This window comes from Chenopodium album, chromosome 20, assembly GCF_948465745.1.
Source record: "Chenopodium album chromosome 20, dcCheAlbu1.1, whole genome shotgun sequence".
NCBI lineage: Eukaryota > Viridiplantae > Streptophyta > Magnoliopsida > Caryophyllales > Amaranthaceae > Chenopodium > Chenopodium album.
In genome coordinates this window covers 15576060-15648148 of record NC_137853.1, presented here as the reverse complement: position 1 = coordinate 15648148, position 72089 = coordinate 15576060, and the positions used below count along the sequence as shown (strand labels likewise).

At 34.1% G+C, this 72089-nt stretch overlaps 1 protein-coding gene across 1 annotated transcript; it reads left to right on the top strand.

Annotated features, from left to right (window-relative positions):
* The first annotated feature begins 34417 nt into the window (after positions 1 to 34417).
* LOC145597463 (ABC transporter C family member 2-like) lies at positions 34418 to 65715 on the top strand. The gene is made up of 28 exons (XM_081653640.1): positions 34418 to 34556; positions 34964 to 35409; positions 37008 to 37186; positions 38249 to 38288; positions 38825 to 38981; positions 39416 to 39530; positions 39609 to 39689; positions 39995 to 40019; positions 41886 to 41942; positions 43163 to 43228; positions 45863 to 45937; positions 46216 to 46323; positions 47220 to 47354; positions 48995 to 49101; positions 49189 to 49282; positions 50554 to 50721; positions 51175 to 51315; positions 52519 to 52722; positions 52912 to 53010; positions 53681 to 53833; positions 54802 to 55187; positions 57360 to 57540; positions 57727 to 58050; positions 58701 to 59457; positions 60495 to 60616; positions 61447 to 61692; positions 62128 to 62551; positions 65294 to 65715. Exons 2-28 carry the CDS (start codon positions 35077 to 35079, stop codon positions 65389 to 65391), a joined length of 4875 nt encoding a protein of 1624 aa, XP_081509766.1. The 5' UTR covers positions 34418 to 34556; positions 34964 to 35076; the 3' UTR covers positions 65392 to 65715.
* Positions 65716 to 72089: the final 6374 nt, after the last annotated feature.

The following is a 72089-nucleotide window of genomic DNA, read 5'->3' as shown; positions in this document are numbered from 1 at the left end:
AGCCCTAAAAGGAAGAGGCGCAATGACGGGAGTGGCTCATCTAGTAGGGCCCCGTTTTGGGACCTCGACAGCCAGGAAGAGAGGCGCGTGTTGAGTCGGCACTAGGTCACCTTTACTCGACTGTTGATGCAGACCACTTTAAAGGCTTGGATCACGAGGAAGAGTTCAAGATTATGCAGCAATCATGGGCTGAGGTTTGTGACTGTAGGGAATATTTCAAGCATTATGATAACCCCAAACTTGAACCCTACTGTGATCATACACTAAAGTACGGTGGCGTTCCAAAGGGAAAGACAAAGAGCAAAAAGAGTCGCCAGCAAGTTTTAGGAACTTGTAAACCCAAAAGACAATCCAAAAGGACCATCAACTACTCCATAAGGTCTTGAACCAAATAGGGTCCGGGGATGAGGGTACGAATCCAATCTACAAAAGAAAGGACCCGCCCTATAAAATAGGCCTCTACTTTGTTCTGCTCGTATTCATGTGCGCTTTTTCGAATAACATACAAACATTATATTGAACCTACCCTGTTTATCTATGTTGGTTGAATATTAATGCACAAATAATACTATTATTGGCGATCACTTGAGTTAAAATCACATTAGCCTAAACAAAATTATTAATTATCTTATTAAGCGTGATTTCAAGTACAAATTCCCTTTAACCCTGCATAAAAGGCGTGATCAAGCAATAACAAAATATAATCAAGCAACATAAATAATAATCAACATTGTAATCATAATAATAATAAAGCTTAAATATAATAGCAAGATCCTAGGCATGATACTTAACAAGATTAATAACAAATCCTAGCATGTCACTAAGCAATAAAGATCAAAGCTTTAACCCTAACATGGTACTAACATGCTAACATGACATTAGAAATAACAAAAGGCACCCTAAACATGATACTAGAAAGCATAAGATAACATCCTAACATGATACTAGAAAGCATTAAAAGCATCCTAACATGATACTAGGAATTAAACATTAATAAGCATGCTTTCCACATTGTGAAACAAAAAGAAAGTAAGCTAATCTACTTACTTTGAAGCCTCGTACCTCTTTCTAATAACAAAATACACAAGTTAGTAAACTTCAATGAAAATAATAAAGAACAATTAAAGAATTAAATTAAAATCAAATTAAACAAAGTTTTGACTAGTTTTGGACCAAACCCTCAGAAAATATTAAACCTTTCACGTCTAGGGCGAAGGCAACTTCGAACTTGGCTAAGAGATTCTAAGTCTTATGAATGCGGAATTGTGTTTGTAAAAAGTTGGTTTAGAAAGAGAGAGAGAAAGAAAGCATATATTGCTCAAGAGAGAAAAGAGAGAATTAAGGAAGAGTTGATGAGAATTGATTGTTGATTGTTGATTGAGAGAATTGATGAATAAAAACAGAGGTTCGGACCCTATTTATAAGGAAAAAGTCCGGAAAATCATAGAATTTGATAAGGAATAAAACTCCACTCTGTCGCCAATCAAACCGACCTTTTCGCCAAAGATTTATCTTGTCGCCAGGCGACAGAGTCTGTCGTTTGGCGACAGAAACAGTTTTTGCGGATTTTGTTTTTATCATATCTTTTGATCTAGAAGTCCAAATAAGTCATATAATATGTCGTTGGAAAGCTCTTGAAGTCTAATTTCTAATGCAATTAGAATAAGATTAAAATCTTTTTTAGATAAAAAGATATGGACGAAATAGTAGGACGGTGTCAGTTTTGGATAGAGTTTCGTATATCTTTAATATCTTTTTCGTTATAGCTCGGAATCATTATTATAATATATCATTGGAAAGATAATTTCAAGATCTATCCAACCATATAAAATTTGGATAAAAAATATGAGGCACAAAAATAATATCTGACTATCTTTGAACATGTTTAAATCCGAATAGAATTAGAAAAGTTTTAAAAAAGGAAAGTTTATATTCTATGATCTTATCTTTTCAAAAAAGGATAATTAAGATATTTTAGAAACTTATAGAAGATTCTAATCAATCCTAATTAGTTTAGGAATAGGATTAAACCTTTGGACCCTCCTCATGATCATTGGGTCGTAGGTAAAATCCGGTTTGGGCCCAATTTAGTATTTTGGCCATAACTTCCTCATTATTCATCGAAATTGGGCTTATAATATATCGTTGGAAAGGTCTTTTAAAGCCCCATCCAACTACACCATTGTTGGACCCTTATCATGGACCAAAATAAACTGAATTGGACGTTTTCATAAAATAGAAATGGTTTTCGAAAACAGAAAGAAGGATTTTAATAAAAACTAACCGCAACACTTGACTTTTCACACTTTTACCTCATTCGATTATGTTTTGACGTGAAAGGTATTCATCACTGGGTTTGGTTTTGGGGAGACACAAATGGGTGTCTATAGTGACCCTCTTTTTCCTTATTGTTAGTTTTACTGTTATGCCGTGATTAACATGCCTTTACTTCAGCATCTTCAGTATTCGGTACGGGCCGCCGTGTTTGCACATCGAGGGCTTCTGGTCACAGGCCTAGCTAAGGAAAACTATGCACTCATGCAAGAAGTCGATTCGCTTAAGGAGCAAGTTGCCAGCCTACGGTTGCAGCTTGAAGAGATGACGAGCCTTAAGACCAAGGCTATCACGAAGAAGCTCCAGCTCAGAAAAGAAAAGAATCAGCTCAAGGAACAGTTGAAGACGGCTCTAGGGGAGTTGGAATCTGCCAAGGAAAAGTTGGCCAATGTTGAGGAGCAGTTGAGGGCGACTGGTGCCACCCAAGAAGAGATAGCAAAGGCTTGGCTCCAAACAACAGACGGCCGGGCCCACCTTGAAGAAGAGTGCGTCGAAGCTAACGAGTTAGGGCAAGAAACGGGAGTCCGTCGTCTTCAGGCTGCCTTTGAACTCGTTCACCCCGACCTTCAGTTCTAGCCTCTCTATGGCAAATACCAAGAAATCCTCAAAAGCGAGCTTGATGAGATGATGAAGAACTTCTCGCTTTGTGATGAGGGCCAAGGTAGTCAAGCCCAAGAGCTTCAACCAACTGTTGATCAACATCCCGTGGGCGGTCATCGATATCATGTGCCGAAAAAGGGTGGTTCTAAGGATGATTCCGAGGATGATGCTTCTAGCGCTCATTCTCATCATGACTAGTTTCCTTTTTATTGCTTTTCCTTTCTCCTGTATCCCTTTATTTATTTCCAAGTAGTTTTGTATTTAAAGAAACATCAATGAAGAAACAGATTATTCTAGCTCACTTATGTTTACTTGTATTCATTATGCTTGATGCCCTTTGGGGCAGCCGAGCCCCTTGAGTGGGCGATATATGTTCGGTGCCCCTTGGGGCTAATGAGCCCCTTGGATGGACAATGATGTGTTTGGTGCCCCTTGGGGCTAATGAGCCCCTTGGATAGGCGATAATAAGTCTGACGCCCATTAGGGCTCATCAGCCCCTTGGATGGGCGATGATAGTAAACTTGTAGTTTAGTGGTAAAATGGAAAATACGAAGTTTGCTATTAATGGAAATTGATTACTTTTGTGGCAACAAATGCACTTATTCTATGACCAAACGTCTTACAATGATGAAATGTTCACATAGCCTCTATATGTAGTACCCATGCCCCCATTACATCGTGTAAGTGTTGAAAATAAACTAAATTGAATACTGAAAAATATGAATTCAAACATAAAACCTTCTAAGGTTCTCCGCGTTCCATGGCCTTTCTAAGGCTTTGCCTTCGGGAGACTCCAGGCGGAAGGTCCCTTTTGCAACTTGTTCTATGACTTTATAGGGCCCTTCCCAGTTGGGGGATAACTTTCCTAGCTCGGGCTTGCGGCCTGTAGCCTCTACATTGCGTAGCACCCAATCTCCTACTCTAATCTGCTTCTCCTTGACCCTCCTATTGAAGTGACGGGTCATTTTCTGTTTTTGTGCAATTGATCTGAGTAGGGCGTTGCCCCTTATTTCAGGCAATAGATCTAAATCCATGCTTTTGTTTGCTTCATTCATCCTATAATCGTAGAATGTGATCCTGGTCGATGGAATCCCTATTTCGACTGGTAGCACATCCTCGCTGCCATAAACAAGGGTGAACGGGGTTTGGCACGTTGCATCTTTCGGAGTTGTTCTAGCTGACCATAGAACACCTGGTAGGTCATCAACCCATGACCCCTTGTCCCCTTCCAACATCGTTTGTAGGCCGTGGAGTATGATTTTGTTTGCAGCCTCAGCTAGGCCATTCGCTTGAGGGTGAGATACAGCACTAAAGTTTGTGTGTATTCCAAACCTCTCGCAATACTCAATAGTCGGTCGACTATAGAATTGTCTCCCATTGTCTGACACGAGACTTCTGGGAACTCCAAACCTTGTGATGATGTTGTGCCATATGAACTTTTGAATTTGCTTATCAGTGATTGAGGCTAGGGGTTCGGCCTCAATCCACTTAGTGAAGTAGTCTATGGCGACCATGAGGAATCTTCTCTGCCCCGAAGCTGCTGGGAATGGTCCAAGCAAATCCATGCCCCACTTATCAAACGGTAGGGTGGCGATGATTGTTTGTAATGGGCTCGAGGGGAGCCTTTGCACATTGGCGAACTTTTGACACTTGTCGCACTTTTGCACAAATTTGGTCGCATCCTCCCTTAGGGTAGGCGAATAAAACCCTACCCTTAGTGCTTTGCCTGCTATGCATCGAGCCCCTTGATGACTTCCACAAGCTCCTTGGTGTATTTCTCGTAGCACATAATCTCCATCTTCTGGGGTGATGCACTTCAGGAGGGGATGTGTAATCCCCCGTATTTTTAAATATATTATTAATGAAATTATATTTTATTCATAATATTTATTTGTATTTTTTCGGATTTAATTTCAAACGTTTCAAATTATTTTTGGGTTTGCTGAACGATTTTATTACAAAGAACTTTTTATGAACCTTTCTTCAATAATTTATATCCAGCAAACAAACCAAACCCATTTTCCTTTCTTAATTGGCCCATTAATTTTATGAGGCCCAATCTTAAAACTAACCCTACACCACTCTCTCTCCTATAAATACCCCATACATCCCCAAAATTTCCCCACACAAAAGGAAGTGATTATTCCCTAGGAGAGCTTTAAGTGATTAAAAGTGGCTCAAGGATTGTTTATACGAGGTACGTACATGTCTACTTCGTTATAAGTAGTATCATGTTAGGTACCGAAAGGAAAGAACTTAGTTTCATGATTAGGGAACACTTGGATGAAAATTGTTTGGTTACACATTGATTTAGTTCATGTGCTTATGTTTATGAAACATGTTTTGGTAAATTGATTATGTTTGTATGGAATTATGGATGCAAACATGTTGAATTATGTTGGATTAATTGTTTGTATGGAATGTTGATACAAACATATTTTATTGGATTAGTTTGTTAACCACATTTGGATTATTAAAGGATTGAAATTGAATGGTTCAAGTGGAATGAATTTATTAATTATTCCACAATGTTATTATTTATTTATTTATTTATTACTCAATCATGACTTGTTAGTATGTTGAGTAAAAGTGGTTTATTAAGCCGAAATGGCTAGGTGGGTTGACTATGTTCAATAATTTTGGATAATTTGGAAGTTTAATGGAATTAAAGGTCAATTTGTGATGTGATCACCATTGTCCTAAATAAGATTAAAAATGAATTGATGTATGATTGTTATGTATGGTCTTCTTGATTGAGTCGGCTATTAATTAAAATTGTAATCACGTAAAGTGAAACATGGATGAGCAATAAAACTCTGGAAAGCGTGCACTTCTAGAGTATTGACAATTATGGGTTGGGGTACACGGTGGTAGCCCGTGGCTTTTCGAGGCTTGTTTGATCAACATGTCCTCTTCTCTTTTGGTATTTACATTTTATTTTATAATGAAAGTTAGATGGGATCCTAGACTAACTTTGTGAGAATGGAGTCGCGCCCATTCTTGCATCGCGCTAAACTTTTATTTCAAATGGTCATTTGGGACCAAAATGATTTTGTGGATTGGACAACCTGGTCTATTGCTTACTCCAAACTAAATTAATTAAATTAAATATAGAGTCAAGTGTTTTGAATTAGTTAGTAAGTATGTTGAGTCAATTGAATTATTTAAGTGTGGAGTAAGCATGATACTACTTATAACGAAGTAGACATGTACGTACCTCGTATAAACAATCCTTGAGCCACTTTTAATCACTTAAAGCTCTCCTAGGGAATAATCACTTCCTTTTGTGTGGGGAAATTTTGGGGATGTATGGGGTATTTATAGGAGAGAGAGTGGTGTAGGGTTAGTTTTAAGATTGGGCCTCATAAAATTAATGGGCTAATTAAGATTGACTCTATATTTAATTTAATTAATTTTGTTTGGAGTAAGCAATAGATCGGGCGAGTGTGTTGCAGTTTTCTTGCTCAAGTCGGATTGTTACAGCTTTGGGCCCATTGATATTATCCATCTTTCACGGTTAAAGGAGGGGAGCATGCTTGTGGGCTATTTTTATTTGGGCTTGCTAAGTTTGGGTTTTGTTTGCAAATGATGTCGGTGTAATAGTAGTAGTTGATTGGGAATCAAATTGCTTTTCCTTTCTTTATAAAAGGAGGGAGTTACGTAGGTTTTTAGCTAGCTTTTATTTTAGGAGTTTTCTTAGTTTTTAGTCTTAGTCTTAGTCTTAGTTTTAGTTTTTAAGTTAGTTTTAGTTTTTAAGTTAGTTTTCTTTTCACTTTCTCCCTCTAACTTTTCTCTCTCTCCTCTTAATTAAACTCTTAGTATTACTTTCCCCCTTGTTTCTCTCTCTAAACTTTTGATTTATGCAATTTTATATGTCTTTCTTTTAGTACTATCTCTTTTCTCCTTATTTACTTATTTTCCTTGCTTTGATCTTAATCATGTCTCCTTTAATTGCTTTGTTTACTTTAGGTTTAATTATGTCCGAGTAGTTTAATTCTAGGGTTTATGGGGATCCATAATTAATATGAAGGGATAATTTGTATAATTATTGATATTGCATGATAATTTCTTATTGAATTGTTTTAATTCTTTGCAATTAGATTATGAATCGAGCAGATGTAATTTGATTGTGAATGTTTGGCAATATTGAATTGATGAATCGAGCAGATGTCAATTTGATATTAAAGGCTATTTTCAATAGGAACTTAGATCTAGTAAATTGCGAGAGCCTGTTAGATCTATGTTGGTTAATAAATTGCGAGAGCCTGTTAGATCTATGTTGGTTAATAAATTGCGAGAGCCTGTTAATCATGTTATTGTGCAATGTTAATTATTGATTGTTGTGTTTTATCCCGGAATATTAATTATTGGTAAACCTATGACCCTAGGCCTTCTTATTATCGACTTTCTTCCTAAACTTAATCTTCGTAGTATAATTTCACTTTATAAACAACAATTTGGTTACTGATAATAATTTAGATTATATTAATTAATTAGGAGTAGAAAGACCAGTTTCCCTGTGGATTCGACCCTACTTCCCTATCTACTTTAGTTAGAGGACTTAGGTATTACTTTTGATTAGGGGATACGACTTTACCCTGTCAGGAAGCCAAGGCATTTGCCGCCCTTGACTCCAAACACACACTTTCTGGGATTTAACTTCATCCCATATTTTCTCAATGTCGCAAGCGTTTCGACTAAGTCTGTGACATGGTCCTTCTCGTAGCGACTCTTTACTATCATGTCATCAACGTAGGCTTCGACGTTTCTCCCTAATTGCCCTTCGAAGATTTTGTTGATGAACCTCTGGTATGTGGCTCCAGCATTTTTGAGGCCGAAAGGCATGGCCTTGTAACAATATACTCCTTGGTTAGTGATGAATGCGGTATGTGGCTGGTCCTCTTCTGCCATGGGGATTTGATGATATCCCGCATTTGCATCCATGAAGCTGAATAGAGCATGTCCAGCCGTTGAATCCACAAGCTTGTCTATCTTAGGGAGAGGATGGTCATCTTTGGGGCACGCCTTGTTTAAGTCAATGAAGTCGACGCACATCCTCCATGCCCCAGAGGGTTTCTTGACCAATACAACATTCGCAAGCCAATCCGTATACTGACATTCTTTAATGAACCCTGCTTCGAGTAGCTTCTTTACCTCTGCTGCAGCTGCTGCGGTGCGCTCGGGGCCCTGATGCCTCAACTTTTGTTTAACAGGCTTGTAGCCTGGCTTGATGTTCAAGCGATGAGTCATAATGGCAGGGTCTATGCCGGGCATCTCGTCTATTGAGTAGGCAAAGACATCACGGTGTGCCTTAAGCACATTGATTCTTTGAGTGCGCAATGCAACATCGATATTTGTTCCGACCCGCACCGTTTCTTCTGTGGTGCCAATGACTTCTTCCTTATCTTCTTCTATGGGCTGGGGTTTGTCTACCCCCCTCGATTCTTCAGTGAAAAGGACGGAAGGGTCGGTCATTTTGTTCTTCTTCGATGGTTTCGCGGGTGCTTCTGATGCTCGCTTCAAGCTATTGACGTAGCATTCTCTAGCGGATCCTTGGTCTCCATATACTTTCCCAACTGTTACATCTTCAAGCTCGAATTGCATGAGCAGCTGATAGACTGATATAGCCGCCTTTACCTTGTTCAATAATGGTCGTCCGAGTATGACATTGTAGGGCAAGGGTGTTTCCACTACCAAAAAGTGGGTGATCACCGATCTACCTTTCCCTTTGGGACCAAGTAGAACTGGTAAACGGATTGTCCCTTTGGGAAAGACGGACTGTCCCCCGAAGCCGATTAAGGGTCTGTCTACGGGCGCTAAATCTTCTTCGTTGTATTTCAAACGCCTCAAGCAATCAAGGGTAATGAGGTCTGCTGATGACCCGCTGTCGACGAGCACTCGACTAACTCTGAAGTTGGCAATTTTCATCTCAATGACCAAGTGGTCGTCATGAGGGACTTGCAAAGGGCGTTCTGGCTTTCCCCCGAACGTCATGATAGGCGAAGAGGGCGTTGAAGTGGGTGCGACCTTGAGCACTTGATGTTGCAAGGTTCGTAGGTTGTCTTTTGCTTTGTTCATTGATTCTCCGAGTGCCAGGCCACCGGCAATGACATCGACATGTCCACCGGTGTCATCGCTGCGAGTCTCTTTTGCCCTTTCGTTCTCCTTGTTGGAGCGGTCAGATTCTTTAAGGTATCTGTTAAGTTTTCCTTCGTCAGCAAGTTGATCAAGAGCTTTCTTTAACTCCCTACAATTCCTTGTGGTATGCCCGCATTCGCGATGATACTCGCACCAGTCTCTTGTCCCTCTTCTCTTCAGGGGTTCGAACTACAGGGGGCCTTGGCAACATGTTCTTCTCTTTGATATCCAAATAGATCTCTCGACGATTACGGTTGTACCGAGGGTCGTTACCATGATCTGTGATCAGGTTGGATCGCTTGGATGGTTGGCTCCTTGAAGGTTCATCCTCATGTTTCCTTTTTTTCTCTGGTGGATTATTCTCACGGCTTGTGCCACAAACTTCCGAGGCTTGTATATTCTTGTGTGCCCGTTCCATGGCTTCAGTGAGGGTTGAAACCCCCGACTCGATCAGCTTTAATTTGAAATCGGTGGAACTCAGCCCGGCCAAAAAGGCTGTTAGGGCTGTCTCATCTGGTAAGTTTTGAATTTTCAAAGATTCTTGATTGAAACTTCGTATATAGTTCTACAAGGTCTCCGTCTTCGCTTGTGTTACAGCCATCAGATTGACACTTGTTTTCTTCTGTCTTGCTGCGTGCTTGAAACGACTAACAAACACACGTTCCAAGTCTTGGTAGCTATGGATGCTACCTTTAGGCACACACTTTTGGAACCACAACAAGGCTTGTCCCTTTAGAGTGGTGGGGAAGTACTAACACCATGTGGCCTCGCAACTTGTTTGCACACTCATTTGCGCGGCATATACGGCTAAGTGCTCATCAGGATCAGTAGTTCCAGCGAAAGGCTCTATGGTAGGCATCTTGACCTTGTCCACTTTTGGTGCATTCATTAGCTCCTGGCTCAATGGGGTTAGCGGCATAGACAAATGTGATGGCAACCGTGGTGGCTGCTTATTTTGGTTTCGAGTTCTTCCTTCTTCCAGAGGTCTATGGCTTGTATGACGAGATATGGGATCTCGCTCAGATCTGTCCTGCCTTGGAGGATCTTCTGATTCTCCTACATCCTCTCGACGAGAAGGTGACCGTTGATTAGGCGATCTCGGGCTCCAGCTTCGTCTACGACTCTGTGCCCTATTCTCATCGTTATCACGTGCCTGGCGTTGCTCAATTATCCTACGTCTATTAATGAGTTCTCGAGCGTCCATCTCGCGCCTTTGTAAGCGCATCTCATCAATGAGTTGTCTAGCATCTGGGTCTCTAACCCGGTTTGCCGGTTCACCCTCCCTCCGGCGTCGGCTTGCAGTAGAGTGCCGACTGGATTCTACGCGGACAGGTGATATGACAGGCAGATCATGAGGAGATCGACGACGGTTTCCAGATCTACTGAGGGCGGACCTAGTAGTACCGAGGGGCTGTGCCCTACGGCTTTGTCCTCCGCTCCGTCGGGAAACATTGTGGGGCTGTGCCCTTTGATTGTTCCGCGACGCTTGACGTCCTGGGTCTTGTGGTGGCCGGTGAGAGGGTCCAGCTTGGTTGTTTTTCACAGCTTCGGTTAGTTGTCTAAGGGTATCCTGGAGAGTTGTGTTGAACTGCTCGGTCAGCTTTTCTAGATCTTGCCTAGTCACAGGTTGCTGATTTCCTTGATCAACGGGTTGTTCAACTTCCATGTTGTCACCTTCATCTTCACGGTTGGATTGCGGGTTGTTCCACAGCTGACGAGGTGGGCGTGCCTGACCTTGGGTTTGATTCTGCCCACCAGCGTTTTGGGAAGGATCGGTTCGACGAGTGGTAACCATGACTTTTTGTTTGACGAATCCCCACAGACGGCGCCAATTGTTTCTGCAAAAGAATTTCGGATCTGAGTTGTAGGGGAGCTCATTCGTCTGGTCTAACCGAGTCCTGCAAAACAACGGAAGTCAACTGCCTCAGGGGGTGTTCCCGAGAAAGCCCCTCCGACGGTCAAGTCAGTAAACTGTGTTCAGAGAGAGAATTCTTAGAGAGAGAGAGTATGTGTGGAAGAAATTAATTACCTCGCTAATCTGTGAAGATTAGTATTTATAGGAGAGGATTAGCTAATTTGATTAGGGTTAGGATTAGGGTTTCTGGCCGTTCTGGGCCGTGTCAGCCCTGTTGGGCTATATTAGGGTTTCTCGGGATGCGTGCTGTGCATGATGATTGAATTTTCCTGTTTAGGGTTTGACTAAGGGTATTCTGGTAATTTCTGTATTAAATGACCGTGGGCCCACAGGGGGTCCAAACAATATTAAATCTTTTTTATTTAATTTGTACAACTAAAAAAATGGATAAATTGAAATTAGACTTATTATACAAAAATATTTATAATTTTAGATTTTCATCAAAATTATGATATAATACTTATTCATGTCGTCTAATATATATTTCAATGTAAGAGTTCATTTCTTAGTGTCCTATTTACAATTGTTTCATATTTTAGGATAAATTAATAAGTTGTAGTTGTAGTATAGAAGCTTCTAATATTCAAATTTCTAAATTAATAAAAATGGAGTAGCTCTAAATTTTTTTTGTTTTACATCATCCTTGAATTTAGGCAGGAAAAAATTTATTATGAGAGTGACATATGGACAGTTATAACGTCAGCAACCTTTTGTTTTAATATAGTTAACTAGTGTGTACCCCAGACGATGCCCCGAGTTGCTAATTTGTGTACTTTTTGCTTTAATTTAAAAATTAAGTTCTACTATTTGGATAGTTAGTATGTGTAGTATTTCGGTCATTGCCTTGGATGTACCTTTTTTTTTTTACATCATATGTATTTTTATTTTTTATCTTGTGAAAAATAAATGAATTATATATACCACCTCTAATTTACTTAATAATTGATAAGAATATTATAATTTTATGTGAAACTTAAAACATTAATAATAGTTGGTTGAGATGGTATTAGTATTACCTATATGTATATTGGAGGCACTGGCGGACCTACGTTGGAGCAAGGGGTAGCACGTGCTACCCCTCAAAAAAAAAAAAAAAAAAAAAAAAAAACTGCAAAATGTTTAAAAATACTACAACAATAATTATGTATATATATTTTTCATTGCTTACATATTAAGTACAATGTGCATTGCTCTGGTGGGCGGTCAATGTGGTTAGAATTGTTTAATTGCAATAGGTTGGGAGTTCGAGACCTGTAGGCTACTCATTTAATGTGTTTTTTTTTTCTTTTACGAAAGCTTCCCATTTTCGTATGAATTACCATGTATAAATAGTTTTCTAATTTACAATACTCTCTCCATTCATAGTAATTCTTCCCATTTTCGTGCATATCTTTTTTTTCCAAAGCTCATACTTTATCATTAAATTTTTTAGCTTTATACAAGTAACAGTGTTTATGAAAATTTACATAGAAATGTATATAAAAAATATCGCATGTTATATATAATTTTTTTTATATTCAATGCATCATGTTTTCATGACGTATAAAACTTTAACCAATTGATAGATAATAATTCTAATACATAGTTTGTAGTGTATAATTCATGGAGCATTTAAGGGAGTATGTTTTTAATTTGATAACAATTATAAACGGAGTATATATTATGGACAAATTAAATGGCACTAATATTAGTAAATATGGGGTTTTGTTTTAACAAGTCAATTAAAGTCGTACATGTATAGTAAAAAGATCAAAATTGTGCATGCACTTACAAAAATAAGAAGGGGGTATAATTTTTAGATAACACATTATTCCCTCTGTGTTTTAATAAGTGTTACAGTTTGACTTTTTTCACTATTCACTTAATGTTTTGACTTGATTAATTTACCAATGTACAAAAAACAAATGTTATTGAATAATACATTGTTGGATTCGTTACAATGCATACTTTCATATTACAAAATTTCCTATGATTATACTAACATATAATTAGATAAATTAATGTTCAAAGTAGTGTCTCGACATGCATGTTTGATCAATTTGTAACACATATTAAACACACGGAGGGAGTATATAAAGTTAACCCAATTCGTTCGTTTGATTGTAGTATACTGCGACAATTTAAATAGTTTACTATGACTTTATGAGTTCTAGCTATTTACGGTTTGCTAATAGTTATTTAATGCGTAGTGCTACCCCTAGTTTGAAATCCTGGATCCGCCACTGATTGGAGGTTATAGATTCGAATCTTGTAGAAACCATATTTTATTTTGTTAATTGAAGTGGCTAGCTTTCGCGGTGCATATACGTTGGATGATGACGTGTGTGGTACCTGTTTTTTAGTGGACAAAGATTAGTCTATAAAGGTTCCACTTAGGTGTCTGATAAGACTTATAAACAAAAATTAGAGTCGCCAGGCCACCTTATTTTTATCCGAATAAGGACGGATTTTAAAACAGTCAATTTTAAGAAATAAAATTAAATAAATAAATAAAATCAACTGCTAACTCCATAAAAAAAGGGCACAGGGTTCGGGGTTTAGGTTAAGAGAATCGAACGTCTGGAACTCGTCTTCTCTTTCGTTCTAAGGAACGGGCTCTTACTATTGCGTTGTTAAAAAAAATTTAAGACATATCAACCACAAAAAATAATTAATACAAGGTAGGTTTGAGCACCAAAGTTGCACTACGTACCGATCATAGTGAGATTTTGAATTCACTCACAGATCAAAATCTTCGTAGTTCGGACAGATGCCATGTTTTAAATAACCAATTTCATTGGGTTTTTAATTTGGGTTGTTGACATAAATGTCATTTTTGGGTTGTTGTGATCTTTGACGGATTCACTCATAAAAGTAAAATGAACCACCTTGGTTGAGGAAAATCACCCCGATTAGTGATCACCAAAAAGGTCTTTTGAATAAGACAATTCAACAAATGCGTCCCAATTAACGACATTTTAGTGGGTCAAGGTTTTTTTTAGAGCAAAACTGTAAGGGTTCACTATATAATCTCACTTTGGGTTTAAATTCACTCAATGGTAATTTTTGTAAGTTTTTAAAGGTTATGTGTTTAGGCTTAATGGAATTGGCCAAGTAAAACACGACACCTGTCAAGGCCTTACTTCCAAATAAAAGGGAACAATAAACTATTTAATCATATCCGATTGTCAATTAATCCATCGGGTAATTATAATGGGATGTAAGCTTATTTTCATGGAGATGGATAATTGTTACAACCTTATATGGCTAAATAATTAATCTTGACCTCATGTTTGGAAATGAGGCCATAACCTCATATTAACTATTATTACTTATTAAAAACAAACAATCAAAGTTATGATTCATTCTTGTTCACAAAAGGGTTTGAAATAAGAAGGTTCACAAAATTATAAAAGAAAAATAAAGTTTGTTAAAACTTTTATTTCTAAAGTCTTAAAAGAAAATTAAAGTCCTTAAGACATCATTTATTTCAAAAGTCATCTTATAATAAGATTAAAGGTTTTAAAACAACATTTAGAATTAAAGACTCTTATTTCTGAAGTCATCTTTAAAATAAGGTTAAAGTTTCTTAAAACAACACTTAGAATTAAGGCTTGTTAAAACTCTTATTTCTAAAATCATTTTTAAAATAAGATTAAAGACATTTTTATTAAAACTTCATAAGTTAAGAAGTATATATATAATATAGTGTAATATAGGTTTCATACCACCATTAATAAAAAAATTTTAAAAAGCAATTAAGAGAAAAACGTGCATATTTCAATTTTTTGATAGTTTAAACTAAAAAAAATCATTAAAAATCATAGAAAAATCGAAAAAATTATTGTGAGATATGGTTGGAAAGCTCTTGAAAAGTTCTATCATTTGAGCTAAAGAACTGGAACTGATTCTGGTCGTAAAGGTCCTTTTATAGACCATCTTTGGGACGTGGTAAGTAACTCACTACTCTTGAACAACCTCTACATAAACTCTTAATTCATTAGGTCTTTAAACTCACTTTAAGAAATAAATCATCCTTAAAAATATGCTTTAGGCAGACATATGAATGTATTAATCTTTCATATTTAAAATGCATTAGAAAGAGATGCAATGCAAAATGCAATTACCCCCCTCTTTTAACCTATCACCTCACCAATAGGCTTGGCTTTCTAATGTGGAGTAATGAAAGATTTAGGGCTAATTTAACACCTAATATCATCATTACCCCTATTGGTAACATCAAATGGAAACAAACATGTTAGTTAGCATAATAATAATAATTTAGGAAATTAAGAAAAAATTGAAGGTAATACCTTGAGCTAGATGTAGCAATTTTTTGGATAACCTCTTTAGTTTATCAAGGATGAAAATATGATCACTCCTTAGTTAAAATTAAATTAAAGAGTCTAAGTAATTTTTTTTTTTTTGAGTTTTGATATATTAAAGAAACTAAAGCAATATGAAGCTAATGAACTTTTTTTTTATTTTTGATTAGAGAAAATAAACTTTGAAAAATAAAGCTAAACTTAAGAAATAAACTTTTTTTGGGTTTTAAGATAGAATAAAAATACTTAAGCAATTAAACTAATATTTTTAACAAAGATAATAATAACAACAATACTTGAACTTGAAATATTTTTGTGTTTTTTTTTATAGGAATTAAAGATAATAACAATACTTAAATAAAAATATAATAGCAACTTAATTATAAGATGCTTTTTTAATAAACTAATAACTTAATAATAAAGCTAAATTAGAGAGATTTTAACTAAAACAAAGATTAGAGGAGAATTTTTAGAGAAAACTTTTTAGAGAGAAGAAATGTAAGGATGTTTTTGGTGTGTTAAAACTTTGAGAATTAGGGGGGTATTAATAGGTAAATAAAGGGGTTAATTTGTAAATAAAAAAAAGTAAATAAGTTAAAATTCAAGGATTACTTTGGTAAATATCAAGATCTTGGTAATAATGAGAATCTTGATATTAAATTCTCTTGTTTTACATGTAACAAACTTGCTAATCTGTTTTGCAACGCTTAAACTGATAAAATAAAGAAAACCGTAATAAAATCTACTCTAATATTCACATAATAAAAAGGTTCTAAAATGCCATGGTATATATATATATATAATATGTATGACCAAGTCGTGTCATAACTCAAAAAAAAAATAATACTTACATGGTATATAATAAAAGAGCGTCTAAACTAAATTTAATTAGTCACTATTATACTTACCAAGGTGTTAAAACAACAATTATTAAAAAAAAGTTAGCTCTGAGATTCAGTTCTAAAAGATATACGAAGACATTAGGTTACAATACTAAAAGGGTTGGACAAAATATCTCAGAGTTAGTAAAAAAAGTAAAAGAGAAATAACCCCTACTCTTATTAGATAGTACATACAAATTTACCCAAGAATATATGAACATACGACAAAACCTTATACATACGAAACGAGCATTTCAAATAATAACCCTTACTAAAAAAAGTGGATCATAATAAAATCATAAGATTGACAAGGTCAACGTGAAAATACATCATACAATACTAAGTCATACAACGTAAATTTAAGGTGGTCAAGAGTAAAATATATTCCCTTAACCGAATGACCTAAAAAAAATGTGAACTCTTATCTTACTTTACTCTACTAAAACGCAAACTTATATTTACCATAGTCGTAAAAAACAAAGACAAAAGATACAAAACTAGATCAAAACAACAGGAAAACAAATAAAACAGGAGCCAAATATATGTCGGCAAAATAAAGTTTCATAACAGAAATTACTATTTGGAATAGTGCCAAATAGTGTTTGCATAGTGTCAAATAGTGTTTGCATAGTGCCAAATAGTGTTTCGAATAGTAAAATACAATACATGACGCGTATGAAATCCTGATGTCCCAATTAGCGTCGGATAAATAATGATACAATTGATCTAAATTGAAATTTATTGGATACCACATTAACCACGGGGGATAAAAAAAAAAGGTAACGTTAATTTACTTTTGACAATTGCTTATCAAAATTTAAGAAGGAATACACAAACTAGACTGAAATATACAACATAAATAATAATAATAAAATAATAATAATAATAAAATAATAATAATAATAATAATAATAACAATAATAATAAGGATGTCAGACGTTCCATGCAATAATGCATGAACTTCTAACAACAACAACAACACAAAAAAAAAACAAAAAAAAAAGTAAAAGAAAAGAAAGTAAAGGCTACCATGCAATGAAACATAAATGCCAAAGAAAATGTCAGAGCAACGTAACGAAATGAAAACATGATCCGATATTATCGCTGAAAAAAACTATTCATCTGAAGCTATACACAATTATACATGCGTATCACTCGTCTAAACTCGTCCATACAACTCCTAGATAAATATGGACAGGTTAGGTCCGAACTTGTATTTATCGGATCAAGTATTAACTGCGGAACAAAGATATTAGAACAGGCGTACAAAAAAGGAGGTCCCTTTAGCACTACAACATATAGTACCCATTTAGGTGTGGGAATGTTTGTCATTTCCCTATATTGGTTGGACATGAGTCTTTAGAATAATGGGCTTTATAGCTTAGGTAAATTGGTCATATGATAGGATAGTGCACAAATCACAAAAAAATACTACTTCCTCCGTTCTTTTTTTACTAGACCCGCTTTGACTTTTACACTATTCATCACCCCTCCTTTGACCGTCTTTTGTGAATAATATATAAGGAAAAACATATTCATGTAAGATCTTTTTGAATTCTTTTCAATAATTAAGTACTATCATAATATGTAAATTTTATAATTTTTTACTTATGGAGAATTAAAGTTATTGTTCGTTAAAGTTTTGCATTGGCAAGCGTGATAAAAGAAACAGGTCAAGTAAAAAAGAACAGAGGAAGTAGATAAAATAAAAAGCACCCTAACGGTCTAAGTGAACATATTAATATATTTTCTATACTCTAAAGGGTTAAACGATACTTGTTTATAAGGAAAATGACATATTCCCCTAGCGAGATAAAAATATTGTACTTTATACTATACAATTATTATACATATACGTATAAAAATACGGTCTAAAATACTTACTTTTACTATAAAAAGAAATTACCCTTATCCAAAATCTCCACTCACCACTTAATTCTTATCTTATTCCATTTTCCTCCTTACCCGAAAAAATCAAACAAAAACCACCATTAAACTCAACCACCATGTTTCAAGAAAATCAAGAAGATCAGCCTGTCTTTACATTTGAGGAAGACATGAGGATGTTAAGGGTGTATTTCATGTACATTGTGGGGCTAGTGGTCCTCCTAATGGTCATATTAATTTACTTGTTAATCCACAAGTAAAAACCCGAAAATTACTTCGGTGGAGCAGGGTAATAATGCATGTAATGTGAGCTTGTACTTCAACATTTTGTAATTTAGTAATTTAGAAGTACAAATTGTAACATGTATTTCGGAAATTATTAATAAAAAATCATTATTACTCGTTTCCTTCGTTTTATGTAATAAAACAAACATTATTAAGTTTATAAAGTAATTAGCAAAATAATAATTATTATTTGCAAAAAAAAAAAACCAATAATTATAGTAAAAAAAAAAGTGATAATTAAAAAGGTATGATCAAAATTTGGTGTCTATAACGTGGCATTGTGACAAAGGCACACATACGTTGAAGAATGCCACGTGGCAGCGTTCCTTTTAAAGAAACGCCTTTTAAAGCATAGTATAGATATATTTACTTATTAAGGCCCAATGCACTCCGCCTTAAAAAAAAATACTTAATATTAAGTAAAAATATGTTATGTTTTGTACAAATAAGTTTAGGAAAATGTAACATTAACTAACCAACTTTTGCCCCATCCTCCCAAAATGGACCAACCTTTATATCTTCCCAAATTAGACAGAAGTTTGCATTTTTTTTTTCTCCCAAAATGAACTCAAATGACCTGTGACTTGTACAACCCGTCATTTTTTTAATTTCCTCTAATTATCTTTTTTATTAAAAACCTTTAATTATGTTTTTAAATTAACAATATAATTAAAAAAAATCATTTTCCCCTCACCTCACTTCCATACAACCACCACCACCATCCACTACCAACATCATCCACCACCGGCACTAACTGAAAAAAATTTTAAAAAATAAAACCTCAAATTAAACACTTCCCACCTCCATCTCCTGTACACCTTCACCGCCCAACCTCCACCCCTGTCCCTATCCCTTGCTTCCATCCCCACAACACGCACACACTATCTCTCCCAACCTCGCCGATCAAACCAACCACCACGGCACCACAACCCCAAAAAGAAAACAAAAGAAATAAAAAATAAATAAAAAATAGGAAAAACATACCTTAACCAAAATTGGCTTTGATTTTCATCTTGAATTTGGTTTAAGAACACCAAATTTGACCATCAAAAGTCTAGATCAAGACCTTTCATGGTCGAATCAATATCAATAATAATATTAAAGCTCATAAGAACAACATGGTAACGACATGTGTCACCCATCCTTTAGTCTGATTTGGTGCCACATGTGCATTACATGTTACCCTATGTCATCCGCTCATCACTCTTCTCTCACTACATTAAATTATGAATTTTATTACTCCCTCTGTCCCATAATACTTGAAAGGGAATTGATTTTGGCACACCCTAAATTGATTTAGGCACACCCCTATGTGAGAAGAGCATAGAAAACTGTGCTCTCACATAGGGGTGTGCCAAAATCACTTTAGGGTGTGCCAAAATCATTTCCCTACTTGAAACACTTCCCTTTTTTGGCCGTACCACAATACTTGACACATTACCAATTTTGGAAAGGGACCACTGAATTATTTTTCTTTACAGTATATGGGTCCACTGCTTTTTAGGAAATAATAAAAAATTTAGACTCCCTCTTAACAGCTAACCCTACTTAGTTTTTTAGCAATAAAAAAATACAAAAGAGCATCTTTACTAAGGACCCACTTACATTTTTATTAAACTACGTGCTCCCTCTAATGTCCCAAGTATTGTGGACGGAGGGAGTAATATTTAGTGTCTTTATAACTCTTCATCAGCGAGCCTATCTAAGGGAAGTATTGAGATGCATTAGCAAATGCATATTCAAGGGCAAAATGGTAAATTCGCATGCTTGAGTGGAAATCCAACTCACTTTCCGCTATGCTTTTTGTCAGCCCGTTTGCAAAATTATCTCGCATTTCTTGAGTGTATTTGGGAAGAATTGTACACCTTGTAATTGTACTCCGTATTTTGTATTTGGTCACATTCACTTACTGTAATCCCCCGTATTTTTAAATATATTATTACTGAAATTATATTTATTCATAATATTTAGTTGTATTTATTTTCGGATTTATTTCAAAAGTTTCGAATTATTTTTGGGGTTGATAAACGATTTGCTTACAAAGAACTTTTTATGAACCTTCCTTCTATAATTTATGTCCAACAAACAAACCAAACCCAGTTTCATTTTTTAATTGGCCCATTAATTTTATGAGGCCCAATATCCCTACTTACCCTACTACCCTCTCTCCTACAAATACCCCATACATCCCCAAAAATTTCCCTACACAAAAGGTTAGTTTTATTTTCTTTCTCCTTTGTTTTATTAATTTGTGTAATTATAATTATTGATTATGGGTTTTGATTTTATTGTTTGAAATTAATTTAATTAGTATCAAATTGTATTTTGATGATTAATCTTTATAATTTCAGATTTTATAAATGTTATAATTTTCAGATTTTGTAAATTTTATAACCTAGGGTTTTTAATTATTGAAAATCATGATTTTAGTGTTTTTATGAACAATTGATTTAGGGCTTTTATTGTAATGATGTTTTGAAATTTTGGTGATTATACTACTAATTAGTTTAACTTAATTCCAGATTATTTTGAACACGTAAATTCGTGTTTTAATGTTTAGATTTCGGTTCGTTAATATTAATCCCATTTTAATCCCGATCAGGTTCTGAACTCATCCGATTTTGACAAAAAAGTAGTGTTTTCCATGTGGAAACAATGTTTTAAGAAAGACTTGGATGGAAATTATTTGTTTTAAGAAACATGTCTACTTTGTTATAAGTAGTATAATGTTTAGGTACCAAAAGGAAAGAACTTAATTAGTTTCATGATTAGGGAACACTTGGATGGAAATTATTTGGTTACACATTGATTTAATTCATGTGCTTATGTTTATGAGACATGTTTTGGTGAATTGATTATGTTTGTATGGAATTATGGATGCAAACATGTTGAATCATATTGGATTAATTGTTTGTATGGAATGTCGATACAAGCATATTTTTATTAGATTGGTTTATTAACCATATTTGGATTATTAAAGGGTTGGAATTGAATGGTTTAAGTGGAATAAATTTATTAATTATTCCACAAGGTTATTATTTATTTATTTATTACTCAATCATGACTTATAAGTATGTTGAGTAAAGGTGGATTGCGCCGAATGGCTAGGTGAGTTGACTATGCTCAACAATTTTGGATAATTTAGAAGTTTAATGGAATTAAAAATCAATTTGTGATGTGATCACCATTGTCCTAAATAAGATTAAAAATAAATTGATGTATGATTGTTATGTATGGTCTTCTTGATTGAATTGGCTATTAATTAAAATTATAATGACGTAAAGTGAAACATGGATGAGCAATAAAACTCTAGAAAGCGTGCACTTCTAGAGTATTGACAATTATGGGTTGGGGTACACGGTGGTAGCCCGTGGCTTTTCGAGGCTTGTTTGATCAACATGTCCTCTTCTCTTTTGATATTTACATTTTATTTTATAATGAAAGTTAGATGGGATCCTAGACTAACTTTGTGAGAATGGAGTCGCGCCCATTCTTGCATCGCGCTAAACTTTTATTTCAAATGGTCATTTGGGACCAATATGATTTGGTGGATTGGACAACCTCGTCTATTGCTTACTCCAAACTAAATTAATTAAATTAAATATAGAGTCAAGTGTTTGTATGATTAGTAAGTATGTTGAGTCAATTGAATTGTTTAAGTGTAGAGTCTTGATTAATGAATTCGAGTTGTATGTTTATTTACTTCAATTGGTTGAGCATGCCAGGTTTTGTGCGTTGTAGCTTGTATGTACTCAGCTTTGCTGATTGCGTGCTTTTGTGTGTGTTTTATTTTGGTCATGGCCTTCGCCTTTCAATGACCCTGTGATGATCCAATTATTACACTTGTATTATAAGGGAGCAGTATTGCACAGGTTAGCTTGATGATGTGAAGTTCGGGAATTTGACATACGCATTGTCAAGGGATTGGTGTGATTGAGAGTGTTCAATTCTTGTGTTGAACTTATTTATATTTTGCTATTTCATTTATGTTTTGGGATTTTGAATATTGGTTTGATTTTAAATAAGGGCCTTTATGGTTCTAATTTGTAAGCTTTGGCTTATTCGTTTTCTAAACTATGTTATTTTAAAGACTTAAGTTTGATTTTCCGCTGCGATACTTTGATAAAGCCTTAACGTTTTAACACGTGGCGGTAGCATGCCAATGGTTCTCCACTATTTTATTTAAATTAAGTGGTTTGGAAAATGGAGAATTATTGGGGTGTTACACTTACAATTAGATTATTTTTTCTCTCTCTTCCATTTACTTCTCCTTCTGTCTTCTCACTCTGTCTCATTCACTTCCCTTAGTTTCTCTTCCAGTAAGAAAGTGAAATTCGAAATTCGAACCCTCTGTCTTCTCACTGTAGCTCACTTATTTCCTTATTCCCCATTTCATCCATCTCCATCGTGGTTTGCGGTCGTGAAAAATTGTTTCTGGGTTTGCCGCGTGGAGAATTCAAGGATTTTAGGCGATTGTGATCAATTTCACCCAAGCGAGTTACTTACATTAGTTTTTCCTAAATTTATAGTGCTTGTTGAAACAATTTTTGTACTTTGTCAAGGTTAAATTCATTGTAATAAATAACACGTAATCCCCCATATTTTCAATATAATTATAATGTATTAGTTTATTATTTATACAAATATTTCTATTTTTGATTTTCTAAGTATGAATTATTTTGAGGAAAATAATAAGATTTTACTAAATTATTAAGTTTAGTCTAATTACAACTTATTTTCTTAAATATATTTGGCCCAAAGTTGATTCCTACCCAAACCCAAAATTGCCCAAAGTCCAATCCTAATAAAACTAGGAGAGTAAAACTCAAAATAAAAATCCTCTCCTATTCTCCCTTTTTCCCTTTTCACGTGAAATCAACAAAGCAAAAACCCTCACTCTCTTCTCCACTTTCACGCATACAACAAACCAAAAAAAAAAATGAAGCTTGAGCCGCTGCTGCCGACTACTGCCCAGCCGCGCCGTCGACTTCCGGCCACCACACGCACCTATAGTAGTCGCCCTCCTTCTTTCCCCTTTTCTTTACTTCTTTTTTTTCTTATAAAATTGATTTAAAGGCTTTATTTTGATGGTTTGAGAGATTTTAAAGTACTTTAGTATTGCTGTAAATTTAATTGCTTTAGTATTGATTATTTCTCATTGTTTGCTTTAGGAGAGGACTTTGTAGAAGGCGACTTCTAGTTTCTAAAGTGGCCAACTGAATTGTTTACACAAGGTACGTACAAGTTACGAAACCTTGCTTTCAGGTGCATGTTTAAGGACGGATCGAGAACTTAGTATCATGTATAGGGATGACTGGGTTAAATTGTTTGGTTATACATTGTGAATTTCATTTTATGTGCACTATTCTTTATTGCAAATATTGTTTATGCTCTAATTATGCAAGGTGCGCTTAGAGGCAAAGGTATGTGATTGGTGAAATAATTTTTTTATTACTCATTCATGATTAATGAAATAGGATGAGTAGAGGAAAGATTCAAGTCTTATAAGACAAGGTTAAGGATTTGGGGTGCCTTATGCACTCAAGGTGTTTATACACCGAGGTAGTAAAGGAATAAATAATAAATGTTTTTTTGTCACTAATAAATCAAGAATTGAAATCGGAAACTTGCCTTGCTTGATTTAATTGTGTTTGGAATGTTTGTATTGTTATGCATATGAGTCATCACCAAGTTTAAACCTATAGATCACGTAAAGTACAAGATGGATGAGCAATAAAACTCTGTATTGGTGCACATTTGGAGTAATGACAATCAGGGGTTGGGGTGCATGGGGTATTAGCCGTGTACTTTTCTCGAGGCCGTCTGATCTATGAGTCTCTTATTTCAAATGTTTTTCTTAAAACTAGGAGTTAGGTGAGATCTCATACTAACTACGGTCACGGAGTCGCGCCCGTGGTCGTTGGATGTTTATTGATGTTTTCGAAAGGAGGCATGGGGTTTTTCTTTTATTGATTTTCCAAATGGAGCATGGGTTGGACAACCTTGTCTATTGCTAAATCCAATGAGTAAATTGAAATGAGTTTGCTGCTATTAACTAGTGAAGTCTTAATAAATTGGATGGTTGAGTCATGTGTTGAGTCTATTATTTAATAATGCTTATGTTCGGTCATTAGTAGCATGTTAGGTATTTCTTAATTTATTTCGCAGCTTGTATGTACTCAGCTTTGCTGATTGCGTGATTTGTGTGTGTCTTTCTTTGGTCATGGCCTTCGCCTTTCAATGACCCTGTGACGATCCAATTTTTACACTTGTAATATTGGGGATGTAACACCCGAATAATTCTCTCTTAAAAACCTGTATATAACCTGAACAAATCCAAGAGAATTACTGGTGTGCTACCGCCACGTGTTCAAACGTTAAGGCTATCTCAGAAATGAGCAGCGGAAAACCAAAACAGTTATAAATAAACCTCAAAACAAAGGTATGTGATTGGTGAAATGACTTAATTATTACTCATTCATGATTTAATGAAATAGGATGAGTAAAGGAATGGTCCATGTCTTATAAGACAAGGTTAAGAGTTTGCGGTGCCTTATGCACTCAAGGTGTTTATACACCGAGGTAGTAAAGGAATAAATAATAAATGTTGCTTGCCACTAATAAATCAAGAATTGAAATTGAAAAGTTGCTTTACTTGATTGAATTGATATTGGATTTATTGTATTGTTATGCATATGAGTCATCACCAAGTCTAAACCTGTAAATCACGTAAAGTGCAAGATGGATGAGCAATAAAACTCTGGATTGGTGCACTTCTGGAGTAATGACAATCAGGGGTTGGGGTACATGGGGTATTAGCCGTGTACTTTTCTCGAGGCCGTCTGATCTACGGGTCTCTTATTTCAAATATTTTTCAAAACTAGGAGTTAGGTGAGATCTCATACTAACTACGGTCACGGAGTCGCGCCCGTGGTCGTTGGATGTTTATTGATGTTTCCGAAAGGAGGCATGGGGTTTTTCTTTTATTGATGTTCCAAATGGAGCATGGGTTGGACAACCTTGTCTATTGCGTAATCCAATGAATAAAAATAATGATTTACCTATTATTAATTAATGGAGTCTTAGTAATATAAATAGTTGAGTCGTGTGTTGAGTCTATAATTTAATGATGCATGATGATTGATTATTAGTAGCATGTTATGGAATTCTTAATTTATTTTGCAGCTTGTATGTACTCAGCTTTGCTGATTGCGTGTTTTGTGTGTCTTTCTTTGGTCATGGCCTTCGCCTTTCAATGACCCTGTGACGATCCAATTTTTACACTTGTAATATTGGGGAGCAGAATTACCACAGGTTCTTACACATGCATCATTCATCAGGGTTGTGGGATCTTGAGTAGAGAGTTGGTTGTTTCATTTTATTTCTTTTGCAAGTTTGAATTTATTTTAATTCGATTTTATTCGACACTATTTCTTTTGGGTTTGAATTTATTTGAACACTGAATTTAATCACTTACTACTTTTATTGGGTTTTGAATAAGGGCCTTAATGGTTCCAAGTTGTATGACTTAATTTGGTTTGGTTTTGAAACTTATTTATAATTGATTTAGTTTTTCCGCTGCTATTTTCTGATAAAGCCTTAACGTTTGAACACGTGGCGGTAGCACGCCAGTAATTCTCTTGAATATTCAGGGTCCTCAGAGGTTTAAAGAGAGAATTATTGGGGTGTTACACCTTGCATAATTAGAACATAACAAATAATTGCAATAAGGAATATTGCACGTCAAATGAAATTCACAATGTATAACCAAACAATTTAACCCAGTCATCCCTAGACATGATACTAAGTTCTCGATCCGTCCTTAAACATGCACCTAAAAGCAAGGTTTTGTAACTTGTACGTACCTTGAGTAAACAATTCGATTGCCACTTTAGAAACTAGAAATCGCCTTCTACAAAGTCCTCTCCTAAACCAAATAATAAGAAATAAATCAATACCAAAGCAATTAAAATTACAGCAATACTAAAGCATTTTAAAACCTCTCAAACCATTAGAATAAAGCCTTTAAATTACTCCCCTTAGCCAAAACTAGTAGTACAACATCCCAACTACAAGTTTATGTGTTAAAATCATGAAAATATAGTGGTTTATATCAAATTACAGCAACTTTAAAGTGGTTAAATAAATCTGAAAATTTGTTTTAAGCATATAAAATAATCCCATAAGCATAATTATTTGAAATAGTCATTATATAGCAAATTAGTGTGTTAACTACCCAAGAATATATCAATTCAATGCAATTAGAGGCTTCAAAATAAAAGGTATAAAATCTGAAAATTTATTATTAAGGTTAGAATATAAAGTTCAAAGCATTTTCAATCCCAAAATACCCACAATAAATATTTTATAGGTTTAGAAGCATAAAAACATGAAATTTACACTAATAGTCCATAAAAATCGAAACTTTAATAAATCTGAAAATTATATACAATCAAAATAATCATACTTTGACATACTTTGAATATAGAATAATTAAGTAACTTGTTTAGTACGTTATTAAGCCTTAAAATATGAAAAATCAACACTTTAATACCCTAAATTCATACATCACCAAATCTGAAAATTAATATAATAATTTAAACATACAAAACCCATAAATTTATAATCTTTTGTAATTTATACATAATATCAAAGCCTAATAACAATAATTTTATAATTGAAAACCAATAAAAATTGAAGCTTTAATTAAAAATAACAAGGAATAAGAGGAAGAGAAATAAGGGGAAAGAGAAGGAAGGGAGGCGAACTGCAGGGGGCGGCTCGGCTGGGCGGCGGCAGGAACTGTAGCAGCAGTTGTCAGCAGGTTTTTTTTTCCTTCTTTGCTTCGTGAATTCAGTAGGAAGAAGGAGGAAAGAAAATATGAAAGCCTTTTTTTTTTTTTTTTTTTTTTGTACGTGAGAGGGAGGAGAAGAGTGAGGGTTTTGAGGGTTTTATTTGGGCTTTGGGTTTCCTAATTAGATTAGGAGTAATATTTGGGTTTTGGGCTATTATGTTAGAATTGCTTGTAAATTAATAAAAACAAACTAGTTTATTTAAATCTTTTCATAAAAATAATTTATTTAATGAAATTGCCATAAATATAATTGTAAGAATAATATATAAATAAATTATGATTAAGTTAAAATATGGGGGATTACAGGGGAGCAGAATAACTACAGGTTCTTACACATGCAGCATTCATCAGGGTTGTGGGATTTTGAGTAGAGAGTTGGTTGACTGCAATCATCCAATTTTTGTTGGGTCTCCCTTCTCGCGCATGGTCGGGCGCGCCTCCGAGCGCTGCTGCTGCTATAATCGAATCGCCCGCGCCTTCGGGCAACGCACCATGGCACCAGGCTGATCACTTTGGCACCTCTTTGGACTTCAATTGGGCTTCAAATCTTCAGCCCAATCGGATTTCCTCTTCGGGTCTTTAATACTCGGTCCAAAATGCCTCGGAATCTCAAGTATCGAGCCCTTAATCACCGGTTCGATAACTCTAACCGGCCTTGGGCTTCAACGGATGGTCGTGCTCCTCCAATGCTCGTAGTCGCTCTATGAAAATCCGGGAAAATGCTCCAAAAGTGCAATTTCCTACAAAACTCAACCAAAACTACGAAAACACCAGGAAACATTAGGAAACACCAATTAGTAATAAAAGTGGCTCGAAAGAGCCAAAAACACTACTAATTATGACCAAGGGACGGGGGTAAATCACTATATAAAATAGACATATCAGGGACATTGAATTAGAATTGATTCTATCATTACTCTTTTTTCATAAAAAACAAGTAGGAGTCGCCAATGAGTTTTAGGAAAACTCATAAACCTCGTTCATGCCTTTCTTCCATGTGGAGTTCATGGAATAATTAGCACGAATCGTAAGTTTACCCATGCACAAATTGGTCTACATAAACCAGAAATGAGTTCGGGAGTGAGGGTACTAAAATAACGTTCCCTTTAGGAGGGAATCGCTATCCTAGCCCTAGGGTGGCCTTTACTAGCTCTTCCTTTTTCACAATTTCATCAACAAACAATATATGCAACACGATACCTAAAACTAAGTTAGTTGATTTTATTTACATGCATCAATTACGTAGGAATTACATTGCAACGTTGTTATTCTTTATTTAATCAAATCCGTGAATTGGACAATAAATAAACAATATTCGCCCTAGCTTAAGTGATCAACCAACAATTAATTATTCAATTCTAATCTTATTTAACGCAAGATACTATATAGAATTGATTAATTAAACCTTTTAAAGTGATCAAGCAACACTAATTAATTAATTAAAATTCTTTTAAATAAGAAAATAAAAGTGATTTATCTAAGTGCTCGGGAATTTACCACTTCTCTTTGCTAGATCTCCGTTTAGAACACTTATGGACTCCTTCTTGTTCGGGAACCTCCACCGTAGTAACAAAATATCAAAGGGGTGAGTGTTTGAGAAAAGAGGGGTTTGGTAGCACAAGTTCACAAGTTTTCTGCCAGAGTTTAGGGTTAATTTATGTGTCTTTAAGCCTTTATTTGTAAGGATTAAGTAAGTTTTGGGTTTTGAACATTCTGCCACAGCTGGTGGGGCGGCATCCCAGCATAAGTGATTTGGTTTCTAGAGGCAGTGCAACTAATTGTCTTGCGCGCGACTTTATGGTAAGATTCGATTTTCCAATTTTTCGAAATTTTGAATCTTCCGCGAGCGCAACTCTGGCGATTGCGCTGAGTGTCAAGTGCGACTGAAATAGTTGCGCGCGCCAGCCCAGCGCGACTCATTGAGATGCGCGTGGATTTTCTGCGGCAGCGTTTATTTTAACCTAGGCGCTTCTAAATCCGTCATTATTGGGTTTTAAGCACGGGTTTAAGCCTAATAACGATCGGATTTAACTCTGGTTTGGGCTAGTCTTTTGTGTCTTTGTGGTTTAACCAGTTATCCATAAGCATTCTTTACTTCGATCCAACACAAAGATGGTTTTACTTATCGTCATTGTACTTCTTGTCGGGACAGGAGGCCAAAAGTAGATGTCTACAATGTCCAAAAATGGTCGTAAAACAGTCGCAAATTGCGACCATTGTCAAAACGATCGTAAAATTACGACCGTGCCAAAATCCGTCGCAAATTTCAATTTTTGCGACCATTTTTCTGACGGTCGTAGAAAAACAATCGCAATTTGACCAAATTTTAGTAGTGGTAGCTTTTGAGCCCTTATGCGTTAAGGCATCTGCAGTGGCTAATTGTGTCCTTATAATTATCGACACACTTCGTCAGTTGGACATCAACGTGGATACCATAGTGAATGCAGCAGGCTTATCTAGTGTCACACTAACTAAGAAAATTCCACCCAAATCATTCAAAAAATCTCCTGCTCCTTCCAAAAAAAAAAAACCAAAGTCTGTAAGGGAAAAGGGACTGTCACTAAGACTGAGAATCAGTCCACTTTGGACTTTTCTCCATCTAGTTTTGAGATTGGTTCCCCGTTTACTGATCTATCGGTCAATGATCCCGTTTCTCACAAAAAGCCTCATAGATTTCCAAGTTACAGACATCGATCATGTGTAGAGAAGCATAAAAAGCGAATTCCTAAGAGGAGCAACTCCAAAAAAATAAGGCACTACACTCTTAGGTTACTTGTAACAATAAGAAGTTCAAGTTTAACTTTATGCTTCTAATTACACTTACTAATGGTACATTAATGTGCAGGTGAACTCTGATGAAGTGCCTCGCTTATCTGCTAGTGGCATTAAGATACTGACTGAAAATGGTTCAGTTGGGTACTTCACTAGCACAGTGGAAGAAGACTCCGATTGTAACACCCCAATAATTCTCCCTTTTTCAAACCACTTACTTTTTATAAAATAGTGGAGAACCATTGACATGTTACCGCCACGTGTTAAAACGTTAAGGCTTTATCAAAGTATCGCAGCGGAAAATCAAACACAAGTCTTTAAAATAACATAGCTTAGGAAATTAATAAGTCAAAGCTTACAAATTGGAACCATGTAAGGCCCTTATTTAAAACCAAACCAATAATCAAAGTCCAAAACATAAACGAAATAGCAAAGCATAAATAAGTTCAACACAAAGAACGAATACTCTCAATCACACCAATCCCTTGACAATGCGTATGTCAAATCCCCGAACTTCACATCATCAAGCTAACCTGTGTAATACTGCTCCCCAATAATACGAGTGTAATAATTGGATCATCACAGGGTCATTGAAAGGCGAAGGCCATGACCAAAAGAAGGACACACACACAAAAGCACGCAATTAGCAAAGCTGAGTACATACAAGCTACATCGCACAAAACCTAGCATGCTCAACTAATTAAAGTAAATAAACATACAGCACGAATTCATTAATCAAGACTCCACACTTAGACAACTCAATTGACTAAACATACTTACTAATTAATTCCAAACACTCGACTCTATATTTAATTTAATTAATTTAGTTTGGAGTAAGCAATAGACCAGGTTGTCCAATCCACCAAATCATTTTGGTCCCAAATGACCATTTAAAATAAAGTTTAGCTCGATGCAAGAATGGGCGCGACTCCATTCTCACAAAGTTAGTCTAGGATCCCATCTAACTTTCATTATAAAATAAAATGTAAATACCAAAAGAGAAGAGGACATGTTGATCAAACAAGCCTCGAAAAGCCACGGGCTACCAACGTGTACCCCAACCCATAATTGTCAATACTCTAGAAGTGCACGCTTTCCAGAGTTTTATTGCTCATCCATATTTCACTTTACGTGATTACAATTTTAATTAATAGCCGACTCATTCAAGAAGACCATACATAACAATCATACATCAATTCATTTTTAATCTTATTTAGGACAATGGTGATCACATCACAAATTGACCTTTAATTCCATTAAACTTCCAAATTATCCAAAATTGTTGAACATAGTCAACCCACCTAGCCATTTCGGCTTAATAAACCACTTTTACTCAACATACTAACAAGTCATGATTGAGTAATAAATAAATAAATAAATAATAACATTGTGGAATAATTAATAAATTCATTCCACTTGAACCATTCAATTTCAATCCTTTAATAATCCAAATGTGGTTAACAAACCAATCCAATAAAATATGTTTGTATCAACATTCCATACAAACAATTAATCCAATATAATTCAACATACTTGCATCCATAATTCCATACAAGAATAATTAATTCACCAAAACATGCCTCATAACATAAATACATGAATTAATTAAATATATAACCAAACAATTTCCATCCAAGTGTTCTCTAATCATGAAACTAAGTTCTTTCCTTTTGGTACCTAAACATGATACTACTTACAACGAAGTAGACATGTACGTACCTCGTGTAAACAATCCTTTGCGCCACTTTTAATTAATTAAAAGTCTCCTAGAGAAAAATCACTTCCTAGAAAACAACACATAACAATAAATTAATACTTAACCAAATTTCCAGCAATATAATTTAGATTAAAAGTCCTTAAAACTTCATCAAAACATGTTTTTTATCCTTAATTAATCAATAGAAATTGACTAGGAACAAAAGCCCCAAATTAATTAGTCATTAGAACCCTAAAATCCCAATTTGATTAAATTAAAACCCTAGGTTTATAAATTATAAAATCTGAAAATTATAACATAATTAAAATCTGAAATTTATAAGTTTAAGCTATCAAAAACATGAATTTGATACTAAAAATATAATCTTTATACTAAGAAATCAAAACCCAAAACTAACTATATAAAGATTAAGCAAAAATAAGAAAATAAAGGAGGAGGAAAGGGGGCAGCCACGGCAGGGCTGGCTGGTGGTCGCCGGAGGGTTGCCGGCGGCGGCGGTGTGGCAGCAGCAGGCGGCAGTAGGTGGAGTGAGGAGGAGGAAAAAGAAAGAAAGAAAAAAAAAAGAAAGAAAGAAAAAAAAAAGAAAAGGAAAAGAAAGGAAGGAAAAAAAAATAAAATAAAGGAAAAAAAGAAAATAAAGGAAAAATAAAATAAAGAAAATAAAGAGGAGGAAAAATAAGACTAACCTTTTGTGTGGGAAAAATTTGGGGATGTATGGGGTATTTATAGGAGAGAGAGTGGTGTAGGGTTAGTTTTAAGATTGGGCCTCATAAAAAAAATAATGGGCCAACTAGATAAATGGAATGGGCTAGCTTTGTTTAATATGTATGGCATAAATTGTAGAATGGACAATTAAAAATCATTTTAGAACAAAATCAATCATCAACCCAAAAATAATTTGGAACTTTAAAACTTAAATCCCGGAAAAACACACATAAATATTATAAATAAAATAAAAATTCATTTATAATATATTTATAAATATGGGGGATTACACTGATGGTTTTGTGATGTGTGCAGATGATGATGGAGGTGTTCTCGGAATGGATGTTGATGATGAAGGTGTTGTGGGTCTGGATGGTGATGATCCTCTCACACAACATGATCTGGTTTGGGTATAAATTGCAGTATGTGACAGGCTAAAGTCGTATCACCTAATCAAAAATAATTACCTAAGTCCTCTAGCTTATACAGATAGGGAAGTAGGGTCGAATCCACAGGCTGGGAAACAAGTCTTTCTACTCCTAATTAATTATTATAATCTAAATTATCAAAGTAACCAATATTTTTGTGATTAAAATCTATGCTACGAAGATTATGAGTAAGGAGAATAAATAAGGAAGAAATCAATAATAATAAAGTCAGGGCATAGGTACACTAATAAACAATATTCCAGGATAAAACATAATAATCAATCATCAATGTATTAATTAATCAGATCATAAAGGGCTTTCGCTACGTATTACAATCACAGAGTTAATTTACCGGTATTAAATCTCATCTCTCGAATCTCGACCTAACCATTTATAAATTAATCTGCCAATTGAAACTAAGCCTAAGCATCAATTCTCATCTCTCGAATCTCGAATCAATATTGCTAAACTCATACAATTAAACCTGGCCAAATCTAATTGCATAGCATTTAAACAATCAATAGGAAATCCATTAAGCATTAATAATTAATAATCATAAATTACCCCTTCATATTATCTATTAGATCCCCATAAACCCTAGATTTGGAACTGTAACACCCCTAAATCTCCCTCTACGGAAATACTAGTATAGTACGTATAATTATATCGTAGAGATAGACTTGGGCGTATTACCGCCGCGTGATTACGCAAGGCTACTCAAACTTACTAAAATATACCAATACTTTGCAGCGGAAACTCAACTTTCTTTCATTAATACTTATAAAAATAGTAACATTGTTATGAGTACTCAAAATAAAAACAAGACCAACATTCCTAAACTAGGTGAAGCAAATCCCGAGACTCCCATATGCTCATTCATGACTCCACCTGAAAATAGTCAACACTGCTTACCATTACGGTAAATTAAGAGGAACAAATTACGTCACTTGGTCACACATGAAACGTGACGGGAATTGTGTTGCTCATTCTCTAGCTAAGATTATCCCTTTCGGAGTGGAACAATTATGGGAGACTCATTGTCCCCAAAATGTTACTCCGTATGTATTCATAAATTGCGTTTAGATTAATTAATGATATGCTTAGCTTTTTTTCAAAAAAAAAAAAAATGTTAGACTTTGGCCTTGTTCTCTTCACCTTACAAAAAATAATATTATGTAAAAATAATTTCAGTTCAGTAAAAATAAGTTCAGTTTAGTAAAATTAAATTAAGTTCAGTATAAATAATATCTGTTCAGTAACAATAAGTTTAGTAAATTAAAATTCAATTTTCTTAAATAAGAATTATAACAGAAAATTAGTAAAAATAATATCAGTTCATTAAAAATTATTTCAGTTCAGTAAAATTAATTTAAGTTCAATAAAAATAATTTAATTTCAGCAAATATAATTTTTTATCATTAATGTAATATTTTCAGCTGAGCAAAAATAAGGCAAACGGAACGGGACCTTTGAGTTTGATTTGAAGGTTTTTAGCACAAAAGTAAAAGATTTTACCAAAAAAAAAGTAAAAGATTCGTAAGCGGTGACGCAGGCCTCTCCAACACCAACAACTCAGACAAATGATTGACCAATTCATTCCAAGCCCACTCTACTACTAGTATTTGGACTTTGGAGTATCTAATAAATTTTTGATTCTATACCTCGTTTCGCTTATCGCTAATTAATTTTTTTTCTCTCTCTTAGAATTGATTCTCCCCCAAATTGTTAGATGAAAGGTAAATCTAAGCCTCCTCCTTGAAGCTTACTCTGACTCTCTGAGAATTTCCCTTCATTCTAATCATGCTCATTTTTGTTAAGATTCTTAATTTAATTTTATTGGGGTTTTAGGGGTTTGGTTTATGAGAAAGTCGAAAGGAATAATGTGTTGTAGAAAATCAATCTACTTATGTTTGTCAAAGAAGTTAGTTACTATTGTTTGATTTCTTATTTTGCTCAAATATTTAAGGATTCGAATTCGAATTTGAATTTGAATTGACTAAATGATGATTATGTGATTGTTTTTACTTGGATGATTTAATGTTGTTTTAATTATAATAGTGATTGGCAAATCTCGAATTGTTGAAGAAATTTTAGTTGAGGTGTAAAAGCAAGCTGAATTTATATTGGGGTTTGTTTTGTGCAGGTGTTTTAGGGGAATAAATGTGTTGTATTTCTCATCATAGTTTTATTTGAGGTTGAAGCAAAAGTAGGCAGGGATTTATACTGATTGATTTGAGGAAAAAAAGGCGATTAGCGATGGCTTTCAAGCCATTGGATTGGTATTGCCAACCGGTGGCGAATGGTGTATGGGGAACAGCCGTGCAAAATGCACTGGGAGCTTATACACCCTGTGGCACAAACAGTCTTGTGATATGTGTGTCACATTTGGTTATGATGGGGCTTTGTCTATATCGAATATGGATAATCCAGAATAATGTGAAAGCTCAGAAGTTTTGTTTGAGGTCCAAGTTTTACAATTACTTCCTGGCTTTGTTGGCTGGTTACTCTGCTGCTGAGCCTTTGTTCAGGTTAATCATGGGCGTTTCGGTGCTTAATTTGGATGGGCAGGCTGGTCTTGCGCCGTATGAAGTATGCCCTTCTATTTATTTCTTAAAGTTTGTTATTCAGCTTATGTTTGATGCCTGTAACATACAGAGTGTTTTTTGTTGAACTGCAATGGGATTCTTGTCTTATGCGCTGTGTCATTGAATTATACATATTTTGCTTTCTCTGTTTCCTGGTTTATACCTCTGTTTGTTCTCTTGTTAGTCATTCATTTTATACAAAAATTAAAGAGTCACATGCTGAGCCTTGTTCTTTTTTTTGTTCTATTGTCAAAACAAACCAAGAGGACCAAAAATATCTAAGATTTGAAACTCGCTATCTCATACGAGTATCTTAATAGGAATAGTTGATGAGAAAAAAAAACTTGTTGATATAAATAAAATAAAGAAAAGTCAAGCCTTGTATATTGAGATGCATGTTGCGAAAAATAGCTTTTTCAGTCTCTTAATTCTCTGTATGTCATCCGTGTCATTATTAAAGACAAGACTCTTTATGTGAGATAAAACTAGTACTTTGTCGGTGTAAAACTTTGTCACATTGCTTGGCTTGGTGAGACACAATGATTGAGATTAGTACTAGGATGGGTCACCTCCTGGGAAGTCCTCATGTTGGTTCATGTAGCCGACCCCACTTATGGGATTAAGGCGTTAAAGCAGAAGAAGAAGAATAAGAGGGAATTCCTTGGTACAATTTTCTTTGTTACAAAGAAAACAGGGAAGTCTCTAATAAAACCTTTAGTCTCTGTAGCAAATGGATTTAAAAGTATCAAATCCTATTTTTAATCTCTTTGATTAAGTAAATATAAGTTGGGGTTAAGATATTGTTTACTTTAATGTTTAAGGTATCATATTTTTGCTTTGTCATTGTTGCCACAAAGTTGCATTAAACCTCTATTCATGGTGTTTGTAGTGATGAGAGTTAAAAGTCTATACTCCCTTCGTGTTTTAATAAGTGTTATACTTTGAGCGGCACATAATATTAGGCAACTTAAATGACTTAAATAAAATAAGAGGTAAGTAGGGTAGTTGGAGTAATAAAAAATGATATAAGAAAGATAGTGGAGTTAATAGTTTATTGAAAATTAACCAATGTGAGAGGAAAAAAAATAATAAAAAAGTAGTAGTGGGTTTGGTTGGGGACCATGAAAGGAGAAAGATATAACATTAAAATGTAGCTATTTGTCAAAGAAGGAAGTTTAACACTTATTAAAACACAGCCACATTTGGTAAATGTAACACTTATTAAAAAATGGAGGGAGCCACATTTGGTAAATGTAACACTTATTTAAAAATGTAGGGAGTAAATTTTTTTCAAACACAAGCAACAGCTGATATGATAACATCAACAAGTCTCTTTGTCTCCATGATATTTATAGTCATTGTTACTGTGTTATATACAAGCCCAAAATTCTGCTGTTTGCAGCTTTAAGGGTCAGTTCTCTACATATTGCCTATAAGTTTAGAGCATGAGTTCAGCATCTTTTTCCTTTTTACGAAAGGTTTCATGACCTATGTACAAAATTTTCCATTGATTTAGGACTTGCAATATTTCACTACTTGCATTATTCAAGTTCCACGCTTCCATTTTGCAGAATCAGTAACACATATTTCCTTCTTCTTCAGGTGACCTCATTAATCATCGAAGCTCTTGCTTGGCTCTCAGTATTCATCATGACTGGCATAGAAATTAAAGTATATGTTCGGGAATTCCGATGGTTTGTCAGATTTGGTATCATGTATGCTTTGGTTGGAGATGCTGTGATGCTCAATCTCATGCTTACTTTGAAGGAGCACTATGATAGGTTGGTTCTTACATCTTTAGTGCTTCTTTGACTAACTCTGACATCTTCAGTGCTTCTTTGACTAACTCTTACATCTGATAGAAATGCTTTCTTCTTATGTGCTTGTTAGCAACCATCAGTCAATTGTTAAAAATTTCTGAATAAATATATTTATGAAAACTGACAATGTGACACTCTAATGCCTTTTCCCGTTTTTGAGCTCTTCTACAATTCTCTGTTGAAATATATTTCTATCTAAATCCCCTCATTTCCATGGGCGAATCTACATTGGAAGAAGGGTAATTTTACTGAGAAAATGCCTGATAGGCTGTAGTTTGGGGGCCTTTAATTTTGCATTACAAGCATGTTTCAATATGGATGGTATTGGTCATGGGTTCTATCTCAGTGCCTAGGCATCAACTTGCAATGTAATTTTTTTTAAGTTTTATAGGCTACAATTTCCTGTTTTACTTTTGTAAATAAGCCGTGATATTTTTACTCAAGAATGTAGGTATCAACATAACAAATAATACAGATTGGAAATGTTGTCTTAATGGATTTGTATGAATCTTGTTTTAATCTACCCTATTTGAAATTCCTGATTATGCTATTGCCCCGTCCCCCTTCACCTCAAGCAAAGGTAAAGTAAGTAAAATGATAGAAATGAGTAAAATACATGAAATAGAGAAGAATGGATTGTATAGTAAATGTGAATTTCATACTTTTAGTTTCCAGTGGGCAGTGGCACATTTATGGTGTCTTCTTTCTTCATCTTCTTCTGTTGTGCTCTTTGTGTACCTCTTTTTGTGTTGCTCTGTTCATCCTCTTGTTTATTTTGTATACCTCTGTTCATCATCTTTAATGATTGTTTCTGCTTTGCAGCTCCTGTTGCATGCTTTCCCTAAATAAAGAAAATTTGTGGTTGACTTCAAGCTTGCATGTATAGAAAGAAGTTATATATATAATTTACTGGATGGTTTCTTGTATCTGTAATTGTTTTCTGTGAAGGAAGCTTGTTCGTTACAAAAATTATCTTGTATTTGGCTAGTTTTATCATTTGTGACTGGGGTTGTGTTGTTGCAGATCGGTGCTGTATCTCTACATCAGTGAGGTTCTCGTCCAGGTTAGTTGCCTTTGACTTTGTTCATTTTAAATTACTTTATCATGTAATTAGGCGTTGAAAAATGCTTCATTTCTTTGAATAGAGTTGTAAGTTGACCAATCCGCTTGAGAGTTATTTTAAGCAACAAGGCCGCTTGTTACAGGGTTGCATTTGATCCCTATCTTAAGTAGAATGTTTTTTGTTTTCCTGATGTGCTTATTGAATGGGTCCATCTATTTGTATTTGATCCCTATCTGAATTGTTGTATTTGTATTCTGCTGTTTGAATAAAGATCATTCGTTTAGAAAATAACTTTAATTTAATTGATGGAAGCAGTATCTATATCTCATAAAAAAACTTCTTTTATTGAGGAATATAATCAACGTATATTCAACCTTTAAAGTTTTCTTAGTTCATGTTGCAAACTACTTATCATTAAAAGCTCAAGCAAAACTGTTCTGATAAAAGTGGTATTTATATGCTTCTATCTTATCTGTGACTAATGTGCTCTCTTTTCTTAAAGATGTATTCAGAGTTGCTCTTTTCCTTTGGTTTAGGGTCTGTTTGGAGTACTTTTGTTTGTCTACGTTCCTAGTTTGGATCCTTACCTGGGTTATACTCCCATAAGGCATGAACAAATTGAAGACAGTGAGTACGAGGAACTTCCTGGTGGAGAGCTAATCTGTCCGGAGAGGCATGTTAACATATTGTCTAGTATGTATTTTTTTCCTCTCTTAACTTTTGTTTTCAAAACTATTCGGGTGAATGTTGAGTAGGCAGCCTTTGGGAGTTGATCTTCCATCCTTGTTAATTTTATGTTTGATGATTCCCTGAATTCTAAATTGTTTGAATCACTTCTAGTTAATGATTGGACATCATAATTATGTCTTCCTTTCCAAGATAGTAATTGAAGAGAGATCATAATCACCTTGTCCTTGTCATATGTGTAAAAACATTTTTAATTGGAAACTTTTAAACATTTTTAAGATGGTTAATTAGATGATTTTATAAACTTTGTGATTGAAGGAAGAACTTGTTGCTTTCTTATGTTATTCTAATAAGATACACATCAGAACATGTAGTCTCAATTTCTGAAGTGTTCTGCTCTCTAACAAGTTTCCTTATTATTTTGTTTACCTTGATGATAGAAATTTTATTTTCTTGGATGAATCCCCTCATGAAGCTTGGTTATAAAAGACCATTAACAGAGAAGGACGTATGGAAGCTAGACACATGGGATCAAACTGAAACATTGATAAGCAAGTATGTACAATTGACTTACATATATCTCTATTCTTTATAATGTATGAATGGTTTCCCTGGGTTTGTCTGATATTCTAGGTTCCAGAGTTGCTGGGTTGAGGAATCTCGAAAACCAAAACCGTGGCTTTTAAGACCGTTAAATCGTAGTCTTGGTGGAAGGTATGTTGGTGTATACTTTGTATCTTTCAACTTTAATCCTATGCTAACTGGTGGCGGTTTTTCTTTTCTTTTCAAGCTTTTGCTTCTGTCTTATTACCTTGTGCAAAAATATTTTGCTCCTTTTCTCAAATTGTCCAATTTATTCTTAAAAGTTAAGACTTTTTATTTTGATTCTAGTGAACCATTTTTGACTTTAACATGTTTGGGCTACTTTTGTATGTCCTCAAGATTTGACTGTTAAGATTTGTTTGGCTGTAAATATATGTATACATGTTTATTACTGACCCATTCATTTTTATATGTAGGTTTTGGTGGGGAGGATTCTGGAAGGTACTTTTGTCTTCTAAATATGCCCAATCATTTACGGAATATATATATGGAAAATTTACCAATTACTACCGCGTATTAATGCCTCTTTGGCAATTACTACCGCGAATTAAAAAACTTGCAAATAACTATGGTATTAATTTAAAAATTTGCTATTACTACCGGTCTCCACTTTAGGCCAATTATGATGTCACCTTTCCCCCTTAACCGACGTTTAACTCTAATTAAGCAATTAAACGACAAAAAAAAAAAAATCTCTCCTAACCCAAGGTTCCCCAATTTACACAACCCACATTTCTCTCTCATAGCTCCTTTGACCTTTGACCCCAATACAGAACACTATACACTTTGACCCTTCTAACCTTCTTCCTAAATCCTCTTTGGTCCAAACTTCATAATTAAAGCCTTCACACTTGCATTTATATCCTATCAAACTTGTCAAATCACATATTATGCTTAACTAATAGCTTAATTCAAAGAAAAATGCAAAAGCCCTATGTTGATCAACCAAAATCATAATCCTTAAACCCTAAATTGCAAAAACCCTAATATTCGAATACCCTAGAATAAGAAAACGAATTTGTTTGAGGTGAATTACACATTTGTCTTGTGCAATTGGAGAATAGATGGGAGGAATAAGTGTCAATTTTTGAGCAGGAAGCTTGAAAGGACTTTAGCAATGGTGAAGAAGAAAGATCAATGAAAGAGAAAGAAAGGAAAGGGGGGAGTTACGGCTAGTTAGGTTAGTTTGCTATGGTAAACATGGGTTGTGGGGATTTTTTTTTTTTTTTTTTTTTTTTTTTTTCTTTCAGGGTTGTTTAAATGCTTAATCAAGGGGTAAACGTGGGTTAAGAGAATAAATGACGTCATAAATGGTCTAAAGTGGAATGTGGTAGTAAGATAAATTTTTTAAAATTTTTTATGGTAATAAGTCACAAGATTTTTAACTCGCGGTAGTAATATTCAAAAAGACATTAAACGCGGTAATAATTAACAAATTTTCCTATATATAAGCTATGAAAAACTCACATGACCAGTAAAAATTCACATTATTTAGAAACAAAAATGTGACATTGAGCTATTTTCTACTCTAATTACATATTTGACATTTAATTAGTTGGCTTGTATAATAATACAACACATAAAAATATAATAAGAAAAACTTATATTCAGCTTATACTTGGAGAATATTCATTGAGACGAATCTAACATCTCCCTACATGACTATGTTTGTCTTTGAGTATAAATCACAAAAGGGAGTTAAAGTAACTTAATAGTGCTTATTGCCTAAAGTGAAATTGTGTCAACCAAAACACACACACACATTGTGTGCTTTTTTGGGTACTCATTTACTATTCATTTGTTCAATGTTAGAAAAATTCATATTTTTACCACAATTTGTGATTTGTATCAACAACAACAACAAAGCCTTAGTCCCTAAATAATTTAGGGTCGGCTAACATGCATCGTCATAAGGAACAAATTGATTATACAAATTCAAGTATATATAATCAATTTGTGATATGTATACAAGAGAAAAAAAAATTATCATGTGGGTTTTTTGTTAGATTTGTTCAATGTGTATATAAATAGGTAAACATGGTTTATAGATTATATTAAATACTCGCTGAGTTAATCTAATTCAAAATTATAAATAAAATGCTTTTTGTATCTTACACAAGTTAATTTTTACCAAGATTTATTTAGTTGACATAAGTTTTCCATTGTTATAAATGTGTGGCCTATACCACAAAAGGTTAATATATGTAATAGTGTAAAAACTACTGTAATAAGGGCTCTTGAACAGTTTGTTCCATTAGCTGAATCAACTTTATCATGCATTTAATGCCCGATGTTTCTGACTTGCAGATTGGTAATGATCTTTCGCAATTTGTTGGCCCACTTTTGCTCAACAGCCTCCTAACGGTCAGTTCTCCCATTCCATCTTATTACCAACAAAAAAGTGGAATTGTTGCATAATGTTGAATTTAGAATTAAGGGCTTGATCTTACTTTGAGTTATTTTTAACTAAAATAATTAGTTTGAATAAGTTGAGATAGTATAAGTATTAGACAATATAAGCCCAGCCCCCCCCCCCCCCCCCCTTCTTCTTCTCCCACCACACACATACACACAATTTTAAACAGTATACTTTGTCATATGAAGATTCAGCTCCCCTCGTGGTTTGACTTGGTCTTCAAGGTCCCTACTCTTGAACCTGACCAGTGACCGTCTTTGGCTTTTGCTCATTATAAAGTTTGGTCTAGGCATGTTTTTTATGTAGCATTAAAAATGTGTTAATAAAGAAGAAGAAGTAGTACTGGTCATGAGAATTCATGGAAGAAGGTGGAAATAGGCAAAAGGGGTGGTGGTGGTGATGTTATTTGGTGATATGAGATGATTATTGTTTGAAACACTATGAAGAAATAGATAACTGCATTAGAGTTTATTGTTTGTTTCTTCAAATTGGTAAAACAAATTTGATCTCTAAATTATTTTCCCCTTCTGTAAACCATATACTCCGTAATTTATTGAAATTAGGAAGATTAAGGATATCCGTTATATCACACATGGTAATAATTTTTAATAATTTTAATTTATTGTTTCTCCTTAGGAGGCTAATTTATTCATGTGCATGATCTCTGTGTAATCTAGTTATGAGAGGGTTTCGAGCTTTATATTCTGTACCTTGCTTTATATCGTTTTCATGATTTCCCTTAATTTTCCCTTCAATTGCTTCCATCTAGTACGTTCTTTAGGTTCACAACTTATTTTGCTGAGAAAAGTGGTGGTGATAGAGGGTCATGCTTTTGTATAGATTTGCAGGAATTTAGGATACTGAGTGATTTAAATAAGATTCAACTTAGTGGCTATAATCTGTAAATAAACTCACTTATTCGCTCACATACAGTCATACACAGTGGCACACGTGTATATGTGCATTCAACAGCGTGCATTCGTACAAATACTGCTGGTGCGCACATACATAGCATTCTATGATGTGAGATAATATAGTACAAATGATAAATTTGTGGAAGTTCATTGTCAATTGCACCTAGCTGTTTTTTTTTAATCTTTTGTTCAATAAGATTCTAATCATCAGTGTCAGCTGAATACAGTTCTTTTGTGCTTTGTAAATTTTGCAGTCAATGCAAGAAGGAGATCCAGCTTGGAAAGGTTACATTTATGCCTTTTCAATCTTTGTGGGAGTGGTATTGCCTCTATCCATCCATTGTGTCGTTAAAATTTCGTTTTGAATTCAGTGATCAATTTAATTGTGTATTTTGCGCTTTTGTAATTGACTTCTATTATGGCTGCATAAATAGAATTCCTTAATTTTCACTCAAATTGTGCTGTCATGTTGTGAGTGCATAAAACCAGAGATGATAAATCCACTGAACCATGAATGATTGTTACAACAACAAAACAGCAACAACAACAATAAAGCCTTGGTCCAAAATTATTTGGGATTGGCTAACATGAACTATCATAAGGAACCATACGATATAAAGAAAGGGACATAACAAGATAATCATTTGAAAGAGTTTGAAAAAAAGGTGAGTAAAGTGAGCAAAAGAAAGAGCATTCAAGAAAAATTTAGGGAGTTTTTAAAGAGAACCAAGAATAGAATTCAAGAAAGCTTTCAAGGAGTGGTTAAAACGTTTGTGTAAAGAAATCATAAAGGTTTGAGGAAACCTTTAAAGGAGTAAAAAAGAGAACCTTGATTGATTCTTATGAAGAAAAAGTTATTCACTATCTATTTTACAAGAATTCTTCACCTGTATTATGCTTGAGTTGGATATGGGTGTGATACTTCATATATAGTAGCAAACATAGGAACCACTAGACTTAATTCTGTTTAATAATTAACTATGAAGCACGGGTACGCCTATTAGCTCTTATGTCTGGTTATAGGGTGGGAGTCGTGAGACGAGGTGATTTCAATACCCAACACCGGTTTTAGAGTGTCTTTATTTTGTTTTTTAATTTTCTTATATAGGTTCACACGTTTTTATTGGACGCGGGCTGTTTATTCTGTAACCTTGTATTAGTGTTTCATTTTTTTTTTCAATTTTTTACCCCTTTTCCCCCAATTTTCGTACTGTATTTGTTTTTCCTTTCTAAACCCACCACCATCTCCAACTAATATTAGATTTAGTGATTACTTTGAAATCCTGGGTTCCATCTAAGCTAGAATTGACTTTTTGCGTAACATGGTAGTAGGTTTCAATGACAAATTTGAATTTTGTTGCCAAGGTTTTGATGCCAACCAAACCCCATGTGGGTGTTGAGGTATGTTCTTTGGATTTAAGTTTTGTGGGATTGAGGATTCGAGGTTGGTGATTGTGAATAGGGCACTGGGTATGCATTTGCGAGATCGATGTAAAAAATTCATTGCAGAAAAAGATGAGTGGAGAGAGAAAGGTAAAATAAAAACTAGAGTAGCTAAAATGAGAACATGTGCAAGGGAGTTCTTTATTTTCTAATTTCTTTTCTGTATAAAACTTGACACTAGTACTCCATCATTATTATGTATTTTCTTAGTGCTTACTGTCTTTTTCATCGTATTTGAGTTTTAATGGAAATTATCCTGTCTTAAAATATGATCTATGTCATTTAGTAATTAATTTGTCTTATCTGTGTCTTCGAAGTTTTTGGCGCCAATTCTTGTACCCGAATTGTGCCCGTTCTTGCTCTCCTTCCTGATCTGATGGAACGTAGTTGGACATCGTGTTTATTTTCTTGCCTTTGTAATAAAATTTATAGGTCTAGCACTCCAGTGTGATACTTTATTTTTTTTTTTAACATAATATGGTTTCTATCTATGTCCATGTGTATAATGTTATTGAGTGATGGCTTCTTTCCAGATGATCTTTTAACGCTTAGTTCTTAAATCCTTTGTCCGAGGATTTCTGCACATATGTGCTCTTCACAGTTCTTTTTTGGTTATTCCAAATTAGTTCAGGATGTAAACGTTTTCTCTTATAGGAGTTGTATCAAAGTATAACAACCTAGTAAACTGGACATACTCTGCTATTGTGATTGGTTAAATACTTTGTACTTTGCCAATAGGTGGTATACATTCACTGAGTAAGCTAAATAATGAAAAAGTTGTCATTGATATTTTAAGATGTTGAATATTCTCATCTAGTAACTGATAACAAATCACCTGGAATTAGCAAAAGTGAAGGGCTGGGAGGGGAAAATTGATTTTTCCACGAGAACCGATAAATTTCTGAGAAAAAAGGAAAATGGGAGAAAGTGGCAATTGTTAGCTGCAAGACTATATCAATTGTCTTACATTGACAGCAGAAACAAAATGGTTGTCTACCACTTATATCTCCTTGTTGCATGTTGGTGTGTTTTATTGTTTAAGGTTACTTCACAAGGAAAGCTGGTGATGATCTGTTTCCTTTAGAGTAACCTATTCATTCCAATCATTAAAAACTAATATGATGTCCCATAATTCATTTAGGAGTAGGATAAAAATTTGGATGAAAGTAAACTATCTAGTAGGATAAATAATTACACGATAGGAAGTAGGATAAATAATTACACGACCGGAAGAAGGTATCTCGGGAGTCATTGAGTTTTAAAGTCTCATAACTTAACCTAATTATCCATTGTCACATGTGTACCATGCTACTAAGTGCAGTTTACTTTCTGTTTTCATCTCTAAATAATTGCCCCTGTTTATTCTTAACACTAAAAAGTCGCTACTTGTCCATTGTTTCCCTTGAGGAAGTTGCATGAATTTCATTCCACATTATAATGTTAAATATTATCATATTGTTACATTAAAAGGTTCCTGACATTTTTGCATTTTTGTTTAATGTACTATCCAGGTGTTGGGGGTGTTATGTGAGGCACAATATTTTCAAAATGTTATGCGTGTTGGGTACCGGCTCCGATCAACTCTGGTAAATTTATTTTGGTTTTCCTTGTATCTTTGTCCAACACCTATATATCTTAAGAAAAGAAGTTCAATCACTTCCATATCATTTTTATATTGAACTAATAGCATAGTTGTTGGTATGTGGTTTAGTGTGCTTGGAACAGTTGTTGGTAATTTAAGATTATTTTCTAAATTTTCTCTATATATATGATCTTAATTTTTTTTTCGTAGTTGAATTTCATTATTGACATGTGATATGTTGTCCTCCCATTATTCATATCTATCTTTGTGTTTGTCCTGCAGGTAGCCGCAGTATTTCGCAAATCCTTAAGACTAACTCACGAGAGTCGCAAAAAAATTGCAACTGGGAAAATAACCAATATGATGACTACTGATGCTGAATCTCTCCAGGCATGTATTATTAATTTAGTATTATAAATTGATCATTGTTGAAAAAACTAAATTGCTGTTGAGTGACTGAAGCAGAATTTAAACTCTTGTTTTAAGAGATTACTTCTTACCTGTTATTGGCTAGCAGAGTTTCAGTAGCTGCTAGCCTGGTCCCGAATGAATATCCTGATATTAGCTGCAAGTACTTTATATGTTTTGATGTTGGTCCCGAATAAATTTAAGCTTTGAAGGAATCAATATATGTGTAAGTATTCAAGGCATGAAATATGATTGACCTTAGTGCTATGAAATATGAGTGTATTTACCTATCCTATGTTACTCAGACATGAAATTGTGTCTAAGTGTCTGACTTTGGCTTTTGTATGAAAAAAGTTCCATCATTTGGGTCTAAAATGAAGTTTCAAATGTCCATATCTGTATCAGAGTATCAAGGATATAATTCGGGTACTTCAGGTGGAATGAGGAGTTTGAATTCCAATGGCCGTCTTATCCTAGAATCTGTATTGTCAATGACATTTTTGTTGAGAAACTCATTCATCCATGACTTATTGAACCAGACCTTCACCATGTATATAAACCTAAACTAGAGAAAATTCCTTGATAATGTTCCTTTTAAATCTCTTGAAAAGGAATTATAGTTTGGTGGTTCATTTCTTGAGTGAATTATCTAGATACCAATTAGTATACTGTATATTAGTTTCTTGCCTGCTCCTTTAATATGGCTAATTGGCCTGTGTCCTGTGATGTCTCTGTTTTCCATGTAAATTGGGAAACTGGTATATGCAATAGTTGCTAGATTGCTGGATTTCTGTGAAGCAGACCAAATTTTAATGTTTGTTTGAAGACCCTTGTGTTAGTTTTACAATGTATTGCATCTCACGTTCTTATTCCTGCAGCAAGTTTGCCAGTCCCTTCATACAGTGTGGTCGGCTCCATTTCGTATTGTTATTGCTATGGTTCTTCTTTACAAGGAGCTAGGAGTGGCCTCAATTGTTGGTGCTTTGATGCTAGTTCTTTTGTTCCCCATACAGGTAAGAAAAAAAAAAGCCATTTTACTCTTTATTACATTTCAAATGTAATCTTAAAGGAAAGAATGTTGTTGGGTATTCCTGTGCTTGCTTATTTATTTTTCACTGTTAGTATTGTTGTGTCATGAACCACAGTAATTACTACAAATGGAGAGTGGAGACTACTGTATGAGATTCCTTATTAGCTTGCATATCAAGCAGCATCCATTTTTTTTAATTAAATTTGTATATAATCTCATTCTCTCGCTCTAGGTTACCCCTATTAGGATTTGATGTAACACATCAAATTTGTTTCTCTGAGTACCATTCTCACTTCAGGAGCTCATGCTCATGACCTAGGTCAGTTGGCTGGTTGAACCTGAGAAATTACACACTGTTGAAAGTTTTTGGATTACTAGGGTGTCTATTTTTTCTGTTGCAAGTTAATTATGTCCTCCGTAAGAGAAGGTTTGCTCCAGTGGGGTCGTGCCAACTATTTGCAACTGTGGCTGATCTGAGTTTCAATATTTTATTATTAATTGAGATCAAAGAGTTGTGTTTTTCTTGGTTGTGGACTTATATGGATTTCATGTTGATAAAAATTGACATGATTACAATGTTCTTTCCAGATGGACTACAAAAAGTTACTCCCTCTGTCCCCTTTTGATAGTCCCTTATGGGCAAATTTTAGTCCCAAAATGTTCACCCCATTTGCTTTCTCCAACAACCATTAATATTAATTTTTTACCAAAATTCCCTCAAATTTGCAACAATACTTGTGCAAATTTAAATTTCCCATGTAAATTTTGTTTTCCCATGTACTTTTATTACTTTATCTCTCTATTTTTTTTGCATACCCAATGTTAATTTACCTTTTCAATGTACTTTTACTATTCTTATTTATGTTTATTAATTCCCGTGAAAAATGTCCATAAGGGACTATCAAAAGGGGACGGAGGTAGTATTTATTAGTTAACAAGGATTAGGGAGGATGCAGTATATAATGTATGAAAAGTGTAGGCATTTTTTAGCTAGTTCTAGGGCCATAATAAGATGAAATCGTTCAAATGAATTAGGTGTTCTTGGCTCTGGACTTTGACGTAACAGTTCCTAAGAAACAAGTATTACCTCCATGTCTAAAAGTTCTTAACACTTTCAGTTATTCCATATTTGTTAAACCCTTTTTACTGCCTTACCCCTCTTACACCCACTCACCTTTTTAATCAATCTCTTACTTTATCCACCTTTCTTGCACCCACTTACCTTTTTTAAACACTCTCTCTTAGTATATCCACTTTTATCTTACACCCACTCACCTTTACACACACTATCTCTAACTTAATCCTCTTTTTTTTATACACCCAATCACCTTTTTGCACTCTCTTTTACTTTATCCACCTTTTTCTTACACCCACTTACCACGTCAGCACTGTGCTAATAGTTAATGTTAATAACTTTTAGAAATGGAGGTTGTATGAATTTTTTTATTTCTCTGTCATATAAGAAGAATCATTGTGGGAGGGATTGACTACCCTATTACTGAGGTGCAGGATTGTGAGTTTCGAAATGTATGTTCATTCAGTTAAAGCTTGTTTTACTCTTTTGGAAATTATTTATCTATTACTTATTCAAACGTAAAATGACTTATTGCATTTTTATGCTAGACATATATCATCAGCAAGATGCAGAAGTTGACCAAAGAAGGCTTACAGCGCACTGACAAGAGAATCGGCCTTATGAATGAGATATTGGCTGCCATGGATACTGTAAAGTATGTAAATTTTGTAACATTGGCTTATGCCTTGGATTTTTGTTAGACAAATGAGAATTTATAATACGTCCTGCTAATTTTGACCAGGTGCTATGCGTGGGAGACTAGTTTCCAAGGAAAGGTCCAAACCCTACGAGCAGATGAGCTATCATGGTTTCGTAAAGCACAGCTACTAGCAGCGGTATGAGAACCTTGTTTGGGAGAAAATGAGGAATTCTGAATTCCGTAATTTCAGAATTGAAAAGTTAAAAAATCCTTGAATATTATTCGTGGTCAAAGCATTTAATAAATTATTTATTATTTTAGTTTAAATTTATCATTTAAAAGGGTGCTGTCTTGGTTCTAATGGTGCAACTTCTTAGTGGCTATGGTGATGGTAGTAATGTCAACAATTGGGTGTACAGAATTATGCAGAGAGCAATTTGCTAAGATTTCCATTAAGTAGTGTCAATTCTAATATATTACTTGCATAACTGATATTATGAACCCAAACGGTACCAGATTGCTCCAATAATAAGATTCCGCCCTGGTTTTTATTTTTTAATTTTTTTTCTTGTGGATTATCCCCCATAAAGTGCTTGAGTTAGAGAAAATAGAGGTAAACTAAGGAAGAGAGAAGAATAGAAGATTTAGAGGAAGTCTACTTGTAAATGGCAGAATGATAGCATGAGCATATGTGTCATGGGTCGATTGAGGCTGAGAGGGTAATTTGGGCTCTTTTGAAAGGAGGCTCAGTGATGATAAGAAGGCTCAGTGATGATTTCTTCTTACAAATGATTTGGTGTGCTTATGGATTTGGAACCTTATCCTGTAGACAATGGAAGTGATGACTTAACCAGTTAACCAACCTGCAAATAGTAGTAAGTCCTAGTGACTCTATATCAATGATGCTTCCTTAGAGTATAACTTAATGGAGTGGGAAGCTCTTTTTTTTTTTTTTTTTTTGAATCTCCTGTGTAAGCTATGCAGCCATGTGCAACTAGTGCATCAGTCCAAGAGTTATTTTTGGCTATATAGATTAGATGCAGGTCACCACATGGCTACATGGGTCTTGCCACATCACTAATGTATGTGCGGATGATTAAATACTAATATAAATTTTGAAATCATTTTTATTCATTGTAATAACGTATCCTGAATTCTGATGGTTTTGCAAAAGAATTTCGTTGTTTCTGGTCATTTTGGAAATATTACTGATGTCTTGTGTGGTCTATATTATCTGTATATGAATTTGGAACACTTCATTATGAGGTTTTAGTAGATTCTTTAGTGGATAATTGTTAGATATTGTAGATTTAATGTAGGTTGTTTGAATTTTAATCATGTATCTACTTTATTTGTGATCTTATTGACATGGCTTATAGTCTCCTTGCCCGTTGTTGGATGTGTTCACATGCCTGAGCTAGTCCAATATGTGGTCTGTTGACGTCTTATCTTTTCTTGTGTTTGCAGTTGAACAGTTTTATACTGAATAGTATACCTGTTATGGTAACTGTGGTCTCCTTTGGGATGTTTTCACTGCTTGGAGGTGACTTGACACCAGCGAGGGCATTTACATCTCTTTCATTATTTGCAGTGCTACGGTTTCCTCTGTTTATGCTTCCAAACATTATAACACAGGTTATCTGGCAAATCTTCTAGCCATTTCATACATGGCTTTTTGGACTGATTCTGTCATGTTGTGTGCAAGAAATATTTCTGAATGGTTTTATATTTCAATCTATTATATAGATCTTTCACTATGGCCTTATACCTAGTGATACTGTAGTATTGCCATATTCCTTATGGCCTTATCCTCTACGGTGAATGTTGTCCCTTTAAGGGTGGTCTCACTGCCTTCCTCACCCTGCAGGAGTCCTTAAAAGTATAATTTATCTATTGATGTTTGTGAGTAGCTTTGCAATGTCAAAGAAAATATGGGGTGTCAATTGTCCTTTCCTGATCTACCAAGATTTGAATACATATTATAGCTTCCTCTTTATATGCTCAATTTGCTCTCTAATCTGATTTATATGTTGCTGCTTAGCTATTCTGAAATATTAGTTTTTTTATTTTTATTTTTGGTGGTGACAGGTTGTAAACGCAAATGTATCCCTGAAGCGCTTGGAAGATTTATTGCTTGCTGAGGAGAGGGTCCTTCTGCCAAATCCGCCTCTTGATCCAGCATTGCCAGCTGTGTCGATTAAAAATGGAAACTTCTCTTGGGATTTAAAGGTTTACTCACATATCCTTGTTACAAAAATATATTACATTCGTTTTGTACAAGTCACTGCAGATACTTAGCTTAAGAAAACTTTGAAATAAAATGGAAGTGTGTAAAAAGGTGAGAGAGAGAATTTGAAAAAGTGTGAATGTTGTGGGCTAAGTGGGGTATGATGGTAAATGTAGTATGCCAATAATCGAATAAAGTATAATATAACCAAAAAAAAAAAAACCCCATAAATAGAGTAGAATAAATATAAATAGGGGTAGTATATATACTCCTTGTTCCTGAGTACTTGATATTACATGTATTTTATGAAGAATTGTGAGTAGTACATGGAAATGAATAAATTAATGTGGAAGTGGAGCTAATGGGGGTCCTTAATTGTTTGTAGGAGAGATTAGCAATTGAGGATTAGTGCAAGTAGAAATAGTGAAAGAAACAACAATATGACACTGATTCCATGCCAAAATTTGCAAGTATTCAAAAATAGATAAAAGAGGCAAGTGTTGCCAGTGTAAGGAACAGCGGGAGTAGATTACAATCCACTTATACGTTAACGTTGATCATTGCTGCCCCAATATATCACTTTCTTTGATACTTAGATCTGTGGCTGTGGGGTGTGAGGTGCCAAACTGTCAATATAGCTGATGGGAGGTCAAATATTAGGAAATGTACTTTAGATTTTTCCTTTAGTCTCCCATTGGCTGATGTCTTGTTAGAGGTCATGATTTTAGATTGTCATATTTCTTTGGATCTCTTTCATTTACTTTAGTCTTGGTTTAGGAATTTGATGGGCCTATAGCTGTGGGGAACAAGCAATATGTTTATATATTGACAAGAAATGAGGTTAATCTCACATCATATTTTGAGAAAAAATGCTTTATAAAGGTAATAGATAGTCAATGAACTTGCACTTGTAGATGTTACCATAATTATGCTAACGATAACTTTCACTCTTTCAGTGATAACATGTTGAATTAGATTTACAGTAATTAGTTAAAGTTTTAATATCTCAAAAATGCTATCATCCATTCTTCTTCTACGACTCTACGTTGAATTTCGTTTTGTTTTGGTGTCTTTAAGGTTTCTTATGCTTGATAATTACTACCTATTACTTACATATATTCTTACAGTCCTGTGAACATTCTTGGGCTTTGGTGGGTCACATTCCTAATGATTTAAAATACTTGAATTTGTTTATTTTTTTCCAGGCAGAGAAGCCCACACTAGCCAATATAAATTTGGATATACCTGTTGGAAGTTTAGTAGCAATAGTAGGTGGTACTGGAGAAGGAAAGACATCATTAATATCTGCAATGCTTGGGGAGGTTCCTCCTTTGTCTTCTGATACAAGTGCTGTCATCAGAGGGACAGTTGCTTATGTGCCACAAGTTTCTTGGATATTTAATGCCACTGTGAGTTGTTTAATTATGTTGTCTTTTGTCTTATTGGCAACAGAGATACTATTCAGAAGTTGGGCTTGTTTTCCATTAATAAAGTGGACTGGTCGTCTCTAATTTATCAGTTAAAATATAATTAATGTTTTTTTTTCAATTGCTTCATTATGAAGAATTTCTGTCACTCCTAAATGTGGGCTCTTGTAGGTACGCGATAATATTCTATTTGGATCAGTATTTGAACCTGCAAAATATGAGACGGCACTCAATGTTACGGCCTTGAAGCAAGACCTGGAATTGCTTCCAGTAAGTTTTCTTTCATCACATGATCGATGCTTCTGGATATTTTTTAATATTTTGTCTATGCTGTTTGTATTAATTCTTTGTTTCATTTGTTATATTGTTATTGTTATTGTTATTGTTATTGTTATTGTTATATTGTTATTGTTATTATTATTATTCTTGTTATTATTATTGTTGTTGTTATTATTATTATTATTATTATTTATTATTATTTATTTATTTATTATTATTATTATTATTTATTATTTATTATTGTTGTTGTCTATTTATTATTTATTTATTTATTATTATTATTTTTATGTATTGATGTTTTATTATTATTATTGTTGTTGTTTTATTATTATTATTATTATTATTATTATTATTATTGTTGTTGTTGTTGTTTTATTATTATTATTATTATTATTATTATTATTATTATTTTTATGTATTGATGTTTTATGTATTGATGTTTTATTATTATTATTATTATTGTTTTATTATTTATTTATTATTATTATTATTATTCTTGTTATTATTATTGTTGTTGTTGTTATTATTATTATTATTTATTATTATTATTATTATTTATTATTTATTATTGTTGTTGTCTATTTATTATTTATTTATTTATTATTATTATTTTTATGTATTGATGTTTTATACATGCAAAATTTTTTTGGTTCTTGATCAGGGTGGTGATCTTACTGAGATTGGCGAAAGAGGAGTGAATATTAGCGGTGGCCAGAAGCAAAGGGTATCAATGGCTCGGGCTGTGTATTCCAAATCAGATGTTTATATATTTGATGATCCTTTGAGTGCTCTTGACGCACATGTGGGTCGACAGGTAATTATTGTCTGCCTACTTCTGCTTATCGTTTTTATTTTTTGGGTTCCATTTTTTCTTGGAGGTTTATTGTGCTTTTATTAATCTACTAGTTTAGACTCAAGACATTCTCGTTGATTTTTGTTAATATGAATTTTATTTTGGACTAGCTTACTAAACTTTATTTGCTAATATTCATTTGTTGACTGGGCATTTAAACAAAACTAAAATATCCAATATGTATAATGTATTATTATCCCTGCTTTTCTCATAAGTCTATTATTACTGCAGCTGTATTTTACGAAGGGATGTTTGAATTTAGTGGCTTCTGCTCATGTAAATATATACAGATTTGTTATTTTATACTGTGACCAGCATGAGTTGACACAGCGAATCATTGATGGTGATGTGCCATTTATGATTCTTCTATACTTATTTTAAATTGTAACAAACTCGAGGCGCAATTCAGTCAGAACACTACACAAAATTAAGAGAAGACAAGATCTTTAAAGAAAGATGGGCTCTTTGATTAATAATGAAAGATAAAAAGGGTTAACAATCAGTGAGCTGTTCAAGAGGCATACAATCTCCCCCCCCTACAAAACCATATCACACTTTTGCACGTTGAACTTATTCCCTCTCTCTCTCTTATTATTACACCAATCCCTAGGATGCTATTCCTGCTCTTACATTCTGCTGCCTTCCTCTGTCTGATCAGTTTCCTTGCCATCCATCTTTCCCTTCTTACTACCTGGTTGCTGTCTTGGCGTCTTGCGTATGTATGTTGACAGGTGGCCTGCTATGGCTTATTACATTGATAGCTTAAAATATTTGCTAACACATTAATGGTTGATGTATATGTTGCCAGTTTTTAAGGTTTTATAAACTAGTAATGACTACCTTTTCTTAGTAGATGATTGGCACTTCATCTGTTGTGTCATGTTTTTTTTCTTTTAATTTTTTTATTTTATAATTATGATGCTTTGTAGGTTTTCGAGAAGTGTATCAAGGAGGAGCTTAGTGGAAGAACTAGGGTACTCGTCACAAACCAGCTGCATTTTTTGTCACAAGTTGACAGAATCATCTTGGTTCATGATGGTATAATTAAAGAAGAAGGTACTTTTGAGGAATTGTCTGAGAATGGAGTAATGTTCCAAAAATTGATGGAAAATGCTGGAAAAATGGAAGAATACACAGAAGAGAAGCTTGATGTTAAGAGCAGTGATGAAAAGGCTCCAAATGTTGTTGCAAATGGAAATTTAAATGACAAAACAAGTGTTACAACTGATCCACAAAAACCTAAAGAATCAAAATCTGTTCTGATCAAGCAGGAAGAGCGAGAAACTGGTGTTGTGAGTTTAGATGTATTAATAAGGTATCTGACTTTTATAGCTTTATTTTCCTGACACAATTGCTTGCTGTCTTTTCTGGCTTAACACAGTTGCTTACCAGTTATCTTATCTATTTTGTCTGAAACATAATTTTCATAATTAGTGCCTTAAATTGGCCAACCATTATTAGCCAAAAAAGTGGTATCACATCATCCATCTAATCAGTTGATTTCTTTTTCTTAAATTATGATGTTTTGTGAATAATCCTAGTTGGCCGATGCTCCAATAACCACAAAAATTTCTCCCCTCCTTTTTGGATGTCGTTGTCGATGGAGTTGGGGAGCAAGTCCATTATGCATACAAGTGTAAGTTTACCCTTTCACATTCCTCTGCTTTGCAAATGAGCATGCAGGTTTTTAATATCAGGAGGGCAGTTAGTCTGTCTTTTGCCTCACGTGCATAAGTTTAGATGGCATCTTGATTCACCATCTCTAATGTCCTAATCTGAACATAAAGAGGGCTGGTGTGTGGGCTTTCACATCTCATTGTTTGTTATCTTGTGGGAGAGCTATTTTCCATATTGTTGCCTAAAGAATATGGAGGACTTAAGCTAGTACACTTCCCCCTTTCTTTTTGATGACAGGGAAGAGTTGACTAGATCAAGGTGTTGCAATCGTTTGTTATTGAGCTTCCATTCTATTAGAAGTTGAGTGAATGACGTGGCGTAGTGCGGAGGTTTACGTGGCGTAGAGACGTTTTTAGGAACGCCTTTTAGTATATTAGTATAGATTACTACGTACACTCTTTCGTTGTCAATTCCTCAGCGAATGGTCCTTTTTATTCACGTGATTTTTACTTATTATTTTAATTTCTTAGTTATACACTCTTTGTTCTATAATAATTAACATAATATAACCTTTTTTACAATTTATAAATTAATTTGACATTATAACCAATAGTTGATCCATCCTCTCCTTCATAGCATTTCCTCTGGCTTCTATGATTCTCATCTTATCCTTTTCTTTCGGTTGAGCTAGGGTTCACTTCCTATTACCCTTAGTTGAAGTTCCTTTCTGATGAAAAATTGCAAATAGCCCTCCCTTGAGGAAGAGCCTGGATGTACTCACTGGTATAAATGATGCCTAGACCAAGTCTCTTCTGTTATTGGATTAAGGCTATGAGCAGTGCTATTCCTGTAGAAGCTCTTTATGCATAGCTGTTGTTGCTGGAGTGTGGCTGTAATTTTTTCCTGTACTAGTCTTTTGATACAGCACTTGCATGTTATCACTAACTTCTAGTTTTAGATTAGTTTAGGTGTATGGATGGGAATTCTTACCAAACACATGTAGAGGGAATTAAAAGATGTATTCATGTAAGCTTTTTTTTTTTTTTTTTTTTTAATTTTTTAATTTTTTAATTTTTTTTGTTGTGTCTCCTAAGCAGTGCAACCCTGGTGTTGGTCCTTTTAGATTTACTTTTGTGTACTGTATGCTCTATGTAATATAATTGAGTAACTCGCTGTCTTAGGTTTTCAGAAAGATTTTGAAAGAAAATAAATTAAAATAAAGTTTTTTCGTCAATATATGAAAGATTAATTATCTAGTGATATGCATGATCATGCTTGAAGAAACATGCATTGCAGACCTTTATGTGGCTGACTTTTGCTGCTCTGCTAAAGAAAAAGGCTTGACCTATCTCCCACACAATGCACCACTCCTTTGCATGTGGCAATAATATTTTCAAACCAGCTGATCATGTAGTCACTTAGAGCATCTCCAATGGTTCAATTATAAGGACTTGCTTGCAATTTAAATAAAGTTTCTAGCTACATGTTTACCATTGGAGAATAAAAAATTGAGCAACATGCTAGCAATTGTAGCCCAACCAAGCTACATGCTTGATTGAAAAAGAGACAAATAATCTCCATTCATATTGGAACATGTGTATAATTATCTATTATTTTTGTAAAACTTTATTTTTTTGCAAACTACAATATGTTGTGGCTTACCATTGAAACAAGTTGTTGCTTAAAAAGTGTTGTAGCTTAGAAATTTATGTGGAAAAGCAAGCTACAAAGCATTGTAGCTTGCCATTGGAGATGCTCTTATAAAACTTAAGTTGGACCTTCTTTTTGCTCTATTGTTACTTATTATGTTCATCATTTATGTGGAATATTGGGTTCATCATAAGTAGAAATTCGCCTCTTGTGAATGCAGGTACAAAAACGCACTTGGAGGGACATGGGTTGTTATGATACTTCTTATGTGCTATGTCTTCACCGAAGTTCTGCGAGTTTTAAGTAGCACGTGGTTGAGTGTTTGGACAGATCAAAGCAGCCCCCACAGATATGGACCAGGATTTTACAATCTGGTCTATGCTCTTTTATCATTTGGTCAGGTGACTATTGGTTAGATTTGGTTTCTCGATGAGTAAATCATTTTTTCTTTCTTTCGTAACTCAACTATTACATTTTGCTATATACCATGCACCAAGTGAAAAACAGAAAGCTGAAAGTTGGTTGCCCATAACTCAGTATTTGTAGGGTACAATTTATAATACATCTGTACTTGTTTTTTGGTCCAGGTCCTGATTACATTGATAAATTCTTACTGGTTGATTACTTCAAGTCTTTATGCGGCTAAGAGACTCCATGATGCTATGCTTAAATCCATTCTTAGAGCTCCAATGGTCTTTTTTCAAACCAACCCTCTTGGACGTGTCATTAACAGATTTGCAAAGGACCTTGGTGATATTGATCGAAATGTTGCTGTATTTGGAAATATGTTTTTGAACATGATGTCACAGCTTATATCAACATTTGTTTTGATTGGAATTGTGAGCACCATGTCCTTATGGGCCATAATGCCTCTTCTGGTCTTGTTCTACGGTGCCTATCTGTACTTCCAGGTATATCTTGCCATTCTGGTTTTTCTATTATCCTGTAAAAGCTCTTAAATCTGTCTTGGAATTTTAAAGAGATACCCTTTCATCATGCGGTTTACTGGGATTCTGCTCATTGCTAAATGATACCTAAATTACAACTTAGGGATTTTTTTTTTTTTTCACCTTGATTATAGCCTCCAAAAGTCATCAAGTCAGTTATTTCATGTTTGTTTACCTTTATCTTTAATCTATGAGCTCGAGCTGATGAGCATTGGCACTATCCTGATTGTTTATTTCTTATTCTTGAACATCACATGAATTTCTTGCTTATTCAAAATTATTATGAAATGGTCACAATCATCACCTTAATGAAATAGGATTATTATATCGTATGATGGAGGACTCATGCTTTGATGATATAAGGTTATTGTCCTTTGTGATTCTCATTTATGTTACTCTTTTTTTGCTGCAAATTTGGTTAAAGTTCTTATTCTATTGACATCTGAGTAACTGAGTAAGTTATTCTATATTGTGTCTCCTGAGAATTATTTAAGTTTATTGATGCTGCATTTGTGGTCTATATCACAATCAGACTATAAGCATAAACTGAAAGGATCATCCACTTAATGAATTTGCAAGTGCACTTCTGAATAGCTTGCATTCTTGGTTTGCAGAGCACAGCACGAGAGGTTAAAAGGTTAGATTCAGTCTCCAGATCACCTGTTTATGCACAGTTTGGAGAAGCATTAAATGGGCTAGCAACTATCCGAGCCTACCAAGCCTATGATCGAATGGCCAATATCAATGGAAAGTCCATGGACAACAATATCAGATTCACTCTAGTGAACATGAGTGGAAATCGCTGGCTTGCTATTCGTTTGGAAACACTAGGGGGTCTTATGATATGGCTTACAGCAACTTTTGCTGTCATGCAGAATGGTAGAGCAGAGAACCAAGAGGCATTTGCCTCTACTATGGGGTTGCTTCTTAGTTATGCCTTGAATATCACAGGGCTGTTGACTGGAGTGCTAAGACTTGCAAGTCTTGCTGAAAATAATTTCAATGCAGTTGAACGAGTTGGGACATATATTGATTTGCCTTCTGAAGCACCTCCTGTTATTGAAAGTAACCGACCTCCTCCTGGTTGGCCTTCATCAGGCTCTATCAAGTTTGAGGATGTGGTGTTACGTTACCGTCCCGAACTTCCTCCGGTATTGCATGGTGTCTCCTTCACAGTACACCCTAGTGACAAGGTTGGAATAGTTGGACGAACTGGAGCTGGGAAATCGAGCATGCTCAATGCATTATTTCGTATTGTAGAGCTCGAAAGGGGAAAAATATTAATTGATGACTACGATATTGCCAAATTTGGACTCACTGATTTACGCAAAGTATTGGGAATCATACCTCAGGCACCTGTTTTATTCTCAGGTATGTTTCGCTTAGTTATTTCTATCATTGCAATTTTCTCACTATGGTTAGCTTTGTTGTCTCTGCCCCTAGTTTTGAGCGGTGAATGGGGTACACTGTAATTGTGCTACAAACTATATCATTGACGTGAAAGTCATTCTTGCTTTTTAAATAAAAATAATATATTTATTATAATTTTTTTGACTTTTTTTTTTTTTGAATTGTTAATTTGCCTTGGAAATTCATTATTTATTTCTGATTAAGATTGCTAATATTTGTTTGGATTATCTTAACAAAAGCTCAAGTGATGTGTGAAGTTTATTTATTTCTGATCTCAAAAAAAAGATTGAATATTGAGCTACATTTTAATCCTAAGAGATCTGTGTCTTTAAACTGAAGGCATAGAAAGTAATAATGAATTTGATGATCTGTGTTAATTTATCCTTTACATGATTGCTTTGGAATTTCTCTTTCACATATCTAAGGTTGTTTCTGAATCACCAATGTCTTTTTCATTGATTTGTCTTTAGATATCTGTTCTAATAGTGGCCTTCTTCCTTTTTGTTGGTTTTTTTTATTTTTTTTTATTTTTATTTTATTTTTTTTTATCATATTGTCGTTTATCTCCTAACATGTGTACACTAACCCTGGGTTTGACCTGATTGTTCAATCCATAGAAATACTCGGAAGTCAAGAGAGGACTTTATTTATTTTTGTTATTGGTTTTCTTAATTCTATTCTTGATCTAAGATATTTATGAATTTAGGTCCCAAATTAAAAAGATATTAATGATTTAGCTTCCATAAATGCAATAATTTTCAAAAGCTTATAATTTCTTTTTTTTTTTTTTTTTTGAAAATAAAAGCTTATAATTTCTTATGAAATATCTTCTTAATATTGATCATTAATTTTCTTAAAATGTTAACACATCAATAAAATCATTACTATAACTTAAGATCACCGTATTATCATACTTTTAATATAAGGCCAATTTTCTGCACCTTTTTAAGAGTATTCTTACTAACTACTAATGATCATAAATATTCTTGTATAATTAGGATCTGTGAGGTTTAATCTGGATCCTTTCAATGAACATAATGATGCTGATCTTTGGGAAGCTTTGGAGAGGGCCCATTTGAAGGAAGTCATTAGGAGGAATCCTTTAGGTCTGGATGCTGAGGTATGTTTTTCAAGAGGCTTTTGGTTAGTGTTACAGAGCTACACTGAACAAACTTTCAGGTTACAAGTATCCTTATTCTACTTTTAGTGTCTATAACCAAATTTTTCATAAGTACTTGTTATGACTTTTCCTACAATAGTTTATATATTGACTCTTGAGAAACAATAATGCATGTATTCATAGTCCTTTCTCTCTCTCTCTCTCTCTCTCTCTCTCTCTCTCTCTCACACACACACACACACACACACACACACACACACACACACACACACACACTTAGGCTCTGTTCTATAACTTCTGTTCTGCTTATTTCTAAACTTGAACTTATTTTATTTGAATTTTGTTTTCTTTTAAACTTATTCTGTATGATAAAAACTTATTTTGAATGAAAATACCTTATTTGTATTTGAGAATATCTTTTGTGTATCATATACTTGTATAAACTAATTTTTTTTTCCTATATCAGTAAGCCACATAGGTAAGAATTGACAGAGAAGGGGTTGAAATAGGATTTAAGATAGTGCAAACTTCAACATTTATGCTAGTGGAAAGTAATAGCTGTATGTTTCACCCAGTTTTGCCGTTTCGGTGACCCGTGTATTGTATATCGCATGGTACAGAGCTTTTGAGCTTAGGTGGATTCTAGAGTCTGTGACAACACATAAGACGTGATAGAATCTTTACAAGTCCTATATTGGATTCAATAATTATCCAAAATCTTACCTTTTCTTTGCTGTTGTATCTCTTACACACTTGTTATACCTAATGTTTCCTGGTTTCATACATTGAAAAAATATGTTCATCTTATAATTCTTAATTTTGTTTGAAAGGTCTCTGAAGCTGGGGAAAACTTCAGTGTCGGTCAACGTCAACTTCTAAGTCTTGCTCGGGCTCTGCTCCGACGATCCAAGATTTTGGTTCTTGACGAAGCAACTGCTGCTGTTGATGTGAGAACTGATGCTCTAATCCAGAAAACAATACGAGAAGAATTTAAATCATGTACAATGCTCATAATTGCACATAGACTTAACACTATTATTGACTGTGACCGCATCCTTCTTCTCGAGGCTGGAAAGGTATTTTCTCTAACATTTAGTCAGCTTACCTTATTTCATATTAATAAGTTCTTTGGACTGATACATATTGAACATAGCACCAATGATATGGGTGGTTATGTAATATAATTTGATTTTTAAATGGGTGGTGATGGAATAAAATTTTATCTTTATGTGCAACTCAAACCCTTCATTTCACCTCAAATATATCCCCATCAGATTCTCGACACTTGGAAACTTAACATTTAATCCAAAAAATATGGGTGGTTAAATTCTTTTGATGATGTTAAATACAAATCTCTCTCTCTCTCTCTCTCTCTCTCTTTTATTAATTTTTTTTTTCTCATTAAGCAATTAACTTATATTTTCTCTCTAATATCTTAATATAAACCCTGTTTATTTCAGTTTTAAAATTTTGTGTTCACGTCTCACCAGTTGGTCATAATCTTTTTTCAGGTTCTTGAATATGATACCCCAGAGAAGCTTCTCTTAAGTGAAGAAAGTGCCTTCTCCAAGATGGTTCAAAGTACTGGAGCTGCAAATGCTCAATATTTGCGCAGCCTTGTACGTAAAGATGCAGTTGAAAATAGGTCAACTGGAGACGATAATGGGCTAGATGGGCAGAGGAGGTGGTTGGCATCTTCAAGATGGGCAGCAGCAGCTCAGTTTGCCCTTGGTGTGACCTTAACATCATCGCAGAATGACCTTCAACAGTTGGAGATTGAAGATGAGGATAACATTCTGAGGAGGACAAAGGATGCAGTCATAACGCTACAGGGTGTCTTGGAAGGAAAGCATGACAAAGCTATTGAGGAGACTCTCGAGCAATACCAAGTTCCTAGAGATAGATGGTGGTCGTCTCTGTATAAAGTCGTTGAAGGTAAATTATTTTTTATTTCATTTGGCAACATATTACATTGAATCTCTACATAAAATGAATGACTTTACAAGAACATGCTAAAAGATTACTAAATTCCTCAAATACACTAGTTTTACAGAATAATTCTCTACTTAGACCTTTTTTTTTAGACATAACTCTTGGTAAATCGACTATTTTTTTTTTTCTTAACATGTTAATGATAAAATGCTAAATAATAAATCACACATTCAGGTGGTGGCTGTAGTACCATCAAATTTCAAGCCGAAACCGTTTAACTGCCCGAATCCAACCGACTCAAATGAGAACCGAACCGATTTAAAACCGTTTCTTTGAAACCGAAAACCGACCTAAACCACATTTTAGTAAACCCTAAACCGAACCGATCCAAGTAATGTTAAACCGTTTAAGAACCGAACATGTTAACGAACCGAACCAAATCTAAACCGAATTGAAAGAAAACCGATCCGAAAAAGAACCGAACCGAATCTAACCCGAAACCGCTTTTAACTCGAAACCGTTTGAACTGGCATAAAAACCGTTTACACTTATTTTTATCTCTCCATTATTAATTCTTGCTCATTTATTGGCCCATCCATTATTAACTTGCTATTGACCCGTGATCCGCATTGGCCCAATTAATTTGATCCTCTTTTGACCTCCCGTTATCAATCTACACCTACCTTGACCAGGTAACTTGGTTAACGTTGATGTCCATAGTTTAGAAACTAGAGAGATGTCTATTTTCAGCTGGTCAACTTTTCCATAACTGTTATGCCACTGCCTTGCTCTGAGTCTCTGATTATCTCATTTCATTGGATTACTATTTTTTTTTTTTTTTGATGGTCATAGCCAAAGATGGGCTTAGTTGCCTGTTTTGCACTGTAATCTGTTAATCATAGTCTTAATAGAGTAAGTTCAACTGATTTACATTGTCTAATTTTACGTAGCTTTGTAATTTTTCTTACTTCTCTTAATTAGCTCAGATTTCATGCAATGCATGAATAAAACTAAGGGGTTTTTTTTTTTTTTTTTTTTTTTTCCAGAGACTATTACATTCAAAAATCATTAAGATCAATTAGTATGCTAACTTACGAAGTATATCTTGGTTTCACACTTCAAGATTCATAATAATAATTATACGTCAGTTGTATGTAAACTTATTAGTGTGGCTATGCATGACTAAATAAGATAATGGCCCTGTTTTGGCAATTGGCTGTTGGCTGTCGGCTGTTTTAGTTGGCTGGTTTGACTGGCTGTTTAGATTGGCTTTTGAGTTGGCTGTTTGACTAGAGTTGTAGTGTTTGGTAAATTGGCTGTTGGGTGCTAGCTGTTGTTAAACTATATTAACACTAATGAACTAATATAGTACTTTAATATTACTTAAAATAATAAATAATTGGTAATTATAATTGTAAATTAATTATTAATTATTTACAATAAGGTTACAATAATTTAATAATAATTAATTATAATTTAAATTAATTAATTATTGGGTAGAAATTACTAATAATTGTATATTACTCCATTTTAATACTAATTATTAAAAACTAATTATTCAATGATAATAATTAATTATTAATTATTAAATAGTAATTATTAAAAACTAATTATTAAATACTAATAATTTATGTTTCAAAAAAATATTAATTATTAATTATTTAATATTAATTACTAATTATAAATTACTAATTATTTATTATTAATTATTAATTACTAATTATTAATTACTAATTACTAATTACTAATTACTAATTACTAATTACTAATTATTAATTACTAATTATTAATTACTAATTACTAATTACTAATTATTAATTACTAATTACTAATTACTAATTACTATTATTAATTATTAATTTATTATTAATTATTAATTGTTAATTTATTAATAATTAATTGTTAATTATTAATTATTAATTATTAATTATTAATTATTAATTATTAATTATTAATTATTAATTATTAATTATTAATTATTAATTATTAATTATTAATTATTAATTATTAATTATTAATTATTAATTATTAATTATTAATTATTAATTATTAATTATTAATTATTAATTATTAATTATTAATTATTAATTATTAATTATTAATTATTAATTATTAATTATTAATTATTAATTATTAATTATTAATTATTAATTATTAATTATTAATTATTAATTATTAATTATTAATTATTAATTATTAATTATTAATTATTAATTATTAATTATTAATTATTAATACAATTATTAATTATTAATACAATTATTAATTATTAATTGTTAATTATCAATTATTAATTATCAATTATCAATTATTAATTATTAATTATTAATTATTAATTGTTAATTATTATTAATCAAAAGTTAATTATGTCAACAAGCCAAAAGCCATAAGCCAAAAGCTGCTCCAACTAGCTTTTGGCTTTTGGCTTAAAAGCCAGCTTTTCAGCTAGTTAAAAAAGCCGCTAACCAAACATGTTTTTTGGCTGTTTGACCAACTTGAAGAAGCCAAAAGCCAGCTGAAAAGCTGGTTTCCAAACACCCCCAATATATTACAAATAACATGTTTGGATGGAGGAAAAATGTTTGCTTGGTGGTTTTCATGTCTGTACTGTTATTTATCATTAAGAGTGTCAAACTTACTAATTGAAAAAAAAAATAAATAAATTTGATGCTGCGTGTATGTAATTCTATTTCTACAATCGAATTCTTTTCTAAACTGAATTTTGCGATTTCGTGTTCTTCATAGGTCTTGCAGTGATGAGTAGATTGGGTCGAAGTAGGCTTAATCACCCTCATTACAATTTTGAAGACAAGTCTATTGACTGGGATCATGTCGAAAATTGAGAAAATTCATGAGTTGATTGTATGTATAATTATTACAAAATTTGTGACCTTTTGCTTTTTTTATCGAGTCTACTGACTAACTGCGAAATAGACATGTTGACATTTGATACTGTAATATTGCATTTTTTTAGCTCTAAAGCATAGAAGATCCCTCTATTGCAATCAGGGAATTTCTATATGTTGAATTAAGATTATTAACCTCCTTGATTTGCAATTAGTGAACGATAAGTTAACTAATTGCATATTCGAATTATAATTATCCTTAATTTGGATCATTTATATGAATTTTGTTCTTCATGGAATCAAAATTTTTCCTTTTTATTTATTTATGTATTTATTTATTTTTAAATTCTAAATAGAAAATAAAAACAAAAGTATACACAAAAACCTAGACTCTAGCAATAAAAAACAATCAAGCATTGACACCAATCCTCGGTAACGGTGCCTTTGAATGCAGGAGAAATTAGGTAGCTAACTAACCTCCCAACGGTCAAACAAATTAATAAATCCTAAATTAACCCCTAAACAAGTCTAGTGATAAGTTTGGAGTCGAACCACAAGGAATGGTAATGCAAGATAATTCTCGATCTAATGCTTAAGCTAGGTTGAAGTCGGTTTATGGATAGAGAACACTACTACATTAACATACATATAATGTACAAGGTATAATAAAGTCTACTACGGAAAAGATCCACTTTGAACAATTATTGAACTAATGAGAATCCATTTGATAACCAATCATGCAAAGAAAAAATTAAAATGAGAATTAATTAACACTTAAGAGTAATCCTCTCATATTCCTAGCCTATGATTCTCCATGACTAGGTGCATAATAGAAATTAACCCAACATGCAATTGAATAAATCAAAAGAAATTAACCCAGCATGCAATTGAATATATCAATTTTAATTCACAATATAATCCCTTGCCAAACTATAATCAATATGCAATTAAGCTTGCTATCATGGGAGATTAATCCAATCTCAAACAAACAACATGCCACTATCAATTCAATCAATTTAATCACACAGTTATCATCAAATTTATTTCAAATAACTCAATTAATCATTACAAAACTTCACTGAACACCTAATAGAAGGATAACTACTCAAACATGATGAACAAAGTAATTAAGGAAAGCATAAAGAAAAAGAGAGTAAGAATGCTCATTGATACAAAATGGAGATCTTCAAATCATCAAATTCCTCCTTTAATTATCTAAAATCCATGAAAACCATTGTGTTTCTCACTCTCTCTCTAAAAATCTAAACAAAATTTTAAAACTACTGAAAAAATGAATTTTTCTCTCTAAATGAGCAAAAAAAAAAATCTATTAATTCCCTTACTAAATTACCTAGGAAGCTCCGCAATCACTCAATCAGCGCATATGGGAGTGAGTGCACCAAATTTCGTGTACGGGCGCTCCTAGCTGTAGCAGAGGGATGAAAAATCATTCTAGAAAGTTTGGAGCAGGTGCTCCTCTCTTAGACAGGCGCTTGCTCTATCGCGCTGGACAAAACTACTCAGCTTCAAGCGAACATATCTCCCTCATTTTACATCAAAGTTGGCCATATGACTTGTTGTTGGAAAGCTCTTGAGATAAGATTTCATCTCCAATTGGAATCGCTCAAAGATGTTTTGTAGATAAAAAGCTAGATATAGGCGTTTGAAGTTCGATCTTTGCAACTCAAGTGCACATTTCTTTATTAATTATTTAATTATGTTTTACATTTCTTCAACCTTGAGCAATGAAGTTATCCAAGTGTTCCTAAACATAAGAATTATCCAATAAAGTTTAATCTAATGCAAGAAGCAGCTAAAATATGCAAGAAAAGCATTGAGCAATAATGACATTTCACACGCAAAACCGACTCGTCAATTTTTGATCTGACCCGCAAACTCGACCCAAACCCAACCTGTTTTTGTGGGTCTTGAACAAAATTTTTAGATCAGACCCGTAACCCGATTTAACCAAACCCATTTCACTCGTAAATTTAAGGGTCAAACTCGACGAACTTGAATCCGACCCATCGACCTGATTTTATGGGGTTTTCTATTTAATAAATACATTAATTTGAAAATTAATATCAGTTTATTAATTTAGCTTGATTGTTTATCTACCATCAGTTATTCATTTAATTTATTTCTTATTATTTATCTATCTCATATAACTCTTGCACAAATCCACACGAATCACTTCCTACACATTACATAAGAGATATGTTATTTTAGATTTTAACACCTGGAAAAAACACGAAAATGGTTTTCAACACCTCTATAAAAAAAATTGATTTCAACACCACAAAAATCTTCGAAAATTTAATTTTACCACCACTTAACAGATTCCGTCCAAGAATCCATTAAGTGGGGTCCACACTTCCACGTGTCGCTTTGTGGTTAGTCAACAAAATTTAAAAAAAAAACAAAAAATGAAAAAAAAAATCTCGAAAATTACACAGCCACCCCTATGCCACCACCGATTCCCTGATTTCCTCCCTGACCCAGCACAACCGCCGGCCCCCACCCCATCGTCGGCACTAAAACCTCTCCCTGCTTAACCCAGGCCCACCGTGACCCAACCCCTCCCTTTCCCGCAGCCAAAAACCGCCGCACGATAAACCAGCCCCACCTAGGGATGGCAATATTAAGTGGGTATCCGCTAACCCGCTCCACCCGCATAAAATAAATGGACGAAAACCCGAATTAAATGGATGAGAAGCGGATGACGGATGAAGCGAATGATGGATCGGATGTGGATGATATTTTTTTCACCCGCTAACCATCCACCCACCCGTTTAACATATATTGAATTATTAATCAAAGAACTTTACTAATAAAATATACAATGTGCATACTTGTCTTTTTTTTGTTGCAAATTAATTTTTCAAACAATATGTTGTTATTGTTTCTTTTTTATTAATAAAATAAAAAAGTTATTATATAAATAACCGAAAATTAAAGTTTATGTTTTTTTTTTTTTTTTTTTTTCATTTTAGTACTCATCCATTTGTCATCCGCTCCACCCGTTTCATCTGCGGATGATGGACAGATATGGATGATGGGTGAAGCGGATAACGGATGTATGTGGATGGAGCAATTAGGATAATGGATGGATGCGGGTGAAGCTCCACCCGATCCAAATTAAATCCGATCCATTGCCATCTTTAGCCCCACCAGAACGCAGCCCCCTTTTCCCCAAAAATGACCATGATTCCGTCCAATAATGGCTGAAATCAACCGATTTAGGATAATCATCCCCAAAACTGGCCGATTTCGGCCATTAGTGGCTGAAATTATGGTTGTTTTTAGAATTTAGGGTTTCGTTTTGGACGGGTTTATGGGTGCGAGTGAGAGGGGAAAGGGTTGAGAGTAACTTCCGGTGGTCTGGGCTGGGAAGGGGGTGAATAACGTTACCGATGGCTTGAAGTCGTGCGTGTGGGGTGGGGATGCGGTGTTGGTGGTGGTGGTGTTTGGGTGGCTGTAGGTTTTTTCTTTTTCTTTTTCTTTTTTTTTTTTTTAAATTTTTTTTTAAAAAACCAAATAGTATTATAACACGTGGCAGTGTGGACCCTACTTAACGGATTCTTGGATGGAATCTGTTAAGTGGTGGTAAAATCAAAATTTCGAAGATTTTTGTGGTGTTAAAATCAATTTTTTTATGGAGGTGTTAAAAACCATTTTATTTTATTTTACTTCCTAACATTTGCACTTTTTTAAAATTTTGCTACCAGTTTACGTTTTCTGTTATTGTAGACGTTAAGGGGTCCCACTCACTTAACTAACCTCCCTTATCATCTTCTCTCTCCACGAATCTAACCCGTGCCACCCCATTTACTCTTTTTCTCACTCCAATTGAATTCCTTCAACGCTTAAATTTACTCCATTGAAGCTTTTTTTACCTAGAATCTTTCTATCTCATCTGTCAGCTTTTCCACCTTTGTTTTTCAAATCTTATCTGCAAATTGGAGGTTGAGCAAGCTTGTGTGGAACCTTTTGTGTGGTACAGCGAAGCAGGGGAGGACGACCAGGTGGAAGGAATTGTCATCACCATTACTGTTTGAATCTGCTGACAAGGCTTGACTACAAGGTACGAAACCCTATTTACCTAAAGTGGTCAAAAATAGTGGTAATTCTGCAATTTTGTATGTAATTTGGGGTAGTTTTGGGGGAATCTGCAGTAAACCCTAGATTAGTGCGATTATGATTATTTTATGCTAATTAGACTAAATAAAAATTTATGCAAGTCTCCTTTTTTAATTAATTGAATTGTTTTATGTGGTGCATTTGGAATTAAATAGTGTTTGATTTGTTTATTGCTTATTTACTGTAGATTAAAAACATGGCAACTGCTAATGATATTGTGAATGATGTTGTTGATATTAAGCTTAGAATATTTGGGGGTTTTGTGTATAAAAGTAGAAATGGTGTGCAATACCTAGTGCATGAGGCTGGGTTCACTTATTTGAGAAGGGATGTCCCTAGGAAGTGGTTAACAGTAGGGTACTTAAGGTGTTTGTGTGCTGAAGGGATTAGGGACATGGGATGGGTTGTTCCCAACATATATGTACTATGGTTCAAAGAGAAGGGTAAGAGTTGGATGAATGGTAAAAGGAAGATAGAAACTGATGAGGATGTACAAGACTTAATACAATCTGAGCATAGGGATGGGTATTTAGAGGTCTTTTACTGATGACCCTGCCCCTAGTCAAGACTGATAAGTCTATTTTATATATATTTTATTCCCCGTCCCACGGTCATATTTGTGTTAATTTGAGCTCTGCGGAGCTATTTTTATTACTAATATACGTTTTCTAGTGTTTTTGTAGAGTTGGTATTATTTTGTAGGAATTCGCAGATTTATGACAATTCCCGAGCTTATTGAGCCACTACAAAGATATTGAAGTTTGATTGTATTTTATGACCGTATATTTAAGCCCAAGGCTGAGTTAGAGAAATCTAATCCGGTGATTAAGGGCTCGATTAAATAAGCAAGCTACAAAGTTCATGTTACTAGTGCGAACAAAACAAGTATCACGATATTTTTGGAGTTGTATTTGGTGGATTCTTGTTAGAGTTAGTTATGTTGTTGGAGATGTATGATCATCATTTATTTTTGATCATGGGTTTTATTAGGATATGGCTCCCTTAATGCATAGTTTTTCTCTCACATTTCCCCAAATTTATCCTACCCTTTACCCTAGCCTTACATTAAAAGCTTTAAAGACCTTCCGACCTTGTGCATAGAGTTGTGTAAATGTGAAAGTGTTGTTTATCAATGCAAGTTATGACTTGACATATTCTGAGTCGACTATTAGGTTGAGTGTATGTCTTTTTAAACACATGAGTGTGTGAGTTTGGGAGGGCATTGTTCACATTAAAAGGGTTGGGATGGAGAGCGATCGAGTACATCTTTTACTCGCCACATAAATGAGAGTTGAGTGTGTGAGCACTAGTCTTCAATTCTATATGCTCTTGTGGTTTGCTCTATTTGACAATCGTTAGGGAAGATTGGTAGTTGGATGGATTTGATTGGTTGACTTTGATACATGTTTGTCAGATTTACCTTGAATTGTATTTATTGGTTTAAAACGTATTAGGGGTGAAGTATTGATTTATTTATTCATTGCTTTGCTTAGGGACAAGCAAAGGTTTGGCTTGGGGGAGTTTGATATGTCTATTTTATATATATTTTATTCCCCGTCCCACGGTCATATTTGTGTTAATTTGAGCTCTGCGGAGCTATTTTTATTACTAATATACGTTTTCTAGTGTTTTTGTAGAGTTGGTATTATTTTGTAGGAATTCGCAGATTTATGACAATTCCCGAGCTTATTGAGCCACTACAAAGATATTGAAGTTTGATTGTATTTTATGACCGTATATTTAAGCCCAAGGCCGAGTTAGAGAAATCTAATCCGGTGATTAAGGGCTCGATTAAATAAGCAAGCTACAAAGTTCATGTTACTAGTACGAACCAAACAAGTATCACGATATTTTACTAGATAAGCCAAGTAGTGAATAGAGAGGTTTGGGCCTAAAGCAAACAGAAGCCCAACCCCAAGAAAAAGTCAGCTGCTGGGCGTGATTTCTGACCGGGCCCACTCGAGTGGTTGCTGTTGCTGCTATGCGGCTGCTATAAGCCGGTTGGGCCTAGTTGCAAGAAGCCCAATAAACGTTGAAGCAGCAAGCGGTTAATAGGCTTTGATTGCTTGTTCCACGCTTTTGGGAGTTTTATTGTGGGTGGGATTTGTCATCCTTACTTTCCTTATAAAAGGATCTAGTAGTTACGTAGGTAAGGGGGAGATTAGGTAGTTTTAGTTTTCTTTTAGTTTAGTTTTTTTTATTAATTAGTTTTAGTTTTAGTTATTAATTTAGTTTTCTTTTCTCTTTCTCTCTCTAACTTTTCTCTCTCTCGTATTATTTTCTCTCTTGTTTCTCTCTCTACAACTCTTGGTTTAATCTCAGTTATTTATTTTATTTCTTCTATCATGTCTTGGTTAATTGCATTGTTTAGTTTATATTTAATTATGCGTGAGTAGTTCCTTTCTAGGGTTTGTGGGGATCCATAAATAACATGAAGGGGTAATTTATTATTATTGATTGTCAATGCTAGATTAATTTCCTATTGATTGATTTAATACTATGCAATTAGATTAGCGCTGGTTTAATTGTATGAGTTACGCAATATTGATTCGAGA

Bases quoted from the DNA above. Each gene is read 5' to 3' on its own strand.
- LOC145597463 (XM_081653640.1), top strand. From the start codon at position 35,077: ATGGCTTTCAAGCCATTGGATTGGTATTGCCAACCGGTGGCGAATGGT. The intron at 46,324-47,219 runs GCATGTATTATT...TTATTCCTGCAG, and splicing joins CTGATGCTGAATCTCTCCAG to CAAGTTTGCCAGTCCCTTCA. The intron at 53,834-54,801 runs GTAATTATTGTC...GATGCTTTGTAG, and splicing joins ACGCACATGTGGGTCGACAG to GTTTTCGAGAAGTGTATCAA.